At 36.5% G+C, this 72,089-nt stretch overlaps 3 protein-coding genes across 4 annotated transcripts; 1 reads left to right on the forward strand and 2 right to left on the reverse strand.

Annotated features, from left to right (window-relative positions):
• Window positions 1–5,271: 5,271 nt before the first annotated feature.
• Window positions 5,272–22,128, reverse strand: LOC110446317 (glycogen-binding subunit 76A-like). 2 transcript variants are annotated; one of them, XM_021491403.1, is made up of 5 exons: window positions 22,030–22,128; window positions 19,389–19,538; window positions 18,959–19,040; window positions 11,068–12,871; window positions 5,272–9,085 (listed from the first exon to the last, which is right to left on the reverse strand). In XM_021491403.1, the coding sequence occupies exons 4-5, from the start codon at window positions 12,436–12,438 to the stop codon at window positions 9,062–9,064; spliced, it is 1,395 nt and encodes a 464-aa protein (XP_021347078.1). In that variant the 5' UTR covers window positions 12,439–12,871; window positions 18,959–19,040; window positions 19,389–19,538; window positions 22,030–22,128; the 3' UTR covers window positions 5,272–9,061. The 2 variants fall into 2 exon arrangements, with proteins under 2 accessions (XP_021347078.1, XP_021347079.1); XM_021491404.1 differs by having other exon boundaries at window positions 19,389–19,598; window positions 22,030–22,121.
• An 18,066-nt stretch (window positions 22,129–40,194) lies between these two features.
• Window positions 40,195–44,000, reverse strand: LOC110446319 (LYR motif-containing protein 4B-like). The gene is made up of 3 exons (XM_021491406.1): window positions 43,892–44,000; window positions 43,318–43,438; window positions 40,195–41,193 (listed from the first exon to the last, which is right to left on the reverse strand). Exons 1-3 carry the CDS (start codon window positions 43,972–43,974, stop codon window positions 41,128–41,130), a joined length of 270 nt encoding a protein of 89 aa, XP_021347081.1. The 5' UTR covers window positions 43,975–44,000; the 3' UTR covers window positions 40,195–41,127.
• A 156-nt stretch (window positions 44,001–44,156) lies between these two features.
• LOC110446318 (phenylalanine--tRNA ligase, mitochondrial-like) lies at window positions 44,157–57,429 on the forward strand. The gene is made up of 6 exons (XM_021491405.1): window positions 44,157–44,203; window positions 47,312–47,892; window positions 51,149–51,308; window positions 51,959–52,090; window positions 52,682–52,842; window positions 56,126–57,429. The coding sequence occupies exons 2-6, from the start codon at window positions 47,314–47,316 to the stop codon at window positions 56,411–56,413; spliced, it is 1,320 nt and encodes a 439-aa protein (XP_021347080.1). The 5' UTR covers window positions 44,157–44,203; window positions 47,312–47,313; the 3' UTR covers window positions 56,414–57,429.
• The last annotated feature ends 14,660 nt before the right edge of the window (window positions 57,430–72,089 follow it).

The raw sequence follows: 72,089 nt of genomic DNA on the forward strand, positions 1-72,089 counted from the left end.
TTATACACAAAAAGACATTTAGGGGAAACGGTCTATCACAGGTCACACCAGTACACAATTAAATATACACACATATAGAACACTTACAGTATCAAAACAGTATCTTATCAGTACAAATGCAGTTAGCTAGTATAGGATCAGTAGTGAAAACAGTATGAAAAAAAGGAAATATATAAAATTGAATATAAATAATAACAAACAACTGAGCATCTAAACAACAGGGACAGTAAGAAAAGTTTCAAGAAGAAAACGTAACTAATACTTCAGAAAATTGCAAAATTATATAAGTTGGGTGAAAATATGATACACACCAGATTGTTTGGAATTGTTTGAGGACAATTAATCCCAAATAATAAAATCGGCTTTTATAAAACAATATGGCATCTATCATATAATAATATCACACGATTACAACAAGTGTTTGATTGCAGAAAAAAATCTAAACATAATAAACAGCTGCAAGTGCCAACTGATATCAACTGTCTGACGTCATAACAAACGTCTGACGTCATAACAAACATAAAGGAGAACAGCGAAACTGCGTAAGAATGGATTTTAAGGACATGGACACTTTCATTTTCCGTACATCTATTATCACAATAATAACAATAATATCATAGTAACATATCTTTGTGTATTTCCTTTACTTTGTAAACTTTCTTTGAAATCAACGTTACAAGACTAACAAGGTCCAACTCTACTTATACGAAGATCGAAGGCAAGTATATAGCAAATTGAAGCACATATGTATGCTCTTTGAATGATAAAACAAAACCAACGGTAACAGTTTATATTAACACAGTTATATATTGTACCGCAATATAATGGTATAAAGTGAAAATCTTGTAATTCAAACTCCGACCATCCTGACGTACTCTTGCAGTTTTACTGTAATTTTGATGGCTCTTAAATCGCAATATTAAGTGTATGCAAACGATAAAAATAAATATGCCAAATAAAAAGAGTAACGAGTTTGATATGAATAACATATCTCAACAGAAGTGCGTGTCACACACATTAAACAGACCTAAGGATATGTCCGTTTCATTACAGAGATCACAATTCTTTATCAGTTGATGTTTTATATTTAAGAGACACCTAGCAAGTCCAAACATAAGTAAACACCCGTTGATAATACAGAGCAATCATTGTCTGGAAGGTATTAAACAAAACGCTTTCTTGGAAATCTTACAATCAATGCTTTTCGGGGACAGTCCTTTCAGAAAAGTGAAGTTCAGACTTACATTGCAAATACATGTAAATGTACGTTTTATATCAATATTATTCTTTCAGAGCTACAACGACGTTCAGACACATACACAAAACATGCATACGAATTCATACACGACACAGAATACATTAACGACTCTCACCAGACGTATATTTACAATACCGCATACATACATGACACAGAACTAGAACTCCCATCAGACGTAGAATGTAGCACATAGATCGACAGAGAACAGATTCACACAGGTGGGAGTACACTCTGTAGGGGAGATCACAAATACGATACAAATCGAATCAATCATTGTTTTCTATATATCATCCTTTACGAAAACACACTCAGTGCTGTATTATATTATGCTTAGATTGGCAGGGTCTGAATGATGCACAGACGAGATTTTCCCGAATCATTAATAAAAGGGACAGAAATAAGTGTGAGAAAATAAATTATCCAACAGTTTCCAGCTGCACTTAGCATAACTCTCCACCTATACCTTAAATTTATACACGGAACATTACAAATAATTCAAAACAAATATGTCTTGTTCCTATTCCTTGTCTTATATGGAAGAGGACGCTCAAACGATTTGAAAAAATGCGTATACCCTAACGGTTAAGAAAAATTGCATGTACCCTAACACTTTGGCTAGATGCGTAATGGAATAATTCAACGAGTTTCACAAATTAGGTACACAAAATAAGTACAAGACATTGTCACATGACTCAGACTTAGGAAAAAAGGTAAAAAGGTTGTTTCTTTTTAAGTAAGCATATACAAAAAGATTTAATGATCAAACGTACAGAAAATATGTCATCCAGTTTGCGATAAATGGACAATGCATATGTAAAATCTTTTCATTAATGCTTGTTTAAACATGATCGAGTTTGCATCACATGAAAAATTCACAGAATGTTCAAAAAAGAATAATCATGAAGCCTTCCATGCTAATTTTCGAATAGAAATGACAAAACAATGCAATATAGAAAACAGAAATCCGGTACATTATTCAAGAGAACAGCTGGTAGCAAAGAAACAAAATTCTTGGTATCGACCTTGATTTTTACATGTTACTGTACAAATGTCAGATATATATGATTCTTTATCTATAGATACATTACACGGAAGCAACGAACACTTTGATTTGATTCCGATCTTTCTGGAATATATATACCAAAAGCACATGGTAATACAAGTACATGTTGTATTAATCAACCGACAGGTTGTTGGGACATGTATTATATACAACCGTGTATGCGATCACAATGGTTTCTGTCCCCAGGCCAGGACATACCAAAGCCCTTAAAAATGGTAGTTGTTATTCCCTACTTAACGTTCAGCATTTAGGGGAATGGTAACAACTGGTTCACCCGTTGTCAGTATAATGTGACCGGGCGGAATGCTATGCTGGGTGCCTTTGTCAAGGTATTTCAGTGAGGTAGCACTATATAGTCGGCATCAGATCCGCGCTATCACAAGGAGTCAAGCACACAAACATACCCTGTCTCCTGAATACACACACGCAAGCACTCATACACTACATACCTGGAGGCACGTCATTAAATGGCCTAAGATGTTAATAGGACGTTTAACAATATTAAACCAAACCAAACGATCACAACGTAATATCAACTCTCATTGGCAATTGTACCGATAATTTTTCTGCACTAGTATAGGCGATATACGTTGGGATTATATTAAGCTCCTTCAAAATGATCTAAGCCCCAGATTATGGTATACATTACCGACGCCCGTTAAACACTAGTATGTGTCCTGTGTAGCTGACAGTTTATATATGATGTTCATTTCAACACCTAAACCACAAAAGATTGTTCAGTACATATACACAATACCATGTTTACGCTTCAGTCAAAAAACACCTTACATATGAATTGTGAAAACTATATTTAACACATATATTATTTTGCTTTATAATGCTTAGATAAAAGAAATAGCCGGAGTCTTTTCTGTACAGCCATTCATCATGTGATGACTTATTTGCTATAGTACTTCCGGTATATGAAGACTAACACTTCCTGTACTTCCGGTTTAACAAGCTTAAGCTGACCTATCATTGACAATTTACATTGGTATTCGGAAACCTACACAGTGTTAATCTAACACGACATAAACAGAATTCAAATATATCGGCTCCTTCCTTTTATATTTTTCTTAATTTCCACAGAGTACCATATTTTAAAATATCTAAACTATCGTTTATGATAAAGTGGATCTAAACTATGCTATATATAATGTTATTTCTAGAAGATGTCAAGAAGGAAAGGAATTAGTTTTGGCTAAGAATATAATTCTAAATTAGGTATAATTTTATCACTGCATCAATAACATTCTTGGCTAAATGAGGGCAAATTTACGTACATGCTTTATACAATCCCGCCATGTTTTTCCAAATATCAACTCTTACACACTATTCCGTCTTTTCGTATTGCAGAGTTATCTGCTCTTGTGAGCAGTTTTTGATTGTTACGTCATTGGTTTGTGAGAGTAACGTCATCAATTTGTGAGAAGACGTAACTTCCTCACACAAACCAGTGACGTAACTCTGCAATAAGCAAAGACGGAATATAGTCACGGAGAGCACTCAAACACCCGACAATAACACCAAAACCTGGCCTAACTGGCCACATCCTGGTTATCACATTACACAGATTCAACTTAAATCACGTCTGACTGGGTAACTTTTATGTTGTATGTCATTTACCACTTCATGATAGAAACAGTTGGACCTGATTTCCGAATCATGCAGGGTAAGCTTTTAACAGGTTGTATAGTATCTGTGTAATGTTTGTAGAAATCAGTAGGAAGACAGCATAATTAAATGCAACAATGACAGGCTAAATATACTTAGAATTACGTTCTAGTTATAATTACAGGTGTAATACAACCTTGTGCACGCTATTTGCCGGTAAATCCCATTGATAAACATCGATGCGTCATTTCCCGGGATATCAAGTGTCCGTGTGTTTTTTGGTACAGTCAGACTGATAGTAACGTTGGCTTCCCTAGCTGTCTAGTAATACAGATGTACACACGTGTAGGACATCGAATAAGTTATCGTGGGAAACTTTAGACATTTATCTTTTGTTCAATTCTGCAAAAGATACTCTTTTGTCAATGTCCGGATTCATGAAAAGGATATGAGATATACAACCACAATTTTTAAACAGGAAAGACATATATGCTCAATAAAAAAGTGTTTGAGAGCCTTGCTCGTATACATTTCTTAACAGCACAAACTTAATATATAACCATACTTCTGGCAAGCCAAACAACACCTGTTGTGTTCCAGGTACTATGTTAACAATGGGCATGAACCATTGTTACGTGATAATGATAAAGTATGGCTCAACACACTCAGCACTTACTTACAATATCCATACAGGTTAGGCATGACAAGCATTCTTGCCAGTCTAGAACTACGTACCTTGAAGGCAAGCAAAACATAACGGTAATTGCAACGGATTGAATCCGAGCATATGGAGTACTAAAGAATGTAGGTAACCTAAGTAGAACCCGAAACGCACAGTTTCATTTGGTCCTATTCTTTTACATGGCAAGACTATAACGAACTGATCGATAGCAATTTGGAACACGTTAACAAGAGACCCGAGTCCTATACACAAGAAACTTTAATGGGACTCAAAGAATTTCTGGTAATACTGAAATATAAGATGGTGGTAACCATGTTGTAACAATACATTGAAAATGGGTTCTAAGATCACAATAAAACTAATTGTACATGTATAGTTGATCACCGAGAGTAAAACGTTATTACATAGAAATTGCCATTATTTACGAAATGCGCATGGGTATAAATAACAGGTAATCACAACAGAACAAAATAAGCTCTAAAGAAAGACAGGGGGCGCTTGCGTATGTCATGATATGCGGAATGGGCACTCTACATTTGACTCGTTTCGCCACTAAAGGGTGTTCAGATCAGACGCTTACCAACTGAAAATATTAGTACTACACATAATCGGTTAATTGACATATCTATGGATCTGTTAGTGCTCTGTAGAAACTTTTAACAATGAACTGTAACCTGTATAACCTTCTGTTAACCAGGTTTTTTAAGAGCTATATCAAAATATTGCCCTCACCTTCTGCTCGGGCCAAATTGGAATTATTTGGACGAGTTGATCAAAGACTGATTAGCTCGGATCGTTAAAAATCTAATTTATATAAATATCTGAACAATTTGTATCATTACGTCTTCCAACAACTTGACCATTTACGTATCATCAGCCAGAGTGTAATGCCATTTACAAAGTATTGTCATATTGTAACCGTATACACGTGTATAGTGTATACATGTATCAGGGCCCGTTGTGGTCCACCAATTATATCCAACGCAAACGATGCAGTAATAACTATTTAGGTATAATTGATGCAATCTGGGGTTACAATTTAACCTATGATATCAAACATCAAAAACCTTGCATAGTTCACACCTCACAAACATTTGCACATGCACGAGTTAACATTGTGACAGCAGCATCATTTATATTCAGCCATCACACTACAACTATGTATACATTACAGTGGCGGATCTCGTGTTTCGTTGAACTTAGTTTTCCTTCAAAACCGCATGCTTTTGAAAAGAAAGTTCTCATTTGGAAATCCTCTGGTTCTTATATGGAATCTGTTCCAAAACGTTTTGTAGACACGCCAATGTAGTGTACGAAAGTACAATTCAAGAGTCAAGTACAGTATTAGCATACCTGTCACTCATAATTAGTGTGAGCCTCAGCTTCTCGTTCATATAATAAGCGGTCACTCACTATATGACCCATCTTATTTTATGTACCTGCTAATAATGGGCAGCTCATGACCGGTCAATGCTTACAGCCTTAAATTATTCTTCATAAAACTATCCGTACAGTCACATGTCTAGGTTCCAACACATTCTAATCACAGATTAAAAAGTATTATGAGTATAATTAACCATTAATATCGGAAAACTGGGACCACGAAGTAATTTAAATGTGTTGTTTTTTAACCCGGCAAAGCATTAATATCAAATATCGATAAATAGTATATTTTTATCCTTCTATCTCAGTAGCATGTTGTCGCAAAGCGAAAAAATGTATTAACAGCGTATATTGTTACAGTACCCAATTATAAAAGTATGTGCAACGGTCAGTGAAGTAATTTGTTGTAGTGGGACATTGGTTTAATGAGTATTTAAAACTAAATTATACGAAACAATTTAAAGGTTAATGAAAACAGCCTTCATACAGTTTGGTTGAATGTGTTTAACTTAATCAGTAAAAAATGCCTGGATATCGAGAACACTAAAACTGTTAAATCGCTAACATTGAGACGCTGAGATGATGATCGGGGTTTAAATGTCACTGTAACTGGCGTGTTTTAATATCCTCAGGTTGTACACGACACATGTTTAAGGTTATCCATTTCATGGATGGACAACTAAACTCGAAACCAATAAAAGTGAACCCACGACACATTTATTAACACCACCATTTCGCAACTTTCTAGCTCCGCGAGGTAAACAAGACAGAGTCTATATTCAACAATATTTGAATAAATACAAACAACTATTAATCTGAAAGTGGAGTGGCGTCGATTGCTTGTATGCAAAAGCATGTGTACTCGTACACAACTGAATGAAAATCGCTAAGCTTGCTTGGAATAATGCCAAGTCGGGGAAAAAATCGGCCATTGACTTTGTATAATGACTTCTTCTCATATAATACATATTGTGAAATAAAGAAAGGCCAATACGGCTATTATTTAAAGTTTGATTTCGTCATCTATTTTGCGTCTAGACAGTCAATGTGTACATCTGAAGTATATACACTGCGCCAAAAGGTTTGAAGGTATTAGTTATTGCAATTCTGTCTGATTTTTCCCCCGTTAAGTACCGTAGCAAAATAAGTATCATTCTGATATATTGAGCATCTGAATTTACTATGGGCTAACGTACATTATCTTAAACGTGCAAGTCGATCTAGGCAACAATACGTGAGGCCGATGTAGGTTTTCTAGTGATGTAAGTGCAGTTACTGGTACATTTTGGCATAGTAAACGTTTTCGGGACTATCTGCTGGATTCAGACAATGGATCGCAAGTGCTCGGCAAGTGTGTGATGAAACGCCTACGACGGTCCGTAAATTAGAAGGTGGCCATTATGATCCAGAAAATTAAAGCTATAACATCAAGTTGTTTTAAACGGTCGTCTGCAACACCGTTATGTAATCAACAAAGCACTGATGCAGAGAAACAATAAACGATCATCACGTGATAAAAGATCTGAATAATAATTTTTGGATTGATAACTGACATTAAAGATTGGGGAGAATCAAAACATTTCGAAGGTTATTGCTTATAACTGGTCGTGAATTCTCATGTTACTTCACTTTACTAAATAGTGAGAGAAATTTGCAATGTTTCAGTTTATAAGGAATTGGATAATTATCACCTATTTTTTTCTCATTATAATTTTCTGTCCTGCTTCAAAAAATCAGTCATTGTAATATAGCCCACTATAGTATTGCAGTTGCATGTTAAAGCTGTTACGTATAACTGCCAAGCACACACCTTAGAGATTTCTTAACTGGAGCTGGTGAACACATCCAGACACCGAAGAAACGTATATACATTTAAACATAAAAAATATACAAAAACTCCAATGATTAATTCAACCAATGTCTATACACTGTGACAACAGAGACAATACGTGTCATTGCTGAATACGGGTACAGCTGTGAATGCCGTGAACAAATTTTGGAGAAACTCATGGATTTCGAAGGAAAAATAATTACAATTCAGAACAGTTAGCTGACTGCAAAATCATGCTGTGGTGAAGCATGACTTCTTCATCGGAAAGTTCAAATTAAGGTGAAAACGTGCCAATGGATTGGAAGCCTTACGTTAACAGTTCACGAGGACATGCCTTGCATAATGAGTAAACAAGCTTTCCGTTTAACAACAGTGGGAGTCAAATGATATGTTAGTGCACCACAGCTGATAGGTATTCTTTTTTATATAACGTTTTGTTAAATGCAACAAACGCTCTAGCGAGCATGTAATTCGTGACATAAGATTTACACAACTTCACATTTGAGACTATTTGTCTACCCTCACTATATTGTTTTCCTCGAAAATGCACATTTGATTTGAATCTATAACAGAACAGAAACAGCAGGAAAAGGATAAAACGTTTAATATACTCTGGAATATAGAGAAATAACTTAAACATCTAACAGATTGACAATTGGAGATAACAAAGATGTTTTAACGGGGAGATAACAGGTATGCCGTAACGTCAAATATACTTTGGAACGATCAGGGATAAACGAGATGCCGTAACGTTAAATATCGGAACAATGGGAGATAACCGATAACTGTAACGTCTAATATACAATGCAAATATGCTTTGGAACAAAGGGAGATACCAAGGACTGGAGTTGTATATATCCTCTATTAACATTAAATATATAAAAGAAGGTCTTCAACTTCTAATACACTCCGGAACTAAGGGACCAAACCATGACACTGCAACGTCGTTCATACGTATGCAAGCTTTTAAGTATAAGGGAGAATAAATGAGTTTGGATATTCGTGCATGTTACTTTATAACAACAGAGGGTGATAAATGCACAACTTTATTACCGAAGAGCAATAAAGGATGGAAAGCGATAAATTCTCCGCGACAAACTTTATATCTCAATCAATTTCAAAAAGGCAAATTAAGCGAACATTGTCCCATAGGCATTATAATTAATACTTAATTAACAACGTAACGGGAGTAAGCGAGTGCATGCAGGATTGGAGACGCTGAGCTTTGCTCTAGTCACCCTTTTCCTGGCACTCCTGTAATGTAAACAAAACAAGCATTATAAATCTATCGACAGCAGAATGAAAATGGAATGGTCAGAGTCGAAGTTTATGGCACCAACTAAAACTGTCACAAGCTCATTCCAGATATTTTACTTCTTGTCAGATGTACGATACATTTGTTACGGGAAATGTAGGTCGACTCTACGATAACGTGTTCGTGTACTTTGAAGTCTAAAAGGATATTAGGTGGGTTTTTTTGGAATCGTAATTTTCTTCTGATCAAGTAAAATGTGTTTTTCTTTAAAATGCCCGGGGGAGGGTAACACTATATTCCGTCTTTTCGTATTGCAGAATTATCTGCTCTTGGTAGCAGGTATTGGTTGTTGCGTCATTAGTTTGTGTGAGAAAATTACGTCGTGTTCCCAAAAAATGCTGACGTTACTCTCACAAACAAATGACGTAACAATCAATACCTGCTATCAAGAGCAGATAACTCTGCAATACGAAAAGACAGAATAGCAGTGAGGTAGTTATGAATATTTTTGAAAGAAAAAAAAACATGATTAACTTCTAAATGTTTCTAAATTGCTTGAATTCACTGTGATGATTGAACAAGACATTCTGCCTAAATGGGATTATAACAAAAAAGGAAAAAGACCTGGAATGAACTGTTTATGTACGTATTTTGTTCTATTAATATATATATTCCTTATAATGAATATCGAAATATTTTTCTTTGGCATAACAATAAATACAAGAGACAGTATAGGATTTACTAACATTTCATAGCTTTCTAATATCCATAAATTGTTAAGTTTTCAAAGGAACCTTGAAGAATGGACAGTACAACTCTAGCCAACTAAACACGATATCATACATAACATTCACGAAATACTGTAGGACAGACAATCATAAATTATTTAACAAAAATCTTTCTCTTTGAAAAAAACCTATTAGTATTACCCAAATAAACGTTTGAAGCCATAAAATTAGCAACTCTGGGATTGTTGAACTTCTGGCGTTCTATTTATCGATTTTTTTTTCATTTAAATTTTAAGAGACATAATGGATTTTTGTTCCTTTTTTTCACACAAATATACAGTAACTGTCAAAGTAAGTAATACGTCCTGATTGAATCGGAAAAGAGAAACTACACATATCCCGTAGTGACTTGCAATTGTGTACGCAAGCACTCTGGTACATCTTTGTACCGGTTCAATGTGAACCACTTATCATTTACTCAGATGGTTCATGTACCCGACAAATTATCTATAAATATCACGAATCCGGTTTGATGTGTGTGCTATTAGTTCAACTAAATCAACACATATATAATACAAACGAAAACATATAGCGACTGACCACCGGCTAAACTATCATTTTTCAAGACAAAGGGTCAGTTATTGAAATGAGATATTGAACTTAACTCACAGCTATAGTACGATAACAACCCTTGTTGAATTAATGAAAGTAACGTATGTCCGATTTATAATTGATGTCGTTGGATTTAGCCGAGGTTTTCGAAAATGAAATATAAATGAAAATAATAGTACAGTCATTACATGACCTTCCTAGTGAATTGCTATATGTCTAGAATCCTACAGGACAGAAAACTAAACTAATTTCCAGTTTTACTTCGAATTTAAGGGATAGTTGGAACTTGTGATAGTTTAACTTTAGTCTGAAATAACTGGTCGTCTCCTCTTTTTTTGCGGCGGAGACAGGCCATCTCTGCTCACTCGATAAATGAGATGGTCAGTGATTCGTGGTAAACTTAAACAGTTATAAATACATGAATAAAGCAACGTAATAACCTCACTCTTATTCCATAGTACAAATAAATAATCATAATACATGACATGTGATGTATCGAAATTTTTATCACAACTTGCCAGACTGATATAAATTGTATGTAGTTCATTCAAATTAAAATAAATTTTTGAATTCATCCAATTTTCCTATTTTTACAATATAAACATCTAGACATTTATAAATAAACATTAAAGAAAATGTACCCAAGAATCTTCAGCTTCCGTCGGAGTTGTCTTGGCGAAGCACTCGAACACGTAATTCAAGTCCTGATTGTTGTCCCAATACTCGGCGTCGTTCACACGGTACGACAGCGCGAACTCCAGTCGAGCGTGTAATCCGAAATCCGCAGGAGCCACAATACTGAAGGAGAATCGGTCCGTCGGTCCGTCACAGGAATTTTTCACGTAAGAAGCAGCAATATCATGGAAAGTTACCCATCCATTTGTGGTGTATCTCACACGGCAAAATTTGTGAAATCCCAAATTCGCCACTCGAATAATTCCAGTTATCGTCAAATTTGTGACAACAGCATTCTCGAGACAAATTTTCCTCGTCAAAACTCTTTTTAAGAAATCCTCGCAAGCACCTGGCTGTTGAAAACAAACCGTCAAATATCTGTGACCAATATTTTTCCGATCCACTTCCAACCCAGCTTGTAAGTCTTTCATAGCGGAAGGGGGTATTCTCGGAGGAGCGTCGGCATTCAGAACATGCCGTACATCCTCTAAATCCAAACCCATTGCATCAGCAAATCTCACCATTTTCTTACGTCTAGGAGTTCCTGGAGGTGTTTTGTTTGTTTTCAGGGAGGAAGATTTTCTTAAAGTTGCTCTGTTAAAACTGAATTCATCTTCTTCATCATCTGGGCTGTCTGAAGCAGCCAGGTAATCGAATAGCGACCCCTGAGACGATCCTTTTCTTATATCGTTATCGATAAAAGGCCTATCATTCACGTTCAGTCTTAGAGTGGGAAGAGAACTTGCTGGTTGTAAATCAGATTTCACATTTTTTCCCACTTTTTCTTTTAAAACAGGCACATCAATAGCAAAAGAATTCATAACTGTACTTACAGCTTCCCCAATCGAGGCCCCATGACCTTCCGATGACTCCTCAAGGTTATTCTCCTCTGGACTATTGATCGAATCCACGAAGAATTCGTCGCTTGCTGTAGACCGTCCGTTTGAACTAGTAACTGAATCTAAATCATCCATGCTATTTACATATATTCCCTCCTCACTCGAATCATTTGAACAAGTCCTTTCCCGGCCATTTTGATCAGCTGTACTGTCGTCTGCTACCACTGCCGGAGAACAACACACACCGGTTTTTACCGGCGGTGTGCAATCACATTCAGTCGCTAAATCCATCGGTTTTGAATGAATGACATCCATAAATATCTCATTATTACAAAGGTTGATTTCTCGGCTCGGATTCCACACAAAGTTTCCGCTCACACTATAGGAATCCAGGTAGCTGTCTTCAGAGTAAGAAAAATTGCGGGGTAAATAAAACTCACTCTCGACTGCTTCCTGCTCATGTGTACACGCTACAGGGGATGATGACTGCACGCTCATTGGTACATGTTACTGGGGTGAACAATACGTGTATAAACTGTGTTCCACCGCTACCTCACCAAAGTAACTTAATAACTTGTCATAGTAATACTTCTTCATAGTAGCTAGTATACGTGTGATCTATTCAGTTAAGAAACGAATGTAAACACTGTTGAAGTATGACAGAGCGAACTGTGTATGTGTGATCGAAGCAGCACCGACACGGGAAGGTTGAGTATTCCAAGGTTAAACAATTCCATAAATACCTTAATTGGGAAACATTCCAATCTGTATTCAAAGAAGTAAATCCCAGTAAGAACCCGTTCCTTAGCCCGGCCGTCTGCTGTCAGCGACACCTCCACCCGTCACTGTGTATTTCCCGGCGACCCGGCGTATATATACATGTTCCCGATTCCGGTCTGTCACGTTCACCACTAGTGTGTGACGTCAGAGGCTGTTTACAAACAAACACACGTGGTAGCCGAGACTTAACTGGAATGATCTTATTCTATTTTTAACATGGCGTATAGATCAACCAAGGTCATGACTCTACCGTACTTTGCTAGATGATGCAATATACATATAGTTAGGCTACACGTACGACACATAGATATATGTGTATGTACGTATACACACATGTTCGGCAACAATTGTCTATGAAATAAATTGTCTATGATATATATATATATATATATATATTATGTGTATGTGTGTACATGTTCATACCGCGGGTTGTACGTATATACTTTCTCATACACATTTACATTTTTGTAATTAGAATAAATTACTAAAATTAATGAATATACATGTATCTTCGTATCTAATATTTCCTACGTTTAATTTCGTATGTTTTTACCATAGCATATCAGTAAAAGTCGGTTTATTTTTATTCTTTATTTCAGCAATACCACGAGTGATGTTTAAACTGGGACTTGAAGTTAATACAGTTAGATTTATTTCCATAACATTCGATTCCACGGAAAGAAAGACAGATTTCAAGCTTGATTTTCAACTGAGAAGTTTAAATTTGACGTTCCCCTCACCTCCATCGCATGGTAATCCTATTGTAGTCTAACTCAAATTAGTTTTACCAAACTTCCGTATAAGCTATACAGTTTTGCTGGACATAACTGTGGATGTGTATTTACTTTAAATAGACAGATTTTTTATAATCATGTTTTTATGTGATAATTTGCTTACAGCATACTCGACGTAACAGTTGTGTATCTATTGAGATTCCATGTGACCTCATGCAATGAACATCTTCATATTTTTTTTGTTTTTTGTTTGTTTGATTAAGGGTTATGTCAACACCGAAAAAGTTGTTAAGAATCCAGCCGTATGTTTTGACTATGTGCATGACCGAGTAATGCGATATTCCGCCAAAGCAGTATTACTGATTGTCGATAAGCCGAGTCAGAAACTGATACATACTTCAACATAGTATTACATTTGTCACTGATGTGAAGTATTTCTGCAATTTATTTTTGTAATACATGGATCATTTTATTAATCACACGTTTGAGATGCATTTTACAGAATGGTATTTTTTTCGAAACTTTAATATTAGAGACACAAAAAAATACAGGGGTCGAACTCGGGGCCTAACCATTACCAATCGTTTTTACCTATATTGATATCAAGGAATCATGCGTAATATCAAAATGAGAAACAATGGAAGTATCCTAAACCAGAAAAGCTCCATTAAGTTGCATTGCTTAAGGCTATCAGAGTAAAAACGCCTGCTGTAAAGTGGAACTCTTCCTTCGCACTTATAATGATTCAGTAGTACTATTTCTTAAGTATAAAATGTGTAAAAGTGAACATTTTCCTGTGAATATTTCACATCCCAAAGTATTCGCAATGTGTATTTTTTCGTTGAATGACAAATCTTATTGAATTAAAACATAAATCGATATTTTACTAATAGAATCTTTCACCCCTTGGGGGTGAGATAGGAGAATCTCAACCCGAGGGGAAGGATTCTTAAGTTGCCAAACACGAGGCTTTACCGAGTGTTTGGCAACTAAATAATCTTTCCCCGAGGGTTGAGATTCCACTATCTCACCAACAAGGGGGTGAATGATTCTTTTTCTCTTACCCTGTTCTTTCATTGTGTATCATATGCACAATGTAATGATAACGTTACATGCTAAATTTAGGGTTGACGTGACGTTGATGGATTGTCGACGTGACGTCATTGTATTGTTAAAGTGACGTCATGCCATTGTTCTGAATAGGGGAATCCCCCCGTATCAACCCTAGGGTGAGACAAGGAAATCTCACACCGGTAAAAATGCGGATACACCTGTCCAGGGTAAGAGAATAATTTATCCCAACCCGGTAGCAAAACTGGTGTCAAGCGTGCGAATGGCTTCTTGATGACATCATTCAGTAATGACGTTACGGTGTAGTAATGTACCTACTAGAAATATAGCTCGTCTATACAATACAATACAATACAAGAAATTTCAGTTCCGTGTTGTCAAGAGAAACAAAAACTGATGTCTAAGCATAAGGTGCTAATGATACAAGTGGCCATGAACAATAAGGATGGAACAGGGGAGAAAAACGATTGATTAAGAAAACACCATTATTGGTTTGTCAAAGCAAGATCAACCGAACGCATAATACAATTACTGAAAGTCATTGATAAAGATCAATCAAAACTGTGTGCACATTCCATAAGTAGATTGTATGTTGTCGGAAAGAAAAGTGAAATTATCCGCATTTACTAATTTTAGACCAATCATTAAACGTGATTTTAATCTGTATGATAAACGACGACACATATAGAATGCATGCAACATAAATAACGAATTTCATTGATGATGAAGACGGAGGTAAAGGTTTTCTTTTCAAAATGTGTATTTCAGCAGTATGTGTCAAGTTTGCGATTAATACATGTATATGATAATACAAGGATGTCGGTGTATTGGACATTATTTGTTATCCAAAAGATATTTTAGCCTCATTTTGCTATTCGATACTGTAATCATTAGCTGTCAAGTAAAGAGTTCTGTGCATATTATCATTCCCTACGGTTGATCTCCAAATTACATGAGTACCTATAGGTTATCTTGCAGGTAACGGGTTACTGAAGAATTAGCAACTTGTTTGTTCAACAAAACCACTTTCATACTCATACTATTGTTGAAAAGTTGTCACTACATACTTGTCAGTGAGGTTAGACAAATATTCGTTGACAGCAGTGTCAAGTTAAACAAACTTTAATTTAAATTAGACGTTTATTGATTTTGTCAACCTGGGAATGTGGATCTGTTTAAGATTCCTGGTAAACTAAATCCTTTCGGAGGAGATGAAAAGTGTCTACCTTCACTCCTTCACGTTCATACATTTTTTCTATTTATATATAACGTACATAAGGATTTTGAAACAAGTTTACAGCTAAGTGAAAATTTATCCAGATTAATTTATGAAACAATAATATATTAATGCTCGTTTGCTTTGTGTCTAACAACGGTGTGGCCTATATACATGGATAGTTATCAGTCCAGTGTCCTCACAGGTTAAGACCCCTGCGCGTTTTCAGCCGTGCCAGCAAGAATGATAAAGGGTTACTGCGAGACCAAAGTTGTTCATCGGTACACTAGAGCTATACTATGACCATAGAACATTGAAAATCCGACGGAAATCGGTCAGTTCGTTTTCAATGTTTGAAATAATTATTTAGGAAAAATGTCCCATGAATTAGTCTCATGCAGGTTCGGCGACATTTCAAAATGTTAGAATATTCATTTCACTTTACAATTTGCATTTATACATAATAGTATAATAGGTGACTAATGAACTCTTTGTAGAATTAGGAGTTTCCCTCTATGTCCTTTTCTTAAAGGCAGCATTAAATATCCGCTGCTCCCTTTGGAACACCTGGGACATCTGTTGTTTTCTCTCATTTATCTGTCCCCTTAGTTTGTCCTTCACACCTCTGTTTAAACCTTTGCAAGAGAGTATATTTGGCTGGTTGGAGTACAATCCTGACGAGTCCTTGTTAAAACATTTCAGTGAAATGGCACTCTAAGGGATGTAGGCATTGCTCGTCGATTGATTACGAGTAACCAATCAAACCCATTACAACGTACCGCAATGCACTCATCTAACATATGTTTTGCTTTAAACGTGGACTTTGATTAATTTTGTTGCGCGAATGTGATGCATACATACATGTTTTTCCTTCATGTTTGATTAAGATGTTACACGATATGTTATGTGAAGTATGAGGCGTACAGAAATTAAATGATAATTAAAATTATTAACAGCCACATCTCGCATCGTAACAGTATCAACCAAGCGATCACATATCGTTAGATATTGTTAAAAACATAAATATAAACAATAATACAGACTTTAAAACTATGACGACGGTCTTCGCCATATTCCGCTAAGGCTACTTGGGCAATGTACTCGATTGCGTGCATAAATGGACACTCTCCGTAATGCCGAAAGAAAATAATTAGAGATTTACACATGTAACGACTCTACATAGATCGACATTTTAGAGAGGCTCACTCGTTCGTTTGAACATTTAAATGATTAAATTATGAAACATGATGTGATGCGTAAATTTTAAAAGAATAACTACATCATCAACACAGCAGATCAAAGTCCAAAATTCAGACTCGGTGTGAAATTAGTAGAACAAAAATCAAGAATACAAATTCACAAAGAGGACAAACCATTTACTCTTGAAGGGTAAACGCTTTCTGTGTGTGGAACCTGTCACGATGTATCGCATTCATTCTGCGAAATTATTCGGTTACTAACGATCGTATGACACAGTGAACAAACCTGATATCGTGGTAGCGACTGAATTCACATAGCTTGTATGACACCAGGCTGGAGCAAACTTATCCCTGAAGCTATACCTAAATTACTTCTTTGCAAAAAAATGCACAAAATGGTCTCTACAGATATGCCCTGACCCCTGTGCTGTAGGCCTCCTACTCTCGTGAGGTTTGGCTTCCTTACGTCTGTGGTGTACGCCTCGTATACAAATATTTGTATCAAGTAATATCTATATATTTGCGCTTTTACCTCCCCGATGTAAACCCTTGTGATCTCTGTCGATATGCCCGCGTACCTCTGAGATTTGTCTCGCATTCCTCTATGGTGTAGTCCTAGTGTAAAAATATTTGTATCAAGTAATCTCTAAATCTATGCATTTCTTACTTCTCTGATGTAGTGTTTCATGATCTCTGGAGATCTACCCTTTCGTCTCTATGGTGTAGGATTAGTGACCAAATTTTTGCATCTAGCAATCTCTAAATCTTTGTCTGTCTTTCCTCTCTGATATAGGGTTTTGTGATCTCTGGAGTTTTAATAACCTTGATTGTCGCTATAGTGCAGGCCTAGTGCTAACATCCGGGCCAACAAGAGTGATTAATATAAGATAAAATAAGTCGTTTCATAATAGTTGTAAAATAAATGAAGTTGATATTTTAGCGTTGACGCATTTGTATCACATACTCTCTAAATCTGGCCTTTGTTACCTCTCTGATAGGGTCTCACACTCTCTGAAAATTAATCCTTATAACCCCTGTGATGTAGACTTCATGTAAGAATATTTGTATAGAATAATCTCTAAATCTATGTCTTGCTAACCTCTGCGGTATAGGCATTATAATCTCCGAAGCTATGCATTACTTGGTTCTGTGGCGCAGGCCTCATGTAAACATATTTACTTCTATGGAATGATCTGTCATATCTTCAATTGATATGTATACACTTTTAATGTACAGCTTTGCACAAATATATATGACCTGTGTCGTAGTATGCATATGCTTACTGAATTTCAAACTGGCGGAATTAAGTACGAAAATTGTTTACATTTCTTGGTGAGTCGGTGTAAACACGTAGGTGAGACGAACAGTCCTTTACCTTGATCCGGAGTAGGTCAAGTTTAACATGTCACCCTTATTTCAGTCTAGCGTAAACAAACGCCAAGGTCAGTGATATTTAGGTAAAGGTATGTGATTGAATAACCTTAGATACATTGCCACTCTGTATCTTCGTATCACAAGTGGTGTATTGTGGGTGTCGACATATATTATGCATATGTTTATTTGTATGACACAAATATTCGATACATGCATACAATACAAAGTTATTTTTAAGTATAACGTACACCATTTTTCTAGATAAATTATGCACGTTATATCTTAATATGGTCTACATTCAATGTCTTGATATAGTGTACATGCAATTTATAGACATAGTATACATGTGATTTCTTTGTACGATATAGAAGTTATTTTAAATATAATAAACAAGGTATTTCTAACTACAATGAACATGAAATTTCTAACCACAATATATATGCAATTGACACATGTATGGGAGAACATATTTCATCCTAACATTTTGATAAATGATTTGCTTTTTTGTTGGTAGTTGTTGTCGCTGTTTGATAGTTGTCAATCATCTGTTAAGCTTTAGCCTCGGAGAGTGCTTAGATAGTTCTGCAGGGAATTCGTGAATACTATTCAAGTAAGAAAATATTATTTCAGTTTTGCATACTTACGGTCATTTGGAGACATATCACATAGAAGACCTCGAGAAGTCTTCGATAATTTCATAAACACTGTTTCAATAGGGTTCCATTGCTGTCAACACAACAATGAGGCAAATAAAAAGACAAAAAGATCAATTAGTGATGTTTTTTTTATCACAATTATCACAATATGTGTGTGCGTTTATATATATATGCAAGGTAGCACATTTAGTCTTGTGTCAAGTGTTCAGTGTGACCATTAAAACCCCACTTTATGCATATAATTATCACAATTGCTCGATAATTACGTCACGTGTGTAACACAGCAAAGTCAAAGTACGTCAACTAAAGCAAGACAGGACTACATGTAGGTAAAAGTGAAGCTTATTAATACATTCAGTCATCAAATCTTATTATTCTAAGTCAGGAATACCATTAGTTTCATCCGTCAGTTCCTTACCTCATACGCCTGCAAGACACTGGTCCATACATAAGTGACTTCTGGTTAATGCACTGTAGTATGGAATTGCTGGCAATATGTTGAAGCGCTCTCAGACAGTACGAAGTACATCCCGTCTTGCCATGCATTCATTGCAAGGAGAACACATCCCTTCAGCAATAGATAAAATACCACGCCCAGTACTAATTTCTTGCACACGAATTCGAAGCCCTTTGTAGACATTATCCAGTGTATACAACAAGAGGTCCAAAGGGCCTGTATCACTCACCTGGATATCTAAGCAATCATGGCAAAATATTCTCCAAATGAGATCCAAGGAAATATGCCAGACCCCAAGACCAATCCTTGTAGCATATCTGTATTATATTTTTTATGCCCAGCAATTTTATGTACATGGTTATGGGGTGGGGATCTCAACTTTTTCCAAGCTGTGACCCAGAAACTAGGTCCCTAGGGTTGTGGTCAGACCCCAGGATCAATTCTAATATCATGACTGCACTTGTCTCTTTTGCCCAGCATTTGTATATATAGTTTTGGGGTGGGGATCTCAACCGTTTCAAAGTTATGACCCAGGGGTTAAGTCTGCAAGGGTGGGGCAGACCCTGGGTTCAATTCTAATATCATGACTGCATTCGTCTCTTTATGCCCAACAATTATATAGTTTTTGGGTGGGGATCTTAACCATTTCAAAGTTATGACCCAGGGGTTAAGTCTCAAAGAGTTGGGCAGTCCCCAAGGCCATCCTGGAAACATATGTGCACTCATCTCTTTATAATCAGCAATTGTATATATGATTATATGGTGGGGATCTCAACCATTTCCAAGTAATTTTATTTTTTTGCCCCACCCCTTAGCCCGGGGGATCAACCCCACCATTTGTACAATTTTGAATTCCTGCCTCCCTTGAATGCTTCCGACCAAATATGATCAATATCCATGGCATAGTTCTACAGAAGAAGTCGTTTATTGCAATATAGCCAAAGTGCCCCTTTTTGGCCCCGCCCTCAGCCCCCTGGGGAGTCAGCCCCACCATTTGTACAATTTTGAATCCCCACCACCTAGGGATGCTTCCAGTCAAATATGGTTGATATCTATCTCTTAGTTCCAGAGAAGAAGTCGCTTAAAACAATATAGCTAAATAACCCTTTTTGGCCCAGCTCCTCATCCCCACCATTTGTACAATTTTGAATCCCCACCACCTAGGAATGCTTCCAGTCAAATTTAGTTAAATTCCAATCAGTGGTTAAGAAGAAGAGGTCGTTTAAAGAAATTGTTGACGGACGAACGACGGATGGACGGACGACGGACGCCACAGTATGGCATAAGCTCACCTTGGTCCTTCGGACCCGGTGAGCTTATAAACAAGCGATACAGCAAGCCCACGCAATTGACAGTCCGGTACCTAACTGACTGGTCTTAATGTACATAACCGTCCCTTAAAGGTACCGACATTGGAACAAAACAGAAATTGAATTATGGAACAATTGTCTAATCTCCCTCTGGACATCCGGATTATTATTCTTGCTAAGAAGTCTTCACTAACTATTTCTTTTAATCCGCTTTTAAATCTGATACTCCCTAATGATATATTTTATATTTCGCCGTTTATTGTTCTTACTGAGCATTTCTTTATAGGGAGTATATAATAAAATAAGCGATAAAGTATTAAAATGAACTTTGTCCTTTATATGATTCTATTGATAAAATTTGTTTCTGCAGGTTCATTAAAAGTGTATACCAATACAGTTGTATGTTAACACTCTTTACTGTGATGTTTCTCTTACTTTAATATCCATATATCATTTGCAATACATTTTGTTCAGCCGTTAGTGGGGACGTTTTTGATTAACCCAGTCTCATTATGATAGTCAATGTTTTGATTCATAAAAATGTAACTTGGTTTTTATTTAACTGAATGAAGTGACTACAAGTATTCTGTTAGAGAATCATTCTTCAGATAATCGCAGCGATACAGTTTACGGTGTCGTTATTGATACACATGTACAATGTGAATGTTTAAAATTAACAAATTTACTCTACATGTATCTGTCTTATTTGCTGAGCTAGAATTTCAACGAGCTGGGACCAGTTGTTCAAAGACTCATAAGCTTTACGAAATATCTTACAATTATTCGGGTTTCTTGTCTTAAGAAGCTACATCTGAATCCTTCGATAGAAGATTAAAATTTGAATGTTTGTTGTTTTGTTAACTTGTTAAACTGAGTAGGCATACGCAAGCTGGAGTAATATGCATAAATTAACTCTTCGAATGTATTTTAAAACATGTTATAGCTCCTCATATATGTTACATGTTAATTATAGCTGTTCGTATGCATAATTGTTACAAAACATATATAAGTGTTCATATATGCTATAAAACATGTTACATCTGTATGTTTTATAACAACATGGTATACATGTAGTTGCATATATATGTGTTACAAAACATGATATAGCTGTTTATGTTTTACACAAATGTTATATAGAAATTCACAACACATTTTTACTGTCCTTTATATTTACATGCATTTTATCCTACTTTTTATCTTTTTTTTTTTTGGCAAGCTCAAGCATGTCATTTGGTATATTGATGTAATATTTTTGTAAAATTAGAAAAAGTGTTTAAATTATTAATACATACATGTATATGCGTTGGTTTTATTCCATAAGGGTCCCCTATTGTGTTCTGTACCAGGCCACGCACATCTTTGGAGAACTAAACATACATTTTTGTTGATAATTATGTAGTTATACGAACTTCTACGTCATTCTGTTGTTTACGCGAAGCTAGTAGGAGGACGTGCTGTATTGCACAGACAGCAAAGCTATATTTAGCTGCGTATTTACTGTGTGTGACCTTCGTACCAAAACATAATATGTGTATGTGGCTAAATATAGCATAGCGGGTTGTCCTGTATCGAATTGTAAACAGATCTAGATAGCCCCGGATGTTTCCAGAATTTCCCTATAAAGAATGACCTTTATAGGAATAATAAAATTAGGGTTAGTCGGATATATAGTGTTAAGAAGTGTCTATGATATAACAAGCAATGAACTATGCTATTAACTATATTTTATTTATGTTATATAGGATTTTCCGAGTATTCCTTTTGTGTTAAAGATCAGCTGTTGAGTTGATGTGTTTTCTATATCGTGTCGCCTTCTAATGATTGGATTTCTTTATTTGACATCTCTAACATAGGCAGATGCTTGAAAGTCCTGTATGTTGAAAAATAGAATATTATTGACTGAACAAATAGAAAATTACTTCTGCTTAACACGAAACAATCATGTGGACTTCACGACATCAAGTTACAATTTGTGGATTTTAACATGTTGTTAACTTCTTCGGATGTATTGAATATTACAAAACGCATTTCAACGGTTTTAAAAATGTCTGTTCTGCCTAAGGTTTTCCTACTCTGATACAAATGTCACGATGTGTTTTGCAGGTACAATTTAATAACGCGTAATATAATTAGCACACTGCGTGGGACAAAAAGTTAAACACGAACATATTCCTTCTTCTTTCAAATCAAAATTCTTTTGAATTGTCATGTTTTGATCGACGACATTCTATCCCCAACACATAAAACTAATGAATCACAGACACATATTCTTAAGGTTCATATCTTGACTTTAACGTACTATTAAACATGAGTTAACTCATTCAAACATATAGCCAAAAATGCTAATTTTGTTATATTTCCTTTCCTCTCCACACACCTAAAAGCTACTCCCATAACATGAGAGGCCGCTGGTCGGCCTTTTTTCAATCGGATATGATTTTGCCGACTGCGACCTCTCATTTCCGAAGCACTAATTCTTTGATGCAGTTTCCGCCCGAAATCCGGGCGGAACAAAATCGGCTTGAAAAACTCACATAAGTGGTTAACAGTTCATGACAACGATGTCTACTCACGGTTTATATAATATAGATCTCATATATATGTCACAGACACAAATATATAGTATATTACGGAATAGAACACTCAAAATACATGTCAATGTCGTTGTAGCACATCTCTGACCTACATTTAAAACATGGCTTCTGGATTAATACAAATTATCAGGGGGGATTTCAAACGGAACGAAATGATACGGAGTTTGTTTGTATTCCGCTTGTGAAACATTACATGTGATCCATTTTTGTATTAACCGGAAAAATCATGGCAAATGCTGTCTGCTTCGCTTCGAATGAGGAAAAACTCATTATTTATGTCTTTGACATGAAATTTTTCTCATATAATCATGGATTCATGGGAAGGAATATTTATTGGACCCTTTTGACACGATGTATGTAAACACGATATAACCCTCTAATCCGAACTTTGAAAATGTGATAGTCAGCATCGGGAAAATCAGCTATGGGCAGTTAGAGGTTACGCGGCGCCTGTCAAAAGTTTTTCGCCGTGTAAAACCTCTAACATTGTTGGAGTAACCTAAACGTGTGTTACAATTGGTAAATTTGAACTTATCGTTCTGTGAAAGGATATACCACATGTAACAGGATGGAAACCTCGATGTCGAAAAATCGACCCCACCAATCTTCATCGCAGAAAAATAGCTTTTCTGATTGTTGTTTGAATAAATGCTTTGTATCGTTCGAAAGATGGTAAACTTGTCGTTCAGGACTATTGCATACCTATGAATTTAAAATACATTTTCCCTACGAAAACCTAAAGCTACCACTGCTATGCCCTTGGTTACCGTACACCACTACCTATGTGTTTATGTCCATGTTTACCGTACATCACAACCTATATTTTTATGTCTGTGTTTACCGTACACTACTACCTATATGTTTATGTCCATGTTTACCGTACACCACTACCTATATGTTTATGTCCATGTTTACCGTACACCACTACCTATATGTTTATGTCCGTGTTTACCGTACACTACTACCTATATGTCTATGTCCATGTTTACCGTGCACCACTACCTATATGTTTATGTCCATGTTTACCGTACATCACTACCTATATGTCTATGTCCATGTTTACCGTGCACCACTACCTATATGTTTATGTCCATGTTTACCGTACATTACTACCTATATGTTTATGTCCATGTTTACCGTACACCACTACCTATATGTTTATGTCCATGTTTACCGTACACCACTACCTTTATGTTTATGTTCATGTTTACCGTACACTACTACCTATATACTTATGTCCATGTTTACCGTACACCACTTCCTATATGTTTATGTTCGTGTTTACCGTACATCACTACCTATATGTTTACGTTTATGTTTACCATCTTTATGTCCGTGTTTACCGTACACCAATACCTATATGTTTATGTCCATTTTTATCGTACACCACTACCTATGTGTTTAGGTCCATGTTTACCGTACACCACTTCGTATATGTTTATGTCCATGTTTCCCGTACATCACTACCTATATGTTTACGTCCATGTTTACCGTACACCACTCTATATGTTTATGTCCATGTTTCCCGTACATCACTACCTATATGGTTACGTTTATGTTTACCGTACACCTTACCGTACACCACTACCTATGTGTTTAGGTCCATGTTTACCGGACATCACTACCTAAATAATTATGTCCATGTTTACCCTACATCACTACCTATATGTTTACGTCCATGTTTACCGTACACCAATACCTATGTGTTTATGTCCATGTTTTCCGTACACCACTACCGATATGTTTATGTCCGTGTTTACCGTACACCACTACTTATATGTTTATGTCCATGTTTCCCGTACACCACTCCTTATAGTTTATGTCCATGTTTATCGTACACCACTACCTATGTGTTTAGGTCCATGTTTACCGGACATCACTACCTAAATAATTATGGCCATGTTTACCGTACATCACTTCCTATATGTTTATGTTCGTGTTTACTCCATGTTTACCGTACACCACTCTATATGTTTATGTCCATGTTTTCCGTACACCACTACCGATATGTTTATGTCTATGTTTACCTTACACCACTACCTTTATGTTTATCTTCATGTTTACCGTACACTACTACCTATATACTTATTTCCATGTTTACCGTACACCACTTCATATATGTTTATGTTCGTGTTTACCGTACATCACTTCCTATATACTTATGTCCTTGTTTACCGTACACCACTTCCTATGTGTTTATGGCCATGTTTACCGGACATCACTACCTAAATAATTATGTCCATGTTTACCGTACGGCACTACCTATATGTTTATGTCCATTTTTACCGTACACCACTACCTATATGTTTCACTACCTATATGTTTATGTCCCTGTTTACCGTGCACCTCTACCTATATGTTTATGTCCAAGTTTACCGTACACCACTACCCATATGTTTATGTCCATGTTTATCGTACACCACTACCTATGTGTTTAGGTCCATGTTTACCGTACACCAATACCTATGTGTTTATGTCCATGTTTTCCGTACACCACTACCGATATGTTTATGTCCGTGTTTACCATACACCACTACCTATATACTTATGTCCTTGTTTACCGTACATCACTACCACACCACTACCTATATCTTTATGTCCGTGTTTACCGTACACCAATACCTATGTGTTTATGTCCATGTTTACCTTACACCTCTACCTATATGTATATGTCCAAATTTACCGTACACCACTACCTATTTGTTTCTGTCCACGTTTACCGTACATCACAACCTATATGTTTATGTCCATGTATACCGTACACCACTACCTATATTTTTATGTCCAAATTTACCGTACACCACTACCTAAATGTTTACGTCTATGTTTACCGTACACCACTACTTATAGGTTATGTCCATGTTTACCGGACACCACTACCTATATGTTTATTTCCATGTTTACCGTACACCACAACCTATATTTTTATGTCCATGTTTATCGTACACCACTACCTATGTGTTTATGGCCATGTTTACTGTACATCACTACCTATATGTGTATGTCCATGTTTACCTTACACCTCTACCTATATGTGTATGTCCAAGTTTACCGTACACCACTACCTAAATGTTTATGTCCATGTTTACCTTACACCTCTACCTATATGTATATGTCCAAATTTACCGTACACACTACCTATGTATCACAACCTATATTTTTATGTCTGTGTTTCCCGTACACTACTACCTATATGCTTAAGTCCATGTTTACCGTTTATGTCCATGTTTACCGTGTCCATGTTTACCGTACATCTCTATCTATATGTTGATGTCCATGTTTACCGTACACAACTACCTATATGTTTATGTCCAAGTTTACCGTACACCACTACCTTTATGTTTATATTCATGTTTACCGTACACTACTACCTATATACTTATTTCCATGTTTACCGTACACCACAACCTATATTTTTATGTCTGTGTTTACCGTATATCACTACCTATATGTTTATGTCGATGTTTACCGTACACCACTACCGATATGTTTATGTCTATGTTTACCGTACACCACTTCATATATGTTTATGTTCGTGTTTACAGTACATCACTACCTATATACTCATGTCCTTGTTTACCGTACACCACTACCGATATGTTTATGTCCGTGTTTACCATACACCACTACCTATATACTTATGTCCTTGTTTACCGTACACCACTACCGATATGTTTATGTCTATGTTTACCTTACACCACTACCTTTATGTTTATATTCATGTTTACCGTACACTACTACATATATACTTATGTCCATGTTTACCTCACACTACTACCTATATGCTTAAGTCCATGTTTACCGTTTATGTCCATGTTTACCGTGTCCATGTTTACCGTACATCACTTCCTATATACTTATGTCCTTGTTTACCGTACATCACTACCTTTATGTTTACGTCTATGTTTACAGTACATCACTACCTATATACTCATGTCCTTGTTTACCGTACACCACTACCCATATGTTTACGTCTATGTTTACAGTACACCACTACCTATATGTGTATGTCCAAGTTTACCGTACCCCACTACCTATGTGTTTATGTCCATGTTTACCTTACCCCTCTACCTATATGTGTATGTCCATGTTTACCTTACACCACTACCTTTATGTTTACGTCTATGTTTACAGTACATCACTACCTATATACTCATGTCCTTGTTTACCGTACACCACTTCCTATATGTTTATGTCCGTGTTTACCACTACCTATATGTTTATGTCTGTGTTTACCGTACATCACTACCTATATACTACCTATATGTTTACGTCCATGTTTACCGTACACCACTCTATATGTTTATGTCCATGTTTCCCGTACACCACTCCTTATAGTTTATGTCCATGTTTATCGTACACCACTACCTATGTGTTTAGGTCCATGTTTACCGTACACCACAACCTATATTTTTATGTCTGTGTTTCCCGTACACTACTACCTATATGTTTATGTCCCTGTTTACCGTACCCCACTACTTAAAGTTTATGTCCATGTTTACCGTTCACCCCTACCTATATGTTTATGTCCACTACCTATATGTTTATGTCACTGTTTACCGTACATCACTACCTATGTGTGTATGTCCAAGTTTACCGTACACCACTACCCATATGTTTATGTCCATGTTTATCGTACACCACTACCTATATGTTTACGTCTATGTTTACCGTACATCACTACCTATATGTGTATGTCCAAGTTTACCGTACACCACTACCTATATGTTTATGTCCATGTTTACCGTACACCACTACCTATACGTTTATGTCCGTGTTTACCGTACATCACTACCTATATGTTTATGTCCATGTTTACCGTACATCACTACCTATATGTTTACGTTTATGTTTACCGTCCTCCACTACCTATATGTGTATGTCCATGTTTACCGTACACCACTAACTATACGTTTATGTCCGTGTTTACCGTACATCACTACCTATATGTTTATGTCCAAGTTTACCGTACATTACTACCTATATGTTTATGTCCATGTTTACCGTACCCCACTACTTATAGTTTATGTCCGTGTTTACCGTACACCAATACCTATGTGTTTATGTCCATGTTTACCGTACATCACAACCTTTATTTTTATGTCCGTGTTTACCGTACACTACTACCTATATGTTTATGTCCGTGTTTACCGTACACTACTACCTATATGCTTAAGTCCATGTTTACCGTACATCTCTACCTATATGTTGATGTCCATGTTTACCGTACACCACTACCTATATGTTTATGTCCGTGTTTACCGTACATCACTCCCTATATGTTTATGTCCGTGTTTACCGTACATCACTCCCTATATGTTTATGTCCGTGTTTACCGTACATCACTCCCTATATGTTTATGTCCGTGTTTACCGTACATCCCTACCTATATGTTTACGTCTATGTTTACCGTACACCACTACCTATATGTTTATATCCATGTTTACCGTACACCATTACATATATGTTTATGTCCATGTTTACCGTACACCATTCCATATATGTTTATGTCCATGTTTACCGTGCACCACTACCTATATGTTTATGTCCATGTTTATCGTACACCACTACCTATATGCTTATGTCCATGTTTACCGTACATCTCTACCTATATGTTTATGTCCGTGTTTACCGTACACCACTACCTATATGTTTAGGTCCATGTTTACCGTACACCACTACCTATATGTTTACGTCCGTGTTTACCGTACATCACTACCTATATGTATATGTCCGTGTTTACCGTACATCACTACCTATAGGGTTATATCCGTTATTACCGTACATGACTACCTATATGTTTATGTCCGTGTTTACCGTCCACCATGGCCACTACCTATATGTCTATGTCCAGTTTATGTCCGTGTTTACCGTACATCACTACCTATAGGGTTATATCCGTTATTACCGTACATGACTACCTATATGTTTATGTCCGTGTTTACCGTACATCACTCCCTATATGTTTATGTCCGTGTTTACCGTACATCACTCCCTATATGTTTATGTCCGTGTTTACCGTACACTACTACCTATATGTTTATGTCCGTGTTTACCGTACATCACTCCCTATATGTTTATGTCCGTGTTTACCGTACATCCCTACCTATATGTTTACGTCTATGTTTACCGTACACCACTACCTATATGTGTATGTCCATGTTTACCGTACACCACTACCTATTATGTACATGTTTACCGTACACCACTACCTATATGTTTATATCCATGTTTACCGTACACCATTACATATATGTTTATGTCCATGTTTACCGTACACCTCTGCCTATATGTTTATGTCCATGTTTACCGTACACTACTACCTATATGCTTAAGTCCATGTTTACCGTACATCTCCACCTATATGTTGATGTCCATGTTTACCGTACACCACTTCCTATATGTTTATGTCCATGTTTACCGTACACTACTACCTATATGCTTAAGTCAATGTTTACCGTACATCTCTACCTATATGTTGATGTCCATGTTTACCGTACACCACTTCCTATATGTTTATGTCCATGTTTACCGTACACCATTACATATATGTTTATGTCCATGTTTACCGTACCCCACTACCTATATGTTTATGTCCGTGTTTCCCGTACACCATGGCCACTACCTATATGTCTATGTCCATGTTTACCGTACATCTCTACCTATATGTTTATGTCCGTGTTTACCGTACACCACTACCTATATGTTTATGTCCGTGTTTACCGTGTATCAGCAGCTAATCCTATATGATAAAAAAACGATGAAAGAATACTTATGTGGAAATAAATCTTATTCAATTACTAGGGTAAGATCAAAACGCAGGAAAGATTTACATGTAGACCCTTAAAAAATAAAGAGAATCAAATGTTCCTGGAGGCTAAGCGTCATCGGAATGGTAAACGTCTTCTGTTTCATCGACGACACGCCACAATTTATTTTAAATCTAAATCGGATCTAAGTAATGCAAGTATCTAGTCCTCGAAACGAGTACTTGTCTAGCTGCTTAATTGGATTAAGCAGTGATCCAAATTCATCTGTGGCGCAGCGTTTGCTTGTAGATGAAAAGCCTGAAAACAAGGGGTTAAGAACAAATATAAGTAAGCAACGACAGGTTTGGTTGTGGAATTACCGGAGAGTCGTAACTATCCAAACGAACAGGCTTAAAGAGTCAAAAATGTGTCGCATCATCTTTAAAAAGGTCGCGAGAAACGGTTTTAGCTAAATCAATATATTCGGCTTGTATCTATCTTTACTGACATCGCCAGCTCTAAGACAATTAAATTTATCTTTATCTGTTCGTATGAATGTTCAATCATAATAAAGCAAATAAAGAGTTTTGATGAATATGCTAGTTAAACTCGCATTGATGTATTGAATTGTCCGAATCTGTCATTGACTGACTGACTGATTCATTCATTCATTAGTCCGCTCATTTGTTCACTCAATCAGACGTTCATTGGTTCACAGCCTACTCTGTCGTTAATACGAAACGTAATACAAGATGTCTATTGCTACGTGTCAACTGACATGTACAAATATAGCAAATATAACAAAGATACATTTAGTTGTATTGTAAATATATTGTCCAAGTCTATGAAACAAATCGCGATGACGTCATTATTGTAGAAGTAACCTGGACTCTAATGTCATTAAGTGGGCCGTTAATGGTGTCATTATCTAGTGTGTTTATTGTACTTTATTATACAATGTTTCGTGGTAGGTATTGCCGTGTGTATTAACGTGTTCGACGCTCCCTCACATGCCAATGTTCTATTTACACCTACATGGACATACGTGTATTGTAAAATTCTTGATCAGAAACGGTATGCGGACTTGCAATGGTGTAAAATATTTTATACACTAGTGTACTTCAATATTTTTAAAATGTCGTTGTCTGTTGTCGTAAGTTGTATCGACGAATAAGGCTGAAGGTTAAAGTCTTGTTTGGATAATTATATACAATGTCACACTATATGGCAGTCACCTCTCGTAGATTGACCCCTTAAGTGTATATAAATATGTTGTTTTTTTATATAAGCTTACAATGTTTTGCAAAGCCTTTGTAGCAGACTTGTAGATATACAACAGACTCATAGTCGTACTATAAGCAGATATACGTATGTAGACATTATAGTTTTACAATAGGTTTGGAGCGTCAGTAACTGTTCAAATAACAATTACACACAAATACCAAAGTGTGTTTCTATGGATACAAGTAGAAATCCAAGATATTACATTACAAATCAACACGATTAGCATAATTTATGCTGATTTCAATAAAAAATATATTATACTTTAACTATAGGTGAAACCTCAGTTACACAATAACGTTGTCAGTAATATCGTCTTCTCTAAATCGAATACTTTATTTGTTCCATTGACCATTCTCCGAGAAGTCCTGACGTCCCGTGTCCATTCTTAACCTTCCTGGAGGTCGGTATGCCCTTGGGAGTTAGTTGGCCGGAGATCGTGAGATGGGGACCGGATTCAGTCTATCGCTCCTGTAGTGCTGATTACGTGTAAATGCCGTACGTCACGTAGTTTCTTTATCGATCCCTATAGACATTGTAGGATGTATAGGATTGTGTTACGAGGTTGTTTCCGAATGCATCCTTATGAGGGTGTATCGTGTTCAATTCCGCTATTTTATAACGATTATCCTCATAATCAACGCTCCAACCATCTCCCTACTCCTACAAAATGATGGCGTTTAAATGGCTTTAGCGACATACCGAGGGAAATGTGTAAAGAAATCATGACGAAATGGGAAACATGTAGGCCTAAAATGAGGTAACATATAAAGTAAAACATGGGGCATTTTATCATAAATCAGTGTTTTGTCAAATATCAAGTTCAAATTAATTTTAAATTAAAGAAAGTTAGTAAACAGTTGTGAAACCATCAACTTCTTGATAAATGTTCATTATCCTTTTTACGGGTTTTAGTTTGTTGGTGTTTTACATCCTATTAACAGCTATGGTTATTTAAGGGTCTGTTACACACTACCGAAGTACCTCGCCGGGACTAAACCGGAGCAAAAAAATAACAACGGCAAGAAAATCGGCAGAGCTCCGCCGAGAAAGCACTTAAAAAATCAAAAACGACCGTAACAATACCGATATAGTACCGGTGTTCCCATTGTGAAACCAATGTAAGAGCCGATGTGCTACCGAATACCACTTTTCTGTCACTTCAGTGTTACCGAGGCGCCGTCGATCTTAAAATGTGCCACCGTTGGCTGAGTGATACCGTTGCGCTGCCGATGTTGCGGTAGTACATCGGTCGTTAGTACATTGGCGGCGCATCAGTACTACTTTGGTGGTATTTGGTAATACTACAGTATCACATCGGCTTGCTCCGGCAGCGCACCTGCCGTTGCTAAGTTTTTCGCCGATGTCCTGATGATGTAATGCCGTTTTTAGCGATGTGATTCCATTGCGCTACCGTACGCGTACTAGTACCAATCCCCGAAAATCGTCAAATTTGTGCTCCAGTATAGCTCCGGCGACCCAAATCTGCTATGAGTGACTGCAGGCCCTTCAAAGACGTGCCGGGTTTTCGTGTTGGAAGAAAGTCGGAGCTCACTACTAGCATTGCATACGTTCAGTGGGAACTGTTTCAAAATAAAAACCGAGGTTAAAACTCAATAACAAAATATAACACAAAGATGTATCAACAAAACCCCGATTCGAACTCAAAGTTGAAAACCTACAATGAGAGCAAAACATGAAAAAAGAAAAGATTTGCTTGGAGCCCATTGAAAAAGTAGAAAGAAAACAGAAAACACATTTAAGACTAGTTGTGCAAAAACGTAAGTGTCTTTTGATTCATAAACAACACTAACCATATGTAAATCAAGTTCAAATTAAAATCACGCTCCGTGCTCTTTAATTAATGACAATGAAGTGTGAACACTAATAAACATAATCAAGAACATCGACTCTCATATCACATAATGAAATCGCATATTTCCCAATCAGACCCTGATGGAGATCACAAAAGACTTCATCAATCTGCATAGACAACAGGAACTGATTGGACGCCAAAACAAAAGGAAAGGCAACAACAGGAACTGAGGCGACGTCAACGTAGAGGAAAGGCAACAACAGGAACTGAGGCGACGTCAACGTAGAGAAAAGGCAACAACAAGAACTGAGGCGACGTCAACACAGAAGAAAGGCAACAACAGGAACTGAGGCGACGTCAACACAGAGGAAAGGCAACAACAGGAACTGAGGCGACGTCAACACAGAAGAAAGGCAACAAAAGGAACTGAGGCGACGTCAACACAGAAGAAAGGCAACAACAGGAACTGAGGCGACGTCAACACAGAGGAAAGGCAACAACAGGAACTGAGGCGACGTCAACACAAAGGAAACGCATCAACAGGAACTCAGGAGACATCATAACAAAATGATGAACAACAGGAACTCAGCATGAAGAGACATCAAAACAAAAGGACAACAGGAACTTAAGAGACACCAAAATAAAATTATGTTACAATCAAAACATGACATAAATTACGGTAGTTATTGGAAATCCCATAGTTGGAAAACAGTCATAATGACGAGAACATAGTTCCTAAGTTTTAGATTGACGGTATCCAGTAGATCGCCCGGAGAAATATCTTTTATAAACAGAAAGCACCTAGCCAGAAAATTCCGACACTCTGAAAAAGTTCTGGATATGAGAATCTCCATATCTAGGAAAGACTATCATGTTGTTTCTGAAAAGAATGTAAACTAATTGGGCCGTTTCTTCTGTTTCTTCTACTTAGTGAACACTGAGTAAGTCAACACTGCTGTTATGTTACAATACTTATGATCTGTTTATATGTTCATTTCTATTACAGTTTTTCATAGCTAATGGTACTCTATAACCAGGCAGTAATACATACTACAGGATAACATTTCAAAATATTTCATTATTACACTTTGTGCTCGTAACAAGTTGGTTCTGTGTCAAAACACGTCTGATCCAATCTCAAGTTCTGAAGAAAATCGTGTCTTTTAGAGTGTACTATTGTATTAGTTCGTTAATTTGCACCATTCGGCCGACTGACCTCTTTATATATTGTCCAAGCAGGAAATCAGTTAACATTTCAATTGGGTCTATTCTGGCCGCTTTTATTACCACAGTTGGGTTTCATAGGTAAATAAATTCAAAATTGTCAGACCCCTGAATGTAATAAACATCGGGGTTCTTGTAATTTGATATTTATTTGCATGTTAAACATATGCAACTGTGGAATAATTACAACACTGATGCTGGATATACTATTCTGTTAGTGTTTCCACAATGAATTAGGAATTGACATGATGAGAGTTCAAGTCATATTTAAATTTTACTTTCGGACAGGTTACCTTTATATATATATATATATATCAATGAAGATTGGATGGACGCCCGAGTTTCTTCTGGTCCCAACGCCAGACTTGGGACATCTTATCGGACAGATTTTTCAGACATCTACCTGCCAAATGGATATTTGGTCAATCCATATATGCATGTAAATATTTAAGTTTAATTTAGTTTAAGGTAATATTTGGAAACATCTTTAATTCAACATAATTGACAGACATTATGTTGTGAAGACGACTTGGCAGCAGGCACAGCGTGTGCACATTTAATCCATCCTCTCCATACAAGAAATATACAGATCGCAACAAATATACCCATAACTATGCTATTGTAAGCATAAATATGAAAGTGAAATTAGTAGTCAACGTATATAGATATTATCACGGTTGAAAATTTTAAATATGTTGAAATACAAATTGCAGCTAGCTTTATACACAGAAAGGCGACTTCCGCATTTGAATTGAGTATGTTAATGTATATATTCTATAATTTGTTTTTCTTTTTGAGTAATAAATACTTCTGAACAGGCTACATAGCACAGATTTAGGCCACAAAGTCCATGGTTACATACAACCCCAAGATCAGGCCACGGGTTCATTGGGGGTTTCACATTCGATTACACTTATAAGTTGAAACATGTATTTAACGTACAATGTTAGGACTCGTTGAGCGTAAAAAATATGATAATTGAGCTCAAACCATATCGAGTTGTAGAAAGACCATATAGTTAATAGCTGAGCAAACAATACAGTTATATTAATATTGTTCTTTGGGACAAAACAGAATGTCAGATAACCAGAGCACATCATACATTCCTGAAATCTGTAAAAAGGTGGGTATTTTTTGTACAAAGCCAGGCAAAAAGTATCGTCTACTTGTCCGACACTTTCATAATTTTCTGAGTTATACAATTCTGTTTAAGTTCTCATCAAACTGGCGTCCCAGTCAACGTTTCCCAATTCTGATTGGTTACCAGTCAACGTTTCCCAATTCTGATTGGTTACCAGTCAACGTTTCCCAATTCTGATTGGTTACCATTTGAAGCTGTAATTTTCTGGAACATATTGTTTCAATTATTTGTTGAGTGCCATGCACATGTACTAGTACTTTGGTATATATTTGGTTTGGTTTGGTTTAGTTTTGTTTAACGTCCTATTTACAGATAATGTCATTTAAGGACGTGCCTCCATGTGTGTTGTGGGAGACTTGGTGTACTTGCCTCCTTGTGATAGCGCGAATCTGATGCCGACTTGATAGTGCAATCTCATTGAAATACTATGCCACAGGCACCCAGCACAGCATTCCGTCCGGTTACATTATACTGACAACGGGTAAACCAGTTGTTGCCACTCCCCTAATTCCTAAACGTTATAAACAGGGAACAACTACTTCTATTTTGAAGGACTTTGGTGTGTCCCGGTAAAGAATGTCACATGCACGATCATCGACCTTAAACATATTTTAACAATAACAGATGGCTAGGTACACAGTGAGAATATTTGATGAGGACACGTTGAACAATAAAAAGACAAATATTAATAATAATCAGCTGAAATACATTTATATTGGTACGTGTTTGGAATGAGAAGGCTGAAACACATTAGGCAAATTGACAAATTACACATTAAATTTGTTTATATTCAAACCATGCTAGATTATTGATACTGAAGATACCAATTATATCAATTACACTTTCAAATAATATAAGAACTTGTATATATGCTTTCTTCCAAATTATCTAAATGAAGATTCCTAAAAGATTTGATAGATTAACATCTTTTTATGTACACCATCATGCAATTTCACATTTTTTTTTTTAACATGAACACTACTTTTATTTCTTTTTAATATATGTAACACAAACTCAGAATACAGATTTTCTCTGTACGCATGCTTAAACTATAAATATCTTGAGTAGGAAAGATTTTAAAGAGGGCATAAAATGACTCGACGGAGACTACAAATTTGAAGCAAGTCTAAGACTAAATAGACATGATCACCTCCAGCAAGAACTCATCCTAAAAGAACAGTGTCATTACGTACGATTACATGTAATGGGGGAAAAATGTGGAGACTTTCAATGGTTCAAATGTTGTTTTTTTTGCATTCTACAGAATTATAGTACAAGATGGTTCGGCTTTGATTGACCATTTTAGAGTTATGAAGAGATGCAGAAAATTGTGGAATAACAACAGTGGCAATGTCTGGAAAGTAACATTTAAAGCTACTGAATTTTTATTGAAAAAACATACGACCAAATGAAATAACTACTAATGCGAAGTAATGTTTCACTCGCTCTTAACAGTCACCACAAACATTCTTGTACACACAATTATAAACTCTTTTCATACAATGTTTTTTATCTGGAGAGAATCGAAGAAATTGTCAATCTTTACTGGTAATGCAGCAAATGAGGAGTCTAGAAACGTTTACTGAAGACAAACCATGGGTGGTCAGTGTCTAGAGAAGGTTACTGAAAACGAACCAAGGGTGGTCAGTGTCTAGAGAAGGTTACTGAAGACAAACCAAGGGTGGTCAGTGTCTAGAAAAATTTACCGAAGACAAACCAAGTGTGGTCAGTGTCTAGAGAAGGTTACTGAAAACGACCCAAGGGTGGTCAGTGTCTAGAGAAGGTTCCTGAAAACGAACCAAGGGTGGTCAGTGTCTAGAGAAGGTTATTGAGGACAAACCAAGGGTGGTCAGTGTCTAAAGAAGGTTACTGAAGACAAACCAAGGGTGGTCAGTGCCTTTATCTGGAGAGAATCGAAGAAATTGTCAATCTTTACTGGTAATGCAGCAAATGAGGAGTCTAGAAACGTTTACTGAAGACAAACCATGGGTGGTCGGTGTCTAGAGAAGGTTACTGAAAACGAACCAAGGGTGGTCAGTGTCTAGAAAACTTTACTGAGGACAAACCAAGGGGGGTCAGTGTCTAGAGAAGGTTACTGAGGACAAACCAAGTGTGGTCAGTGTCTAGAAAAGTTTACTGAAGCCACCCCAAGTGTGGTCAGTGTCTAGAGAAGGTTACTGAAAACGAACCAAGGGTGCTCAGTGTCTAGAAAACTTTACTGAGGACAAACCAAGGGTGGTCAGTGTCAAGAAATGTTTGTGCTTGCTGTCTAGAAAAGTTTACTGAAAACGAACCATGGGTGGTCGGTGTCTAGAGAAGGTTACTGAAGACAAACCAAGTGTGGTCAGTGTCTAGAAAAGTTTACTGAAAACGAACCATGGGGGGTCAGTGTCTAGAAAAGTTTACTGAAGACAAACCAATGTGGTCAGTGTCTAGAGAAGGTTACTGAGGACAAACCAAGTGTGGTCAGTGTCTAGAAAAGTTTACTGAAAACGAACCATGGGTGGTCAGTGTCTAGAAAAGTTTACTGAAGACAAACCAATGTGGTCAGTGTCTAGAGAAGGTTACTGAGGACAAACCAAGGGTGGTCAGTGTCTAGAAAGATTTACTGAAGACAAACCAAGTGTGGTAAGTGTCTAGAGAAGGTTACTGAGGACAAACCAAGTGTGGTCAGTGTCTAGAAAACTTTACTGAGGACAAACCAAGTGTGGTCAGAGTCTAGAAAACTAAAGTTTACTGAAGACAAACCAATGTGGTCAGTGTCTAGATTTACTGAAGACAAACCAAGTGTGGTAAGTGTCTAGAGAAGGTTACTGAGGACAAACCAAGGGTGGTCAGTGTCTATAAAGGTTACTGAAGACAAACAAAGTGTGGTCAGTGTCAAGAGAAGATTACTGAGGACAAACCAAGGGTGGTCAGTGTCTAGAAAACTTTACTGAGGACAAAGCAAGGGTGGTCAGTGTCTAGAAATGTTTGTGCTCACTGTCTAGAAAAGTTTACTGAAAACGAACCATGGGTGGTCAGTGTCTAGAAAAGTTTACTGAGGACAAACCAAGGGTGGTCAGTGTCTAGAGAAGGTTACTGAAGACAAACCATGGGTGGTCAGTGTCTAGAAAAGTTTACTGAAGACAAACCAATGTGGTCAGTGTCTAGAGAAGGTTACTGAGGACAAACCAAGGGTGGTCAGTGTCTATAAAGTTCACTGAAGACAAACCAAGTGTGGTCAGTGTCTAGAGAAGGCTACTGAGGACAAACCAAGTGGGGTCAGTGTCTAGAAAACTTTACTGAGGACAAACCAAGGGTGGTCAGTGTCTAGAGAAGGTTACTGAGGACAAACCAAGTGTGGTCAGTGTCTAGAAAACTTTACTGAGGACAAACCAAGGGTGGTTAGTGCCTAGAAAAGTTTACTGAAGACAAACCAAGGGTGGTCAGTGTCTAGAGAAGGTTACTGAAGACAAACCATGGGTGGTCAGTGTCTAGAAAAGTTTGTGGTCAGTGTCTAGTAAAGTTTACTGAAGACAAACCAAGGGTGGTCAATGCATAGAAAAGTTTACTGAAGACAAACCATGGGTGGTCAGTGTGTAGAGAAGGTTACTTAAGACAAACCAAGGGTGGTCAGTGTCTAGAAAAATTTGTGGTCAGTGTCTAGGAAAGTTTACTGAAGACAAACCAAGGGTGGTCAGTGTCTAGAAAAATTTGTGGTCAGCTAGAAAAGTTTACTGAAGACAAACCAAGTGTGGTCAGTGTCTAGAGAAGGCTACTGAGGACAAACCAAGTGGGGTCAGTGTCTAGAAAACTTTACTGAGGACAAACCAAGGGTGGTTAGTGCCTAGAAAAGTTTACTGAAGACAAACCATGGGTGGTCAGTGTGTAGAGAAGGTTTCTTAAGACAAACCAAGGGTGGTCAGTGTCTAGAAAAGTTTGTGGTCAGTGTCTAGAAAAGTTTACTGAAGACAAACCAAGGGTGGTCAATGCATAGAAAAGTTTACTGAAGACAAACCATGGGTGGTCAGTGTCTAGTAAAGTTTACTGAAGACAAACTAAGGGTGGTCAGTGTCTAGAGAAAATTGCAAAAGACAAACCAAGGGTGGCGAGTGTCTAGAGAAGGTTACTGAAGACAAACCATGGGTGGTCAGTGTCTAGAAAAGTTTACTGAAGACAAACTAAGGGTGGTCAGTGTCTAGAGAAAATTGCAAAAGACAAACCAAGGGTGGTGAGTGTCTAGAGAAGGTTACTGAAGACAAACCAAGGGTGGTCAGTGTATAGAGGTTACTGAAGACAAACCAAGGGTGGTCAGTGTCTAGAGAAAATTACTGAAGACAAACCATGGGTGGTCAGTGTCTAGAGAAGGTTACTGAAGACAAACCATGGGTGGTCAGTGTCTAGAAAAATTCTCTGAAGACAAACCAATGGTGGTCAGTGTCTAGAAATGATTATTGGAGAAATCAAAGAGGTGTAAGTCTAGAAATGTTTATTAGTGATAAACTTAAGTGAACCTGGAAACGTTCATTGCAGATAAACTATGGGACACACCGACACAGTGTCTATATAAATAGAGATGATTTACTGGAAATAAACCAAGGAGGCCAATGTCCTTTTATAGGAGATCAGTAAAGTGGGACCAGTGTCTACAAATAAAGTTAACTCAACACTGGACATATTTTCCTTAACTTTTATTTGTATGTATGCAAATGACCCTCATCCGACATAAAGTCTGATGTTGGATTGTTTAGTCACATGCACAACATTATCACAAGCAGAAAAAGATACATCTGAATTTGAAATGAAAATGGGAATAAAAAGATTGTAATAAATGCATGATACACACAACATTAGCATATCAGGAAGTGATCAGTGGAACAGTTTTAATCATTGCTACATCATAAGTGAATAATACCCTTATTATCTCCCCTTTCATCTGAATTACTTTTGTTATTGACATGGTAAGAATATTAATACACTGTAACAATGTATGCCTCCAGTTATAAAACCTTTCATGAACTTGGCTAGAAGTTGATGGATCTTATAAATTTGCTGACAAGTTTCTTAAAGAGTTTTTTTGCCAAAAACATTTGATCCTTTAATTTTTCTGATTTCTTGTCGTCAAATTCAAGCATGTATATATTGTTACATTAAGAACCACACTAGTCAGGCCAATTAGAACCTCATAAAGTATTATTACATGTACATTATGGATTTTATTATGACTACAAGATGTATGGATTGTGAAATTTAGTTAATTAATATACTCAATGTACATATTCCTTAATAACCTTCAAAAAGTTGTATTGTGGAAAAGTTGATAAATAATATTCTGTTCATACATCAGACACCTCAAAAAAAATACAAATTACACAGATCTTAAAGGTTGAAGTGAAGACTGGTTCACACTGTTTTCACAATATCTTGTCAAAAACACAAAGCTTAAAGATCTTCAACTTCCTGCTTTGGATTTCAAACATGTTTGCATCTCCATCCAAGACTGTTACATGGCGGTGACAGTTACACATGATGAGTATACTATGTTGTAGTTCTGTTCTTGGATATGGATATTGATCCCCTCACAGACTCGCCACACTGACTGGTCATACCGTCTTGGGTATGCTTTCTATTACTAAATTACCCTCACCGTACATCTGACCAATAAGCACCTACAAAATATAATAAAATACATTTTTGTAATACTTGAATACATAATTCAGTAAATGTTAGTTTCCACAGTTATCACATTGATACACTGTAATAATCTATGCCTTTAGCTGAACAGCCTTTTTAAACTTGGCTAGATGTTGACGGGCCTGATTAATTTGCTGACAAGTTTCTCAAAGAGTTTTTTCTAGCATAAAACATTGATCCTTTTAAAAGATGTTTTCCAGATTCCATCTTATCTACATTTAAACCTACAAAATATATAATACAATTTTTGTAATACTTGAATACTTTAAAACTCCATAAATGTTAGTTTCTACAGTCCCATAAAGTTGTTTACTAACAGATCATATTCAAAAGTTTAACATGCTAAGGTATTCATATATAGGTAGGTATACTCAAATTTATTTTTCCTCTCCATTTGACATATAAAAACTACAGCTGAGATCTGTTAACTATGTTATTTTTGTGTGCACTTCAATTTGCAAACCGTTCCTGTAGGTTTTATACAAATACATGTACTTGTATTTGCCATAAATAAAAGCTATCTATATATTAACTTTGTACATATATGAAATAAATACAAATGTTATTCAAATATTCAAAAAGAACAAGCTTTATAGAAAAGCCAAAAATATGCAAAGATTGACGTTTTTTTTTGTATTGATATAGCTTATTAACTGAACATTGTATAACTCATTCAATTGGATTATGCATGGGGTTATCTCCCCTTAATATGTGTATCTAATAATATCCCCCGTGTTCAAACTTAATGTTAGACCCATAAACAATCACCATGAAAAACACTGTAGGTCTAAGGGAATAATTTACTTCATTGACCAAGTTGTGTAAGACATTGTTACCTGTGATGAGTTTGAATCACTGATAATGTTTTAACTAAGGAAATTGATTCTGTGAAATTACGTTTCTTCCATTATTACAACACGTCATATCTGGTAGTATCTTAATTTCATGATATGAAGCACCGTATATAAGTAAACGATTCTCATGACAATGAAGGACCCTTGAAGGTCCCATGAAAATTTGAGTAGGTCTATAAGAAAACTATGTAGATAGCCCCACATGGTGTGTAAATTCAAAATTCTAAGACTGCATGTCGCTTATTCCTGTTAGTGGTGATAAACTAAATATGTAATTTTTCTAAACATTTTATTCAGGCTGGTAAGTATGGATTGTGAAAAGTTTCATATACATGTAGCACAACCATTAAGTGAATTTATATGTGACATTTCGATGACTAGTATGGTATGTACTCTGTCACCTTCACCAGACAAATGACCAGTGAAGCGTATGTACACAAAGGTGTAAAATATGCATGTGTTGTCCACGAAATCGGCTACGCTGTAAGCGTATGTATAATTGTACCAAAACGACTCAATTCGGCTACTCTTTGTTTAATACTTGGTCATAGATATCAAGAGTCTATGAGCCCCCTCATCTGGATTAAGAGTTATTCCTGTCAATCACATGAATTTTCTGTGTGGCATGGTCTGTGGTTGCTGATTGTGATTGACTTGGATAACTCCAAAGTATTGGATAGAAAGAGCAATCTGTTCCAGCGGCAGATAAAGGAAGCCATCTGGATGCGCCGCAGTGGGCCAGTTCTAAATCGAGATGAGAGGGCTCATAGACTCTCTCATAGACTTTTCGTGGACAACTCTTACATATTTTACACTTTTGTGTAAATACGCTTCACTGGCCATTTGTCTGATGAAGGTGACAGAGTACATACCGTACTTGTCATCAAAATGTCAGATATAAACAATAATTGGTTGTGTTACAGGAATCTTTTAACAATATATATTATATGTAACTTGTTTACTCTCATTGCTTTCTTTTTTATGTTTCTACCTCTGCAGGTTGAACACACAATCTTTTTTTTCAGTTGTTACCTTAATAACCCATACAAAAATTGGTATGTATGTACATGCTCTATAGTATGATTGCAATAAAAATTTGGGTCGTTAATTAAGAAAATGTTTCAGAAATTTCAAAATACAGAATATTGATGTAACTACATTAGTGTACACAGTTGCACAGGTAAAATAATACACATTTCAGGAGTTACAGGCTGATGGATGTAAAATTCCTTTCAGTTGTATCACCTGTCGTTTGACCATTTCCAGGTTACTTTCCGCTTTCGTAATCAGCTGTTGTATCACAGAAGGATCAGTTTCATTTTTGTAATCTCGGAAAGCATCTTTTGTTCGCCTTACTGCATACGTTCTAAAAACAAACAAAATAATGTGAGAAGCCTATACATAAAGGAAAGTCTACAATATACATTCAGGTTAAAAGGGCCTTAGCAGTGTGGTTTACAGATCAAAGGGAAACAACTCACACATAATGAATAATGAAAAGCTGAAGCCTGTAGGAGTTGGTCGACTTAATCCAACAATATCTATGCATGCTCATCATAAATTATAACAATTTCTTTAAAGGTATATATAAATATATATATATTATTATATAACATATATTTTAACACGTATCAAAGGATCACAACTGACTGAACAGAAATGAACAGTTGGGTTACACAATAAGATAACTATTTCACGTGGTATCGTGCCCACTAAAATAATACGCAATAAAAACAATACTCGACTCTGACATCTCCAGAAAACGGGTTTTCATCAATCTTCAACATTTCCTGTACACACTGATATGGATTTAGATTACCTGTAATTGTACGTATTGAATTTATTGCATTCTTTCAATAAATTCTTGTACAATCTGATGACCTTGCTTCTTGTTGCCGCCATGTTGGTTAAGGTTTTACGACAACTATTAGCTTGAAAGAATGCAACTATGTAATTATTCATCTGTAAACTTCTTAGATAATCAAACAGTTAATATGATATTCTGTTTTAGCATGGATGTATTAACCTTTTCCATACATAGCCAAAGGTTTTATGTCGTGAATTATATGACGAAGCCATTTTCGGCAAATATGGCGGCGCCCATGTGAAAATGAAATCGTGAATTTTGAAGGTGACGATCATCTTTGAACAACTTAGGTGGTATGTTTTTACTCTTGTGTGGCTGATTTGGTTTATTGATAGATATGAGAGACGTTTTGTAAATTGTGATAAAATATGTCTTTGCAATTTGGAACAAACGCATAACCAGATAACACCACAAAAAAAGGAAACAGTACTAGGACCACTTGTCAATGAACTGCTTTCATGCGTGACCTCGACTCCGAGATTGGTTGCGGATGACTGTCTTCTGTACAGAGTGATCAAGAGCATAACAGAAGCGGTGGAACTCCAGAACGACTTAAACAGTACTACAAAAATGGGAAAGGACTGGCAGATGTACTTTAATCCTGATAAATTGGAGACCATCCACATCACCAACAAAAGGAACCCACCCAGGCACAGCTATTCCATCCACAGCCAGACACTCAAAGCTTTACCATCAGCCAAGTACCTCTGCGTTTACATCCAGAGGAACTTGTGATGGAACAAGCTGCCCTTCCAGTCCTCATTACAACCAGAGGACTTTTAAGGAAAACACCACTGAACCTGCATTGAAGGACACCAGTTCATGTATAACATTTTTTTTTTTTTTTGTAACACAGTTCATAGCTGTCACATTGTGAGTCACTTTAAACGTCTCACTATTTTTAAATCTTAAACTGGCGGTTCGAGACCTGTGCACCATGTCGCTGGAGCAGCACACCCCTTAGTTAGGGTCGACAGCTCATATGTCCAGGAAGATAATGATGATGATTATAAGATGTCACCAGCAAAAAGACAAACGCCACGAACGCCTTTATCCAATTAACATTGAAAAGCTCTCCAATACTAGACAAGGCCGTCTGCTACACTACCTTAGTAAGACCCCTATTAGAATATTTCTCAACCATGTGGAACCCATATACTCACAGGAGCATTGACAAACTGGAGAATGTGCAAAGGTGTGCAGCATGCTATGTCATGGACGACTTTGACAGACACAGCAGTGTTACAGCCTGTGAGTGATGCTACTCCAGCTTGGATTGAGCAAACTCCAGGAATGCCGGCTGAGGGCACAGCAAGTGATGGTCTACAAAATGATACACAACGTCGTAGACATCGTCCTACTAATCCAGTGTACCTCATAACATCAGAGACGACAACCAGAATAACAAGAGAGCACCCACACCGCTACCTCACCCCCCACTCCAGGATCCTAGCTTACCAACATTCTTTCTTCGCAACAGCAGTCAGGACCTGGAACAAGCTCCCCTCATCAGTACTGGAGTCACCATCGATAGAGGCATTCCACCACAGCCTCTGTAGTGTCCAGCTGGTGGTAACACAGTAGACACCTGTTGTTTTAACTTTTTAACTGTACATAGTGGAGCGTAACTTGCACCATTCATCCTGACATGCACTAGGGCGTTAGTTAGTCCAAATTATTCTGACGTTTTATCGACTTTTTTTATCTTGATCTGTCGTCGGTTAATCGACGACAGACCGATATAAAAAAAGTCGATAAAACGTCAGAATAATTCGGACTAGACGTTACTATTCAAGATGAATCTTGCACTGTATAACACAGAAGAAGAAGAAGAAAAATAATGTATCTACACAATTTGTACATGCAGGCTGGGAACGCTGCACACCTTATTCAAGAGACTGTCCTCTGTTTAATAGAATATCCATTTATGATGGGACAAAAATGCCTTAACATGTATATCGAAAAAATTGTCACATCTATACAGTTAAAAATCAAAGTTGATAAACTAAACAGTAATGAACCTTCCGGTATTTCATTTTATTACACTTAACATTAGTCAGGTTGGTAACAGTGGCACATATGGGAAATAATCCTGCATTTGGGTAACAGTTACCCAAATGAGTAACAATATTATTGTTATTTGCCTTTTAAAGTTGAATGAGTGTTAAGGATTTTATTGATGTACCACAAAAGAGTACAGAATGAGCTAGAAAAGTTCAATCCCTTTTGCTATTATTGTGAAGCGGAACTGGACTGAGTCGGTCATCAACGACCAGGTAGCACACATGGTAGATCGTCTGTCTATAGTTTGGAGGGTCCCGAGTTTGAACCCCCATCTGGCCGTGTATTTTTCCACTCCTGTTATATTTGGTGTCTGTGACCAATCCTTGTTTCAAGTACTTGATGAATGCTACCCGGGTGTAAATAGTGATGCCTTCTAGGCCAAGACTTGGAAAAAACGGAGGCCGAAATGTAGCAGAAATGGACTGAATCGATTGTCTGTGACCAGGTAGCTGAATTGGTAGAGCGCCTGTCTATAGTTTGGAGGGTCCCGTGTTTGAAACCCCATCTGGTCACGCAATTTGCCATCTCCTGTTACCATTGCACTTTACTTCTGAACATACATAATATAATAATGATGAATAAACGTTAAAAAAATACATTCAATAGGCATTAAAACATTCTAAAATGATTTGTACAATTTTGTGGCAAAAGTGGGTTTGAGAAGAGATTGTATTGACAGACTGTTCCCATGAATACGAAAACAAAGTTGATATGTTGCTCTAAATCACTTTGTTTTTGAGGGCAATTAATTTTCTTATTTTACATAAATTCAAGTGGAGACTTTTTTTTATTCCATTAAAGTGCTTCATTCTTCGCAGAATATTATCACACTCTTTGCGCATATTAAGAGGTAAAAAGCATCAGCCCATATATACAGTTTAAAGGTTAAAACAGAATCAGCACCATTAGATGGTGGAAAGGTGGATCTGGCAGATGGCTTGGTGGAATGCATCTGCGGACATAGCTGATACAACCGAGGATGGTAGTCGGTTCCAGGTTCTAATGTTCACATTCCCTAATTTAAATGGCCTAGGTACTAGGTATATTAAATCATAGGTGTCATTCAAGATGATTGCTTGCAGGGCTAAATTTAAAAAAAAGGCTAACACTAGTAATGAGTATAAGCACTCCTACTGAGTTGGATACATTTTCGGTAAGGGATCATTTTTTTTATGCCTTGGTTTGGGTACAAGCTCATTTTATAATATAATTATATTACTTTTTGTGTTTGTTTTTTTGATCTATACTTACAACTATATTGAATATGCATATTACAATTGTTCACATAAGTTTTGATCTTTTTTTCAGAAATGCAGTCCTTTATCCAATGGAGAAGAGGTGTCGAGGTGCTCCTGCGACAAAACAGAATATGTACATACTGTACAAAGTCGAATATGACACCGTCAGCAGACATTACAACAGATACCGTTACTGTCCGAGGGAAAACCTATAACAGGGACAGTTGGACAAATGTAACACCAACCATTCTGCAGAAATTGGGCAAGAATTTACATGGCAAGAAATATCATCCTCTAAATCTCATCAAATTACGAATCAATGACTTTTTCTATAAAAACTACTTTAACAAATACAGAAACCCACTATTCTCTGTATATGACAATTTGAGTCCCGTTGTAACACTGTATCAGAATTATGACAGCTTACTTGTGCCAGTGGATCACCCAAGCAGAAGGAAAACGGACAGTTATTACATCAACTCAGAGTATATGCTGCGAGCCCATACATCTTGCCACCAGGTGGACTTGATAGGAATGGGCCTTGATGCATTCCTCCTGTACGGTGATGTGTATCGCAGGGACGCCATTGACTCCAGCCATTTTCCAGTATTCCATCAAGTGGAAGGATTAAGACTCTACACTAAATATGAGGTCAGTTTTAGAATTAAGAATTTACACATGAAAGACAAGAGGTTTATGTGATATATTTCCTATAGAGTCTAAGACCTGTTGAATTTTTATAGACCAAGGCAATTTACCAAGACATTTTCACTTAAATACTCAGTTCTTTGATTAAATGAAGTTAAAAATATGTTTAATAATAATGGAAGAAAAACAACTTTACAGAACTTTTTTCTCCTCACTATTATACTTGTCATTGAATCGTACACATCACTGGAAATATTTGCCATAGTTTGGTCGTCCATGAAGTATAAGATTTCCATTACCAGACCTGCAGTGTTTTTTATGGTGTTTGTCTACTGTAAAGTTTTAACACTGTGAGGTGATGTTAACTAAAGGCTGATTGACATCTTGTTGATTGTAAAATTGATGCTTTTTTATTTAAGGATAACCCTACTGTATTTTTAGGTCACCTGAGGTTTAGCTCAAGTGACCTATTGCTATTCGTCTTCGTCCGTCGTCCGTTAACATTTTACATTTTTAGCCAACCATCATATGATGGTGGGCTATTCAAATCACCCTGCGTCTGTGTAGCCCACCATCATCTGATGGTGGGCTATTCAAATCACCCTGCGTTCGTGGTCCGTGGTCCGTCAGTCGTCCATCCTTAAACAATTCTTGTTATCAGTATTTCTCAAGAAGTACCAAAGGGATCTTTCTCAAATTTTATATGTAGGTTCCCCTTGGTCTTAAGCTGTGCAGGGCAACCTTTTGATACTGATCAGATAAACAACATGGCCGACAGGCAGCCATCTTGGATTTTGATATTGAAAGTTTGTTATCGCTATTTCTCAAGAAGTACTGGAGGGATCTTTCTCAAATTTTATATGTAGGTTCATCTTGGTCCTTAGCTGTGCAGGGCAACTTTTGAGACTGATCAGAAAAACAACATGGCCGACAGGCAGCCATCTTGGATTTTGATAGTGAAAAATTGTTATCGCTATTTTCCGGGAAGTACGGGAGGGATCTTTCTCAAATTTTATATATAGGTCCCCCTTGTTCCCTTATTGTGCAGCAGTGCCTGAAATGAACGGTCGCCAGCTCGCCAATGGCGAATAAAGTCTTGCTCGGGCGACCAAAAGTTGTCAAAAGTGAGGTAGTCACTGGCCCAACAAATTTATGAATTAAAGAAATTATAATCCCTTCCACTGGGGGGCAGTGCATTTTTCAGTTGTCATTACTGCGATTTAAATCAAACTGTCCGCGATTTAGAAAATGTGATGATTTTTTTCAGATTTTCTATAAATATGGCCAGGGTGTCTTCTTTGAGGTGCAAGTTTTGTGTATTTTCTTTGGGAAATACTAAAATACTAAAGACCTGAAGGAGTGGATCATGTCAGGTTTTAACTAGGGTTGAAGAATTAGAAATATAAAGTTTTATTCTGTTTTACATATAACAAACATTGTCATGTTAATGTAATTTAAATGTGCTGAAGCATTGTGTTAAATGCTGTGGAAATATTTCTTCCCAAAATTATTTGGGCCACCAATATGTCATTTGGTCCAGTGCTTCTAATTTTTTACTCGCCCCCAAGAAATAATTGGGGCCAGTCAATACAGGTTCCCCACTATCCTTTATTGTTCATGTTAACTTTTGAAACTGATCAGTTAAACAAAATGGCCTACCGACAGCCATCTTCGATTTTTGACATTGAAGGTGTGTTAGTCCTATTTCTCAGGAATAACTTGAGGGATCTTTCTCAAATTTGATATGTATGTTTCCCTTGATCCCTCTTTGTGCATAATATCATCAGTATTAAGTTTAGATCAAAAGTTACCTCAAGATACATTTACAGTTAACATGACTCGATCAAACAGATTAGAGGAAAGAAGAGAAAAGATAGCACTGACAAAGAACTAATGAAGATGGTACAATGGTGGGTGCCAAGATCCCTCTGGGATCTCTTGTCAAGGTTACTGACATCTCCCTGACCAAGTGTTGTTATTTTTCGGGTCGATCAGAAATCCATTATGGCCGCCACGGCCGCCATTTTGAAAAAAAAATCAAACTTAAAGTCAAGTTCTGCTTGGCCGATTGAACTGAAACTTGGTAGGGATGATCGACTTATGGTCCTGACAAAGTGTTGTTATTTTTCTGGTCGATCAGAAATACAATTTGGCTGCCACGGCTGCTATTTTGAAAATAACTATTTCAAACTTATAAACAAGTTCTAATAGGCCGATTTAACTGAAACTGGGTCTAGGAATGATCAGCTCATGGTCCTGACAAACTTAAGTTAACGTTATACTTAACTATTTTACTCAAATTGGTACATATTTCAACAACCAAAATAAATACTGTAGGATTCAGGTGACCGTTAAGGCCCATGGGCCTCTTGTTCATTTTGCGGAAGTAAATCGTGATTATACTGTCCCCGCCAGATACTTGCGACAGTATAATCATGATATACTGACGCAAATTTCAAAATACAGTAGAGTTATCCCTATTCTAATACATATCAACCAAAACCACAGAAAGAAGCAACGGTTTTAAGATACATGTATCTTTGAGTGTTTTCTGCAAATTCTGGGTCTCTCTGCTCAGGATTGGTGACGTCAGAAATATTCAAAGTGAGGCGGAATTACGTTGACCTTTCAGGGTCACGCTATTGTTCGTGATGTCATGAATAATCAATTTCATGACGTGTCTGGGTCAGTCTGGGTCATCAACGTCATTAACGATCGCTATCAAGGCTTTATATGCAAATGAGAAATTTGTGGATGGTATATTGTAGTTTTACCGTCGCAAATTATTTAGATTGACCAATCAAATGCCATGTTACATCTCAAATGAATTAGAATATGTTTTGTATGTTGGAAAACTTCATTTTTTTGCAAAATGTTTCCAGTAACCCTATCTCATTATCTTGGTTTACATCGTTTGGCTGCAAAGTAATAATTAATAATTTGAGGTCCTTATATACCGCTTTATCACAACCTAGTTTGTCGGTCGTCTTAAAGTAACCCTATCTCATTATCTTGGTTTACATCATTTGGCTGCAAAGTAATAATTAATCATTCGAGGTTCTTGTATACCCCTTTATCACAACCTAGTTGGTAGGTCGTTTCAAAGTGGTTCACAAATTATTATATGAGTCTTTAGAAAGATTTTTTATTAACTATTTTGAAGGTATTAAGAAAATTCAAATAAAATGTTTATTTTTGTACATGACCTCATAAATCTAAGAGTGTTTCAGAATTCTATTGTTTGTCTTTGTTATTTTAGCTTTTTAACAAATCAACAGACAAGGATACATTGAATCTGTTTGAAGATGGTCAACGCCTGCCTACAAAACAGGAGAGCCACACTCATGAGACGTCAGTAATGATGGAGCATGACCTGAAAAAAACATTGGAAAATCTTACGTTTCATTTATTTGGAAAAGGTACTGTACCAAACATCACTGCATGCTCCTCCCTGTGGCCACTCTTACTAGATCAATGTAAAAAAAACCAGGCCTGAGTTTTATGAACATTCCTTAAAACTTTAGAATTCGGTAACTTAGTTTTTCAATAGGAAATCATTATAGAAACTAACATTTAATCTTAAATTAAGTATTTTTTTGTCTGCAGTGATGTTTCGTTATTGAAAATTTGATGTTATGGAATTTACTTAAGGAACAGTCATTACTCTTTGGTCTGTTCTAGATCTGTTGATTTGAGTTTAAAGTTGATTGGAAATTTTTGATGATAAAAATACAAATATATGTACCGGTAGTAGTATTTTTGTTTTGTTGAAAAATGAGATGGGCACTCAGAACATTTGGCAATTTGTCTGGTACATCTTATTATTTTACAATATGTACCAGTCTGACTAACCTCTTTAAGCACAGACTTTAAATTGTTGACGACCTCCTTTATGGCCCTTTATGGGATCAATTATTTGTAGCCCAGCATCACTTAATGTTTGTAAGCACTATCGACTCTCAGAAAATATAATTATAAAGCCTATAATGAAACCAATGGACAGAGCTTTTAAGATGACAATTATACATATATTAGGATACTTTGTAAGTTCTGTATATTTGAATTCCAGATATTGAGGTGAAGTGGGTTGATGCCTATTTTCCATTCACCCACCCATCGTGGGAGTTGGAGATTAAGTTCCGTGGAGAATGGATGGAGGTCTTAGGCTGTGGCATCATGGAACAGAAGATCACGCGTTCAGGTAAAAGAAAAAAAAAAACCTAACAAAAAAGAATACCTGCCTCCTATATACAATGTATATAACACTTCACCTTCCATATCATTTGCACCAACTTTTACATAGTCAATTATTCACAAGGGTTGCACATTTACTATTGTTGTAAATCTGTACATGTATAAGCAATATTTCAGTACAAAGATATTCTATTTTCTCTTTCCTCCAGAAAAGGAAAAAGTCTTTAATAAATCCATTTAATGGAACATGTACCGTACCTACCACAAATTAAAAAAAAAACCATTTAGTAAAACGGAGAATTGAAATACATGTTAGGACTTTTGTACAAGGAATGATTTATGTGTGATCATGTAACCAACATATTTTTCACGTTGATTCCCCGACTACAAAATATTACAGCTCAACAACATTTGTCCATTATCTTAGAGGGAATAGCTGACAACTTCACTATGTTTATCAAAACACCACTACATGTACGTACTTTCAAACACTGGCAAACACAAAAATTGAATTGATGACTTTTTTAATGTGTTAATACCTTACTGGAACTTCTTTTCTTTGTAATAATTTGTCATTGTTATATTTTACTAAATTTAGCGGGGGCAGCAGACAAAGTTGGATGGGCGTTTGGTCTGGGGTTGGAGCGACTTGCTATGAAACTCTATGAGATTCCTGACATTCGCTGGTTCTGGAGTGAAGACACAGGATTCCTTTCACAGTTTGAAGTTCAAGACCCATATACATCTATCACCTTTAAAGTTAGTCTATTTCATTTGTTGTCTCTTGAAATTACATCAGTCAATCAAATCAAAATTTTGCGGTCAGATAAGAAGTTTGGAGAGTTTGGCCATGTTATCGTATCCCAGTGGGCTGGTCAAGATATTGGCCATTTTGTGTTTGTCTTTAAAATATTTAGACAGGATGTATTAAACATGTAGGGGATATTTTTCTAGTTTCCCTTTGGATACCATAATTATACAATCGAAATACATGTATGATATAATTCTGATATTTTTCTTGAGTCTAAGAGTATCAGTATATTCTGCCTTAAGAATGAAATATATAATTATGGTATTCAATAGGCAAACTAGTAAAGTTTCTTTGCATTTTTTTTAAGTACATTGTAGTAACAACTACAAAAATGTTATTCCATCAAAAACGTGTGGGAACATAATCTTTGGTGCTATATTTGACACATGACAACCAGTAAACATGCATGCCAATTTGAGTGGGCTACTCAACAAATTTCTATTATTTGGTAAGAATTGTTTAAATGTTATTTAGTAGTGTAGTTAATTCAAAACGTATCTCCTACTGTTGCTTCATCAGTATTTGAACAGAAAAAAATGTTACTTTGAATGCAGTGAATAGAAAGTGCCATTATTCTGTCAATACCAGAAGTGATTTCTATGAACCGTGACAGATTGATCACTTCTGACATCTGTCACACTGTGAAGGAAATCAGTTTTATCAATTTGATAGAATCCAGTATCTCACTGGAAAATGGTAATAAACATATTTATATGTTATAAATGTATTTATTGCATTTTCACTTGTGAGATATTGGGAATTATCATTTTCATGAAAACTTCTCTCCCACAACCAATATAATTTTGCTCACTCCTGACTCATTGGATAATAGGAGTTGGTAAACATTTTTATTTACTCACAAGTGGGTAACACCCGTAACATGACATCATTGGTCAATCTTCTAATTATGATGTCGCATTACAATGTTCTCGGATGTCATTTTCCGGTGCGAGTCATGAGTCATGGCAATTGTTTCCCCTATTGGAAACAGACAAAATGTATTTATAAATGAAACATGCGGTTTTCTAGATAGAAATAGGAACATAATGGGAGAAGATGGCCCCAAACTTGTGATGGTTGGCTGTCATGTTTATCTAACTCTCATTAGTTGTTTTTCCAATTGTAAAAATAGTAATTGGTAAACCTCGTGTCTTTATATAATTTTATAATTAAACTAACTTGATTTAGATAAACTGGATAACCAACCATTACTTGTTTGGGAACCTCTATATATCTACACCTACATTTCAAACCTGAAGTCTTCACTTCAGTGACGGTAAACACAATGTTTCAATTCACTGCATTCAGAACTGTAGAATTTCAGTTTCAGATGCAAATGAAGCAACAGTGAACAGGTGGTTGTTTTGGTACACTTTTGCTCCATACCTTAAGTTATTTAAGTTTTATCAATTCATATTAAATGCAACTACTAAGTGGATATCATTTTTGCAAGAAAAACCTTACTTGATAATGGCAGTAGTCAGTAGAATTGCGTGGAGTAAGCCATTCAAAATGGACCTCAGCCTTGTTTTTAAGCTTAATGTCATTAAAAACTAGAGTCAAATATTAAACTACATGTACTAATTCCTGCAGTTTCTGGATGAAGTATTATTTTTCATTTTTTACTTAAAAAGTACAAAATAAATTTAGAAAATATAATGGTTTTCCACTTGAATACTATATGTATTTCACAAGTATGGAAGAATAGACCTGTGATTTTCACTGGTGAAAAATATTGGTACCAGTATTCTGCAATACTTAAGAAATATATATGACATTCAATATGTAACCTTTATATATCTTTTATATATGACTCAAAGCTAGATATGTGTGGAAAGAGCCAAAGGATATAAGTTATGGCCATTTGTTTGGTTCTTTATAACGGTTAATTGTGAACAAGGGGCACTTCCAGAGATAACATTCTGCAGTCGCTGATGTTTATAAAAGAGACAGGTGTTTGAAAACTTTAAAGCAAATGTTTTGAACTCAGGTCAGTGTTATGTGAAACAGGTCGCGTCTGAAATTATCTATATAAAAGAAATTAAAAAAAACAGAGTTCTTCCCTCCGCTTTTCCCTCCTGCCTGCTTGACACTTGCGCCCTTGCCTCACAACCGACCTAACTCCCTCCCCTTTGCCACCCTCTCCCTACTTTCTTACCACCCCTTACTTCACATCCTCATCTCCCACTGCCTCCTGTCTCTTTGCTCTCCAACCCTTGCACATCCCTTTCCCCCCACCGCCGGCCTCTCTTTTGCTTCCTAGTCTTTGCCTCCTCTTGCGTCCAAACTCTTATCTCTTTCTTGCTGAATGTCATATGCCTCTTCCCTTCTCCCCATTCATTGCCTCTCTCTTGCTCCCCATCCGTTGCCTCATCCCTTCGTCCCATCACTTGCATCCTCTCTTCTCCCAACCTTTGGATTTCTGATTCTCCCCACTCTTTATATAATTACCTCTCCCTTTCCCCCCACCTCTCGCTTCTCTCTTGCTCGCCACCCGTTGCCTCTGTGTTGCTTCCCGCAAGTTGCCTCTCTTTTTCGTTCCCCGCCCGTTGCCCTTCACTTCATGCTATCCGCCCCTGCCATTCCATGCTTCCCCTTGCTCCTACACTCTTGCGCTCAGAAGTCTATGTTATTATAATCTGTTTTCTTGATGTTTGAGGTTATAATTGAAATCTCCAATTGATTTACACATTTATCCACGTCATTGACAATTGTCATTCAAAACAATACCATATTATCATGACAATGAAAATATTTCGTTATTTTATAATAAGATCTATATTGACAAAGCTGCACCATTGTTTTTCTTTCTTAAGTTATTGTTATTGACATTGCGGATTAACTTTTACTAGTCGTACAGAAAGGAAATTTGAAACGCATGTTTAATGAGTTCGGTTGTAAGTGTTTGTGTTCAATTAAAGAAGAGTTGTGAAAATGTGTTGGATACTTGTTCACATTGTGAAACCCTGATACATTAGATTAAGTGGGATACATTCAAGTAATACTTAGACCCACAGTGATGGGGTAACATAATCGAGTTGTGGAGATGTCAGATGTAAAATGATGCTTACCTTCAAGCAAAACAACCATTGATTCACAGAGGTTAACTTCCATTCAATTTCATAACCAAAACAAGATTTAAGCATGAATCGAACAATTTAAGACGATCAGTAACATCCGAATTGATGTGCATGCATGATTTGTCAAAAAGCTTTCCTTCTCTAATTCCAGCCGGTCAGTGACAGTCCACCATGCATTAACGACATTTCTTTCTGGATCAACCAAAAGAGCTTTTCAGAAAACGACTTCTATGACCTGGTAAGGGCAGTAGGGGGAAACCAAGTGGAACAGGTGCATTTGATTGACTCTTTTTTCCACCCGAAAAAACAGCGTCAGAGTCAGACTTACCGGATAGTGTATCGCCACATGGAACGACCACTGACCCAGAATGAGGTCAACATTTTACACGAGAAAATCTCCTCAAAGGCCGTGCAAACGCTTGATGTGGATATAAGATGATAATCATGTCAGTATAGACAGAGATGATACTTAATTGTGATGCTTAGATGGTGTTTAAATTTGATTGTTGATAAAAGATTATCTGTATTTCAGTTTCTTCAATTAAAAAAAGAAAACAATACAGGATTATAAAATTCAAGGATCAAAAGTAGCAGATTCAATTCGCTTTTCATTGGATAAGTTTGATGACATGAATATATTGATCGTGTTGTGTTTGTCAGGTAATGTTGTTGGCTGTGAAGTATGATAGGATGAGTTCATTATAACGGAATATGCAGAGGCGGAAAACGCTGTGGCATCTTCTATTGACTTTGGAAATTGTTTTCAGAGATATTCATATGATCCATATGTACATTAGTAGAGAAAGAGAATTTACTTTCAGTGTACATGTGTCAGGTACACTTGTATAGACAAATCGAATAGAGTATAATGATATAATTACGTGATTCAAGCTCTACTACATATATGTACCTAGTACAGTAGCAGGTGTTTTATTTACATAATGACTACCGATATGTATTTTGGAAGAACCTATCAAGATATATTTTTATGTAATCACTTTTGCATGTTTGTTTAAATATGATATGCATTGAATTTGTTTTTACAGCAAAAAATATAAAGTTTAAGTTAACAGTGAAAGTTTGTATTAAATAAATACAGAATGCTGTGCGGTGAGACGACACAAAGTAAAATGTGTCTGCAAGGCATATTTTATTTATTTAATCATAAATCGTAAAATAATTGAATGAAAAATGTACCTTTTTGAGTTCTTTCTCTTAAAATCAAACAACATACTGGACGTTCATTTGTAAGTTTAATTTTTGTGTGAAAATAAATATATTGGTTGGATGGCCATATGAATGTGTGATTTGTACATGTAGTCCTTTACATAACTTGAATTCATGTTGCCATGGTGTAGAAATGTAGAATGTCTTCATTCATGTTCATATGGTTGAACAATATTTTAGTTTTTGTATTAAAATTGAAAATAAAAACATATTGCTGAGGTATGGAAACATGGTCTGTCTTTTCCTGTTCCATAGGTTAGTGCTACACAGATTATAGTTGCATTCCTCATGAAGACAAATGTTTCTGCTTCATACAAGATGTAGATACTGAATTCGACCCTTTTTATGCCTCACATTAAGAAATAGCCTTATATATATATAAAGTTAAGAACAATTGTTTCTTTTAAATCTGGTAAAGCGGTATGTGTTCTATAGATCATTATTGCACCAAAAATGCAGCAAGGGTTTATCTACTTAATGCATGTTGCGGATGACATATTTTACTTGCACTTTATGTTTGACTTTGGAAAGAAGAAATTGTCATATATCGGGATATTAATGTGCGTTTCGTCAATATCACCAATATATCAATGATGCAGTTACGGTAGCTCTACTGTATGCAAGTTGCAGGTGCCCGATCTGTTCTGCAATTTACGTTCCACTGACTTAGTGAAGGTGAAACAGTCTTATCCCTATCTCAAGTTGATTGTTTTGTCAGTATCTAGGTAATATAAAAAAGTAATATTACATGGAATACACTTAAAACATTGCAAAATAATCCCCTGTTAACAGTATTTCCAAAACATTGCAAAATAATCACCCGTTTATAGTATTTCCCAGTCATTATTAAGTACTATTAAAATACTATTATTGTTTGCATCACTGCTTGAGGGATTTGATATAGCAATATAACTGCAGCGCTCTGAACCATTCACAGTTATATACAGTGCTAAATTTTAACTGACCTTGAATGAAGAGCGGGGAAAACCGAGATCGGTGTCCTATGTTTTAACAGGGTATTGAATCATTCCATAAAAAAGCGTTCAAATTTAATACATTTCCCATTGGAAAGAGAAAACTATTTGATATTTAAAATATTTTATTTTCCGCTTTAAGCTTGAATGTTCTGCCCGACACCAAATATCAGAAGTCAAAGCTAATCAAACATCATGATGACCTAGCAAGGGCTACACATTTTGATCTTTCAAAACCTCTAAAGACCATCTAAAAGTCAGTGATCCTAACTGATTAGCAATGATCGAAATCGGAAAGTTTATTAAAGCCTGTTGTTTTTTCTTTTTTTCCCAAAACAGGATGAACATTTGTTAGAAGTAGCTAATATCTCATATTTTTTTTTCGTCCGTTTCAATGGGAAATGTAAATTTTCTTAAGGATTGAACAAGATGATAAATTGGTCTATCGTTATATAGACAGATAATCAAAAGTGCACTAATAATATACATATGTATATAATATGTTGTCCGATTAAAAGCCCATTTTGATATCTGTGACTTTGTAAGAGAGAGATGAAAAGAGCTACATTTGTAACACATAATGAGCGAACACCCTTTTATTAAGGTAATACGACTCTGAAAAAGGAGATAATTGCATAGGAGAAAATGCAAAAACATCAACATGTATGCCCATGCGTTCATTTTTGTGCTATTATCGTTCAAAGATACCGATTAATATGTGATTTTTGTTGATTTTGTTTAGTTTTGACCATTTGCTGAAAAAAACCCCATACAATTTCTTCCTAGCGTGTTATTGGATATTTACATGTATGAATGATTGCAGTATTGATAAAAAATGTGTTTTCTTTTTAAAGTATGGAAGTAGATTTTCTTAATCTTATTATTTTAATTCAGAAAAACGGTTACCCCCACCCCCTATTTTGAAATTAAAAAATACTATTTTTTTTCACTATTTTGTTTGAAGATTCAACGCTCGATAAGTAACTATATATTGATTCTAACGAACATGTGTTTCTCTTCCTTAAACAGCCACAAACAAATGGGGTGCGTGTACTATATTTTTGTCCCATTATTATCCCCTCGCAACTTTAGTTTGAGAGGATATGGTATTCAGTCTGAACATATGTACGTATGTTACACTGTTTGTCATCGCTGTAACAACTTCATTTCTCAACAGAATTTCATGAAACTTCATACAAGTATTTGGCAAGACAATACCTTGAATAGCTTCGCCTTTCGGGTTTCTACGCTAAGGTCAAAGTCACTTTATATTTTTAGAGAAAAAAACATCGTCATCGCTCTAGCGACTTCACCAGAATTTCATAAAACTTTATGCAATGTTTGTTATGGGAATACCCTGAACAAGATCTCGTTTCAGGTTTATTTGTCATCGCTAGAGCAACTTCATTCCTCATCGGAATTTCACGAAACTTGAAAAAAGTGTTTGGTATGACAATACCTTGAACAAGTGCGCCTTTCGGGTTTCTTTGTTGAAGGTTAAGGTCACTGTTACTCTTTCGTCCGTCCGTTCGTCCGTCCGTAGTCTGTCGTCCGTCCGTCGTTCGTACGTCAACAATTTCTTCTAATGACTTATTTTTCTTAACCATTGATTGGGCATTAGCTAAATTTGACTGGAAGCATTCCTAGGTGGTTGTGTTTCAAAATTGTACAAATGGTGNCCCCCCCCCCCCCCCCCCCCCCCACACACACACACACCGGGGTTGAAGGGCGGAGCCAAAAAGGATAATTTGGCTATATATTGCTTTAAGCGACTTATCTGGAAATGAAAAATAGATAGCAACTATATTTGGTTGGAAACATCCCTAGATTGTGGGGTTTCAAAATTGTACAAATGGTTGCGTGGACACCCCAGGGGGCTTAGGGGTGGGACTAAAAAGGGTAATTTGGCTATTTTGCTTTAAGCGACTTCTTCTCTGGAACTAAGCGATGGATATGAACTAGTTTTTGTTTGAAGACTCCCAAGGTGGTCGGGATTTACAATTGTACAAATGGCTGACCTCCCGGGCTAGGAGGTGGAGCCAAAAATAGTATATAACTTGGAAATGCTTGAAATACCCACCCTATAACCATATATACAATTGCTGAGTGTAAAGGGATGAATGCAAAAATGCTCCCAGGATAGCCCCGGGGCAGTTGAGATCCCCACCCCATAACCAGATTACATACAAATGCTGGGCATGAAAAATCGAATACAGATATGCTACAAGGAATGGCCTTTGGGTCTTGCCATATCCCTGGGATCTTTTTTGAAGAATATTTTGCCATGATTGCTTACATATCCAGATGAGACATACAGGCCATCTGGGCCTCTTGTTTTGTTCTTCTTACTAATGTTCTTCTTGGTTTGGGGAAAAAAACAAAACACAACAGGCTTTAATAAGCTTTCCGATTTCGATCATTGCTAATCAGTTAGGATCACTGACTTTTAGATGGTCTTTAGAGGTTTCGAATACATGTACATGTAATTGAAGATCAAAATGTGTAGCCCTTGCTAGGTCATCATGATGTTTGATTAGCTTTGACTTCTGATATATGGGGTCGGGCAGAACATTCAAAAAGTGCTTCAGTTACACTTATGTGTAAAACAAATACTCATGATGTATACATTTCCACTGTTTTGCATATCATTGTCATGATATTAAACATAAAGTTGTATAGAAAAAAATAACTAGCTGCTATTAAAAATGGCGACACAATGATTATTTAAGGGATCAGTCTAGTGTCGAAAAAGGTGAAATTTGGCCTTTCGTGAAGGGCAAAAAATAAACATTTTCAACATGGCCGCCGAATTGGTCATTTTCAAAAAATCTTGTAACAATATTCTTCAAACAACAGGCATCGATGTTTTTGACACATTTTTTAAATGCGTGTTTGCTATAAAAGCCTCACAAGAAATGTATTGGTCAACGAGACGCATCTTTTCAAAATCAAATCCGTGTCTTAGTTATAACATCACATGCAAACTCCATAAACACAAATCATCAAACGTTTTTAAAGGAAAATCGTAATGTTTTAAAATGTTTTGGCAGTGAGGGGACCATTGTTGACGTACTCTATGTAAATATCAAGATGGAAAGCTGAATACTTTACACCAACGACGAGAAACGTAGTACATGTATCATTGCAGAATGTATTTTTGCATCGGTTTTGTAGTGTAGAGACAGTGATATCTAAATAAAGGAAGTTAGTGTATTGTTTTTAAACACACGTGATACTGTTCAGAGATGATCCTAGCTTATAATGGTCATATCGAAAACTGATTTCACATAAGTTGCTGGATTTGGTTTGCCATTTGCCATTCAAAGCTGTTATTCACAGTGATATATCTACCGTAGTAGGCGCCTTGGAATACCGGATACATACCATCACAACAACGGGGTATTGAGAAAGCAGCTCCATTCTGAAAATCTCCACATTATAGTGTCACTTTTATCTTATTTATCTGAACTCCTATAATTGTATAAGCTCTACGACCATTCACGTGTGTTCAGCAACATATAAGTGTTAACATGATAGAAGATAATATAAGCCCTGGAACAATAAAATCAGCAGGATTCTGTAGGAGGTGTACAATGTAATGTCTTAACTCGCTTGGCTGTGTGAACTGTGTGAGGAATCAACAAACGGGTCTGTCGATCCGTCTCATTCAACGTTCTTTAACAGACTTATATCCCTTCGACCATATATTACTTCATTGTACCTTCTTTCTCTGATGTAGTCATTTACGGCACAATGGCTACACCGAATCACATTGTTATGAAGGTTATAGCACGTTTGGCAGCTCTGAGGTACTGAGAAATGTGCTATCACACGAAATAGCCAGACGATAAATGCTTTATTTTACTGATTAGTTTAGCGAATACAGACCTATCCAATTCTCTAATGACTCTGCAGAAAATGAAATAATCAGGTCTGTCCTTTGATCTGTGAGCTTGCCAACATTCTCATCCGGAACGTCCAGAAACCTGTCAAAATCCTTTCCTTTAACGTGAACATTTATTTGTAACGGTATATGTGCGCACACAAGCGCCAATGCTAAAAAACTGATAAAACTGTTCACGTGATTGTGTCCCTTTGTACGGTCTTGTAGACTCAACCTTTATATCGTATTGTAAAATCAATCTTCATTGTGCATTAGCCATAAGGCGTGTATGAAACGGGCCGCAAGGAACCTAATAGAGCCGAGGTCATCACACATTTGACATGTATGCTCAGGACTTTGTGAAATTAAGATGAATTGCTACCACTATGAATATGTAGGTGAAAAAGGTGTTCAGATTGAGGAAATCACAGGATTCCCAGCCGGATTGTGATGCTACAGAGTAGCAACATCGAACATACTTTAAACCAAATGTATTCGTACTGGCTATCATTGTTTACGTGACCTAAGCATCAGTTATACTAATACTAGCAGTTTTACTTTTTACTAGTTATGTCACGTTGCTCTTTTTACACAAAACAGTCATGTATTTTAAATTGATTGGTAACTTGTATGTTAATTACTTCGTTTCCTTTAGTAGTCTCTTTGATAAAACAGTGGGAAGTTTGTTTTACTGGGTTCCCTATAAGCAAGTTGCAATGATCCTTTCTATTAAGTTAGGTAGGGCCATAACTGATGCGGCTTAGGCTACACAAAATACACTTATGTGAATAACACCCTGGAAATTATATATATATATATAGCTTTTTCATTAATGCGGATGAGCTTGATACGAACTCTATCTTAGGTACTCTCGGGATCGAAGCACGTTGTGTCAGGGAAAATGAACGTGTTTGAATAAAAGAAATGTTCAGAATGATGTAATTTAACTTGTTTTACAATGGTGGAAAATGTTTATCCTGAATGAGGTGATATAGGTCTTTCCAAAGCAATAGTCCCTCGTATACGATTCAAATTAGAAGGTCGCATGCTTCATTTAGGATAAACGAATAATAGCTAGGCGACTTTATACGCGACTTAAAGGGGAATCACGGTGAAGTAACTTTTTGTGTCTTTTTTTCAAATACTACATAGACATATCAAGTGAGACTCCTTATGGAAAATAACGATCGGATTTGGCTGAAATAGATTCATAAAAATGATTAAATCTAAGATAACCATCGGTATTTCTACCTGTCTGACCAACGTTTTGTCCAGGGATTTCCCTCTACTAGCGCATAGCACACCATTTATTTGCAAGCGAAAGAAAAGTGTTGTACCGTGTCAGCTACGAAGCGAAAAGTTGCCAAATGGTCAAAAGATAGCGCAAGGAATACGTTACGGAATCATTATTGCAGGTGGGAAGTATTCAAAGGAGAAAATAACTGCACTAGCAGTTAGTACGGTGCATGTATTCTTTCGGATAGCCGGTTAAGCTGAAATGGAATCGACAGAAATGCTAGCGCTGTTATATATATGTTATGAATAGATATCTAAAACTATTAACCTCGCTAGTACATTGTATCTTTGTCCGAGTTTGAACACAGATGAACTTAGTTTAATATGTTAATGGACATGTATCGGAGAGAGTTTAATTTGTGTTTCTATAATTATACAGTGGTTTATGCGTAAGTTAGGGATAAGTGACTGGTTAGTTTGATTTTGCTATGAGGCCCTTCAAGGGATAACTGTTGTGATGGCCACGGCGTATTCTGTTCTCTCCTCTGTCGGTACTCCACGTCAAATGAGATACGTGCGCTATTAGATTTACATAATTTATGATATTACCGGGTTCAGTAAAATGGTATGATTTAATTTTAATGCTGAATTAAACGAGTTTTGTTTTTGTTTTTACATGCATTATATAAACTAGTACTAATATGAATACCCGGCCTCCTATGGCGCGACGACGCAATATATAACAATAATTTAATCTTGCTTGTAACAAGCATTTCCATTGGCTTAAAAAATTATGTTATCATCCCATAACGTAAAAAAATGACGTCGCCATTTGTAACGTCGCTTTTGATTGGTTGATACAGCGGCGCAATAATTTCTAAGAGAAAAGAGTCCATCAATAAAAGTGGATTTCCACAGGATTGTGTATAGCAGATTAAATTATAAGGATTAACTTGAATATATTTTTCATGTTATGGAGCTATAACACAAAAAAACGGAGAGTACTCTCATCATAAACCGCTTCGCAGTTTATTTAGAGTACACTCCGTTTTTTTTGTTATATCTCCATAACATGAAAAATATATTCAAGTTAATCCTTAAACAAAAATCGTTATCGTCAGAAAGCTACGTTATCGCAGTTAGATTAAAAATGTCAAAATGACGAACACTGATGAATAGCTGAGGAAGGAGAACCTACTTCTAGTAAATAGGATCGCATACATTGTTTTTGTAAATCGTAATTTTTCAACAGTTCATGTTTCCATATGATGTTGACTTAGAATGTATGATCATGTAACAACGTTTTCTCTATAAAGAATTAATTTTCGACTTCAGATATAATTGGAATACGTATTGAAAACAGGGGGAAAACATTTGTTTACGTTGTAAAAATGACGCGTGCTGCCAATAAATACGGCATCTGTTTTGGACAAAAAAGAAATGATTAAAGAAAAGTTGTCTCAACATAAACAACAGTTCCGCGTGACGGTACATGATATGCCCGTCAGATGTAGAATGAGCAGTTTGCCACAAAGGGCCATAAGTGCATAAATTTTAGGAGAGATAAGCGTCAAATCTTATCAAGCTTGTCCGAGCTTTCATAGAAATGAACCTTCCTACCAAGTTTGAAATTAATCCATTCCTTTTAATACGCCCATCGATAGACGGTACGTATTATGTTTTCACGCGGGCGGGGCACACATTAGTTTCCGCTCAATAACTGGAGTAATTTTGAATGGATTCATTTCAAACTTAATAGGAAGGTTCATTGCTATGAAAGCTCGGACAAGATTGATAAACAAAATCATCTGCCAGTTATTTCCGGAGTTATGGCCCTTTGTAGAATTGCCGAAACAGTTTCCGCTCAATAACTTGAGCAATTTTTAATGAATTCATTTAAAACTTAATAGGATAGTTCATTGCTATGAAACCTCGGACAAGTTTGATAACCAAAATTATTCGCTGGTTATTTACACAGTTATGGCCCTTTGTAGAATTGCAGAAACAGTTTCGGCCCAATAGCTTCATTAATTTTGAATAGATTCATTTCAAACTTCATAGGATAGTTCATTGCTATAAAACCTCGGACAAGTTTGATAACCAAAATTATTCGCTGGTTATTTACACAGTTATGGCCCTTTGTAGAATTGCAGAAACAGTTTCCACTTAATAACTTGAGTAATTTTGAATGGATTCATTTCAAACTTCATAGGAAGGTTCATTACCATTAAAGCTCGGACAAGTTCGATAGCCAAAATTATTTGCCGCTTATTTATGCAGTTATGGCCCTTTGTAGAATTGTCAAAACAGTTCCCGCTCAATAGCTTCAGTAATTTTGAATGGCTTCATTTCAAACTTCATAGGATGGTTTATTTCTATGAAAGCTTGCTCAAGTTTGATAACCATTATCCGCCTGTTATAAAAGGGCCCTTTATAGAATTGACGTAACAGTTTCTGCTCAATAACTTAAGGTTTATTTCTATGAAAGCTTGCAAAAACCAAAACTATTTGCCAGTGTGCCCCGCCCGCGTGAAAACATAATACGTACCGTCTATCGATGGGCGTATTAAAAGGGTCCATTTACAAGAATGCTTTAATCTATGTTAATCATTGAAAAAAAAAAAATTAGTGTAAAATTTCCAAAACTTGCTCTGCTTGCCAAAAAGCATCTGTGTGTGGCAGCCACATCCGTCCCATCAGAGAGGGTTTGTCACAGCTCAGAGAGCTGCCCTTAGACCGGAACATGTAGATCGTCAAAAAATGACCTTATATATAATCAACGAACCAACAGAGATTTGACAGAGAAAAGGGTAAGTGAAGTATTCAATACTATTGCAATACTATCGTGATAGGATACCACAATAATTGTACTATCGCAATAGTGTTTTCCCCAATAGTAATAGTATTGCATTAGTGTAAAATACACGCAATAGTCACCCCTAGCGTCAAGTGAGCTCAAAATCGTGTTTCATAAATTTAATATGAACAAACACATTATTCAACATCTCAAACACATTACCGTTACCGTACTGGATTATACTGGTTTGAGACACCAGACACCTGTAGGACTTGTTGTCCATTATAGGTTTACCATATAATCTGCAAATCTTCATGGGCGCAGCCATTGTCACTTATTCATATTTTCCCCTCCAAACCTAAGAGTTCTTATTTTGATTGGTTTCTATTTATAGAGTGACGTCATTGAAAAGAGGATTTTTCATTGATCTGACACACGGACATTTGACCCCTGTGACCTTGAATATAGGTGAAGGTCATGCATTTGAACAAACTTTGTAGCCCTTCATCTCAGCATGCTTCTGGCCAAATATCATCACCCTGTGCATTTTGGTTATTCAGAAGAAGTTGTTTAAAGTTTTTAACATATTTGACCCCTGTGACCTTAGATATGGGTGAAGGCCATTCATTTAAACACACTTTGTAGCCCTTCATCTCAGCTAGCTACTGGCCAAATATCATAACCCTGGGCATTTTGGTTATTCAGAAGAAGTGGTTTAAAGTTTTAAACATATTTGACCCCTGTGACCTTGAGTATTAGTAAAGGTCATTCATTTGTACAAACTTTGTAGCCCTTCATCCCAGCATGCTACTGGCCAAATATCATCACACAGGGCATTTTGGTTATTGAGAAGAAGTTGTTTAAAGTTTTTAACATATTTGACCCCTGTGACCTTGAATATGGGTGAAGGTCATTCATTTGAACAAACTTTGTAGCACTTTATCTCAGCATGCTACTGGCCAAATATCATCACCCTGAGCATTTTGGTTATTCAGAAGAAGTTGTTTAAAGGTTTTTTAATACAATTGACCCCTGTGACCTTGAATATAATTGAAGGTCATTCATTTGAACAAACTTGGTAGCCCTTCACCCAAGCATGCTAATGGCCAAATCTCATCTCCCTGGGCACTTTGGTTATTGAGAAGAAGATGTTTAAAGTTTTTGACATATTTGACCCCTGTGACCTTGAAAATAGGTGAAGGTCATTAATTTTAACAAACTTTGTAGCCCTGCATCCAAGTTTGCTTCTGGCCAAATATCGTGCCAGGTGAGCTAACAAGAGGAACCTCATTATCAAATCTGAGAAGAATCCATCAAGAACTCTCTGAGAAATAAGGTTAACAAACTTCAACTAAAACAAGAGGAACCTACATATGAAATGCATGAAATACTGTATCCATGAAGAACTGTCCGAGAAATAGAGATAACAAACTTCAACTGACAAAATTCAAAATGACCACCTGTCGGCCACCTTGTTTTCTGATCCGTCTCAAAATGTAACATGCACAACTAAGCACCAAGGGGAACCAACAGGTGAAATTTTAGAAAGATTCATGGGGAGAAATATCCATGAAGAGCTTTCTGAGAAATAGAGATAACAAACTTCAACTGACAAAATTCAAAATGGCCACCTCTCAGCAGTTTTGTTTATTTGATCAGTCTCAAAAAGGTACATTACCAAGAAGAACTTGCATATAAAATTTAAGAAATATCCTTCAAGTACTTTCTGAGTAATAGCTCGAACAAGGATTGTTTAAGAACAGACGATGGATTGGTGGACGCCAGATGCAGGCTGATTTGAATCATCAGACAGATCAGAGGGTAATTGTTTGAATTTCCTGCCCATTCGAATTTGCCTAAGGTTTAATTACCTTGTAATTTTTTATTTTAAAATTCTCAGACAAATGTGATGTTGCACAATGCAGACCCAACGGGAACCTATGCACAAAATCTGAGAAAGATCTGTCCAATCATTTTGAATTTTTCTGCTGAAATCCGAGACGGCCACCTGGTGGCCATATTGCTCTTCAAATTCACAAACAGGAATATGTTTTCACAAGAGAATTTCTGAACAAAAACTTGTCAAAGAATCAAGATAATACTGCGGAATCGATATCTTCGAAAACGGTTACTATTGGTAAATTAACATTTACCCTTGTTTCTGCCTTCTTGTAAAACTCCAGATATCGCTCTAAATCTTTGTGTAACCCTGACTTTTTAAGACTTATGAAAGAATGAAGACTTTTACGGGTAAAAACAGTGAAATTCAAGAAAAGCCAAATGATAACTATGGTATCGATCCTAATTTCTGAATCCCCATTTGGAAAATCCTTCCATAACTTGAGCTGTTTCTTGATGTGCAATAAGTAGTCATTTTCAGAGTCGTAAAGACAAATAGTAACATGTTCTGATGTGGCTCCAAATGTTGGAATCAGGAAATGTGACATCAAGTTCTCATTCGTGTTAACTTGAGCAAAGCCATTTGTTATAGCTTGAGCTAAAATTTGCTGTAATACTGTTTGACCCAGAAGAACAATGTCCTGTTCCTTGCTATAGCTACCTTCCACTTCAACACAGATATTCCTTCCAGATTCTCCTTCATTTTCATCTCTGTTTTCACTTTCTACCTTTCTTTGTTTCCTTTTAGGTTCACTTTCATCTTCATCAGAATCTTCTTCCTCTTCATCTTTGCTGACCATTTGTGGCTTCATAATTGCCACAGCAATTGTATGGTTCAGGAAAATATCTGCTCTGCCATGTCATGTTCCAAGAGACCCTGTTTAAAAAAGTAGATATGAATGTACCTTCTTATTTGACCTTATAAAAGACACATGCCCTCATAAGACGCCCCATTATTTCTTTGCTGAACAAGAAGCCTATATCTTTATGCCATACAAGGTATAATCAATGGTGACGGGGTGGGATTCTTGGCTATTTCAAAGTTATGACCAAAGAATTAGGTTCCTGGGGATAGGGCCAGACCCCGGTGTCAATTCTAATAAATGTCTGTATTTATCTCTTAATGCTAAACAATTGATATATATATATATATATATACACGTATAGGACTTGGGATAGTTAAGACACAAGAACAAATCCCTTGGGGTGGGGCCACACTTCCCTTGGGGTGGGGCCACACTTCAAGTTCAATTCTTAGATGCTCAGTATTATATGGTTATATTAGAGAGTTGGGATCTCAATAATGTCAAACAAGAGATCCAAGAGGGATCTTGGAGCCCACCACTGAATGATCTTTATTGGATCTATGTAAGACTGATCTAATGAACTTTTCTCTACTTTAATGATTTGATTACAAGGGGAATCTACATATGATACCTTAGAGATCTAAGAAAAACTTTTTGTGAACAAGGATAGCAATATAGGCCTACCAAACTTCAAATGTCAAATTTAAGATGGCCGCCTATGGGCCATTTTGTTGTCCCGATCAGACTCAAAATGTAATGGGCACAACAAGGGACCCAGGGGAACTTTATATGAAGCTTGAAAATTCCTTCCAGTACTTCTGAAGAAATAGCAATAACAAACTTCAATTGTCAAAACCCAAGATGGCTGGCTGCCTGTCAGCCATTTCGTTTTTCTGATTAGACTCAAAATTGAATTTGCATAAGAAGGAACCAAGGAGAACCGACATGTAGAGTTTGAGAAATATCCCTTTAGTACTTCTCAAGAAATAGCAATAACAAACTTCAACTGTCAAAATCCAAGATGGCTACCTATAGGCCATTTTGTTTTTCCGATCAGAAATTTGATGGGCACAACTTTCTCAAAATCAAGAAAAGGTCCCTCCAGTACTTTTCAAGAAATAGCGATAGCAAGAATTGTTTACGGACAGACGGATGACAGTCCAGGGACTCGGGATGATTTGAATAGCCCACCATCTGATGATAGTGGGCTAAAAAAGCGATAACAAGAATTGTTTACCGATGGATGACAGACAGACGGACCTCGGACGCAGGGAAATTTGTATAGCCCACGATCTGATGATGGTGGGCTTAAAACATAATTGATCTTACCTACTGAAGTATTTCCTCCACAAATCTCTGCCATACAACCACAGCTGCAGTTTTTTGAGACTTGCTTTGCTTGATTATCTACCTCATATATCCTGTCTGGAACTAACTGGGAAAACAGGTGATGGGCCAACACAGCCATAGCCTGCGTTTCTTTACTTCCATTTGCTGAAATTGTTTTAAGAGCCTTTTCATGTGTTTTTCGGTCTGTAACAAAAATAAGAGGATTTTTCTGTATTAAAGGTCATGTCGAATTTAAGTGTAGCAAATGTTTAAGAAAGCATGTATCAGCAATTCCTGAAAGTTACTTCATAATTAACTTATACTAAAACTAACATTTTTGGAACAAAACTCATCACTCTCCTTCTTTTACAAAAACTTTTTGCCCTTTTCTTGCAAATCATATTTCTAATAAGTTAAAATACCAAAACAGTATAACTCTGATGTATCGCAACTTGTTGTACCACCTAATTCCCATACCTCTATCAATATAAATGCACTCGATGCAGAATTGCCAGAATATTTTGAGAATAGATGTGCAAATATCCCTAAATGTGTATGTCAATATTAAACACATAATGTATATGTCAATATTAAACACATAATGTGTATGGCCATATTAAACACACAATGTGTATGGCCATATTAAACACACAATGTGTATGGCCATATTAAACACATAATGTGTATATTAAGGCCATGTTCTGTTGTTGAAGATCCTTCCTGTCTAGGAGCACCCTGGCCTGTGATGTAGGCGCAGGTATTAAATTGTAGTTATAAATGCATGCTAGTAGACTATAGAAATCAAAATTAACTTGAGGTTGATGGGCCTTAGGCTGGGTGCACATTAAAACTGTATGTGGGTCAATCAAAGTTCATACAACCTATATAAAGTCAAGGAATCATACAGTAACGGAGTATATGCAAGCGTGCAGCGGAGATGTGCTATTACTACTAGACTATAAAACACACAGTTATCGGCACAATAGTTGGGTAGTTGGGTAGCTGCTGGTTACTGTAGAATCATTTATTTTCGTGGTTAATTTCTTGGTTTTCATATACTAGCCTGTTTCACAGACATTATATTTCACTGATTTTTGATTTTCTCCTTTCTATATCATACCAAATATATGTTTTCGTAGTGATTTAATTTCCTGGATTTTTGTTATCCACGAAATAAACGAAACTTTATGATTTTACAGTACATGTACTACTGTTTACGCAAGTCTCTCCTGTACTATTACATTTCTAATCGAGCTAGCTGGCATCATAACTAATCATAGTCCTTTCTTTTTGTTTGCCGGTAGCCTGGATAAAAACAGTTCTCTCTGCTGGTGAAAAGTGCAACACACCTGCCTGGTGATAAACTCCACATTTCCTAATGATTCAGGACTAGCATGACCAACACTGGATGAGTCGAGCATGACGACACTGTAGTCATACCTCCAGATGGGGTTGACCTAAAGATGAGAGGGTTGGGCAATCCATAATGAAGTGTTCCCTCGTTTCAGCTCCTTGCCTACAGAGAAGAGATGTGGGGTCCAGTTGTAACCGGGTATTCAAATTGACCACCAAGTCGTTATTTGTCGTGAATTCTTTATTCAACATAGGTTTAAAACACCTACACTCTGTAACAAACACAAATTAAAAGACTACAATTACTCAGAGCGTATACACATTACTCATATAGGTTATAAGAAAGGGAGGTAACTCGTAGATATCACTAGTTACATTTAACACGAATATAAACTATAAATGGACACATTTAATTACATTTTACCAAGATATCAACTTCGTAAGAATTATTATTACAATCATGTTATTTAAATTATATTAAATAACTAGCATAACATATAACATTAAACTGATATTTCAGAGCGAAAGATCTACTTTCCTATAAATTACTTGTAAAGATCTACATCATAATGCACATAGATAAACTGGGTTTTCCCATAAATAAGTATAAC

The sequence above is a fragment of the Mizuhopecten yessoensis genome, unplaced genomic scaffold (genome assembly GCF_002113885.1).
Source record: "Mizuhopecten yessoensis strain PY_sf001 unplaced genomic scaffold, ASM211388v2 scaffold2671, whole genome shotgun sequence".
NCBI classification, from domain to species: Eukaryota; Metazoa; Mollusca; class Bivalvia; order Pectinida; family Pectinidae; genus Mizuhopecten; species Mizuhopecten yessoensis.

Bases quoted from the DNA above. Each gene is read 5' to 3' on its own strand.
- LOC110446317 (XM_021491403.1), bottom strand. From the start codon at position 12,438: ATGAGCGTGCAGTCATCATCCCCTGTAGCGTGTACACATGAGCAGGAA. The intron at 9,086-11,067 runs GTACATTTTCTT...TTTACATTACAG, and splicing joins CGGAAGCTGAAGATTCTTGG to GAGTGCCAGGAAAAGGGTGA.
- LOC110446319 (XM_021491406.1), bottom strand. From the start codon at position 43,974: ATGGCGGCAACAAGAAGCAAGGTCATCAGATTGTACAAGAATTTATTG. The intron at 43,439-43,891 runs GTAATCTAAATC...GTTTGTTTTTAG, and splicing joins TTCAATACGTACAATTACAG to AACGTATGCAGTAAGGCGAA. The intron at 41,194-43,317 runs GTGATACAACTG...TATATTTTGTAG, and splicing joins TGGAAATGGTCAAACGACAG to GTGCTTATTGGTCAGATGTA.
- LOC110446318 (XM_021491405.1), top strand. From the start codon at position 47,314: ATGCAGTCCTTTATCCAATGGAGAAGAGGTGTCGAGGTGCTCCTGCGA. The intron at 47,893-51,148 runs GTCAGTTTTAGA...TTGTTATTTTAG, and splicing joins GACTCTACACTAAATATGAG to CTTTTTAACAAATCAACAGA. The intron at 52,843-56,125 runs GTTAGTCTATTT...CTCTAATTCCAG, and splicing joins ATACATCTATCACCTTTAAA to CCGGTCAGTGACAGTCCACC.